Below are 72,089 nucleotides of genomic sequence, written 5' to 3'. Positions count from 1 at the left end.
CTGAAGTCCTGACGTCTCCCAGCCTCCTGTCACTTCTCTGACTTCACCCCTGCCATCATCCCCTTGCTCAGTGCTGTCTGGCCACTTGGGCCAGAATCCTTTCTCTCAACACGCAGGACCATCTCTCTCCTACCTCGGGCCCTTTGTACTCAGGATCTTTCTAGAACATTCGACTGTGGTTTTCGGCCCTTAATTTTCTTTACCTCTCCGTGAGTTTTACCCTGTTGACCACTCACCCCTTCATGAAATTGTTTCTGTGTTTGCATTTCATGATGCCATGTCTTCATTTTCTTTTGTCCCTTTGTACCTGGCTGTTTCCTCTCAGATGCCTGTATGACCTCCACTTCTTCTGTGCACCCCTTAAATGTTGGCATTTCACAGGGTTTCATGCAAGTCCTCTTCTCTCCTTTCTCCTCTCCCTGGAGTGAGCTCATGAATACACCATCAGCCTAAATCCTTTTCTTAATCTAGACTCATAGTAATTGCCTGCAGGGTATCTCTCTCTCTAAACAGCCCTGAGGCACTACAAACTCGACAAGTCCAAAGTGAAACAACCCTCCAAACAGCCAGGTTGTTCTTGCCAAATGGAATCCCCAGCCATTCTTGTCCAACATAGAAACCCAGTCCTAACCTTGATTCTTTTTTTTTTTTTGCTTAGTTGCACGTCTAATCCATCACAAATCTATAAATCCCACTTCCTGATATCTGGAACTGTCTACTTCTCTCTATCCCTCCCATAGTTCAGATTGTCACCTTTTCTCAGACAGCTGGTCTTCCGGCATCTTCTCTGGTCCCCTTCCAATTTATTATCCAACGCAGAAGCCAGAGAGACTTTTATGGAATACAAACGTGATCCTCAATTGCTAAACCTGCCCTGGCTTTGATTACTCTTGGGATAAGTTCCTTAACCCAGCTTATAATACCATGCCTGATCTGGACCCTGTGACTGCTCCACCACCAAGCTTGCCTTCTGCCCTCTAGACAAACAGAACTAATTCTCCTCAACATACTATGATTGTCATTTTTGCTTACATCGATGTTTGTCTGCAATACTGCCCTTCCCACTCTCTCCTGCCTCTCTTCATCCTGTAACTTGTAATGTATCCCCCAGGTATCAGCTTAGAAACCACCCCTCCAGGAAGCTTTCCCCATTTTCCCAAGTCTGGGGCAGCATAGACTGCTATGTGTTCACTAAACTCTGGTTCTTTTTCATCTTGGGCTCACAGTTGGACTACATTTCCCAGGCTCCCATGCAGATGGGTGGAGTCATGTGGCTGAGTTCTGGCCGGTGGTAAGTTCCTCAAAGAATGAGGAACATGTATTCAAGGCTTAAAACCTACCATGAGGGCTTCCCTGGTGGCGCAGTGGTTGGGAATCCGCCTGCCGATGCAGGGAACACGGGTTCGTGCCCCGGTCCGGGAAGATCCCACATGCCGCGGAGTAGCTGGGCCCGTGAGCCCTCTCTTCATCCTGTAACTTGTAATGTATCCCCCAGGTATCAGCTTAGAAACCACCCCTCCAGGAAGCTTTCCCCATTTTCCCAAGTCTGGGGCAGCATAGACTGCTATGTGTTCACTAAACTCTGGTTCTTTTTCATCTTGGGCTCACAGTTGGACTACATTTCCCAGGCTCCCATGCAGATGGGTGGAGTCATGTGGCTGAGTTCTGGCCGGTGGTAAGTTCCTCAAAGAATGAGGAACATGTATTCAAGGCTTAAAACCTACCATGAAAACCTCCCGTGTCATCCTCCACAGTCTCTATTTCCCTCCTCCCCAGGTGGATGCAGGGACCCCATGGAGAACTCTGACAGCCTGGGGGAGGGCAGTGGAGCCATTAGATAGAAGGACCCTGGATCCCTGAATGAGTGCGTGGAGCAGGGTCCCCCCTGCCCTCTCCCCAACCAGCATGGGATTATAACGGGAGAAATAAACGTTGCTGTATTAAGTCACTGAGACTTGGTTGTCTGTTAAACAGCAGTTAGCCTACCCTGATAAATACATTTGAATTAATTGATCCTCCCTCCCCCACCCCACCCCCATTCTCCCATATAATTTTTTACCTCCCACCAGAGCACTTACCATATTAAACAGCAACAGCCTCTCACCTGCCTCTTCACCTGCGGGAGGATAGGGATGGATCATGCCCGTCTCATCCTAGGTGTAAACGGGCATCCAGCTCAGCACCTGGATTGTCACAGATACTAAATAAATAGTTGTGGAGTCGTTTTGTGGTTGTTGGATTCTCTGTTCCTGGGTGCCTATTTTGGTAACTTGCCCAGGACTGGGATCCCTCCTGCACCTCCCCAGTCCTCTCCCAACACTCAGGACCTGCCTTTGACCCAGTCCAGTAGCTAGCTGGGCCTACCTGATGACATAGCTCCTGAAGCTGACCGCACCCCCCGACCCCAATTTCCCTATATTGACACGGTTCCCAAGCCTGGTCTCCACTGACCTGTCAGGATCCCTGACACTGCTTGATTTTCTCATGCCTGCTGTCTGCTTTCTGGATGTCACACTTGCATCTGCTGGACTGGATTTCCTTTCAAGTTCTGGAACTTTTCTGGTGACAAGCTGAGGCTCTGGCAATGGGGCAGTCACCAAGCTATGTTGTTAGCAAAAAGAAGGGGTAGGAAACAGGGTATATAGTGTACAATAATTTGTGAAAAAATAAAAAAGATATAGATACATTGGAGTTTGCCTAAAAACATTTTTAGAAGAGCACAATCAGAAATTGGAAACAGAGCAGCATGGGGGTAGGGTAAGAGTAGAGTCCTGGGACTTGTCAGGAAGGGGGACTTATCTTTTACTCGCTCGTACTGTGTGGTGGGCTGAATAATGGCTCCCTTCCCCCTTCCCCAGCAAAGATGTTCATATTCTAACTCTCAGAACCTGTGAATATGTTGCCTTACATAGCAAAAGAGATTTTGCAGATGTGATTAAGTTAAGGACCTTGACATGGGGTGATTATCCTGGATTATCTGGGTGGGTTTAATGTAATCACAAGAGTCCTTTCTTATAAGAGGGAGGCTAGAGGATCAGAATTAGAGGAGCAGATGTGATACTGGAAGCAGGGTGGGGGAGGGAGGGGCATGGTGGGAAAGAGAGAGAAACAGACGGACATTAAGATGTTCCTCTGCTGGCTTTTGGTGCTTTTTTTGGTCTGTGCCTGTTCACATTTTCAGGTTCCAGATTCCTTAGCTTCAAGTTTGGGATATATGAGGCAAAAAGAAAACCCAAGGAGCTCAACACTGTGTGTCCCCTGGTCCCGATGTCCCTAATCTGTCTGCTTTCTTCTCTCCACCTGGCAGAGTCTTCTGACGTTGGTGTTATACATAATGTCCAGAGTTTTTAATTATACTTAGTGGGAAGACTAGAGAAAAGGACTTCACTCTATCTTTCTGAAAGTAAATCACCAGTATCTTTTTGAGGTTTACCTGGTGATTATAATGTGGAGCCAGAGTTAAGAATCACTGTGATTGGACTTCCCTGGTGGCGCAGTGGTTAAGAATCCTCCTGCCAATGCAGGGGACACGGGTTCGAGCCCTAGTCCTGGAAGATCCCACATGCCACGGAGCAACTAAGCCCGCGTGCCACAACTACTGAGCCTGCGCTCTAGAGCCCGTGAGCCACAACTATTGAAGCCCTCGTGCCTAGAGCCCGCGCTCCGCAACAAAGAGAAGCCACCGCAATGAGAAGCTCGCACACCGCAACGAAGAGTAGCCCCGGCTCGCCGCAACTGGAGAAAGCCCGCGCACAGCAAGGAAGACCCAACGCAGCCAATAAATAAATTAATTAATTTGAAAAAATCACTGTGATTAAGGAGTGGGGGGAGGGGGGAAACAGCATTATTAAATATAATTTACAAAACACAAATACATATGCATAAAAAGCATCTGGAAGGAAAAATGACAAAATGTTAACAGTAGTTATCTTTGGGTGGTAGGATCATATGGAATTTTTAATTATAACATTTTATTTTGAGATAGTTTAAGACTCACACAGGGAGATCCATGTACCCTTCACCCAGCTTCCCCCATAATAATATCTTGCCTACTAGTATAATACTATTAAGTCAGATTTCACCAGTTTTTAAATTACAGGCAATTTTAATATCCTCTCTTTTGTTCATCTCAACATATTTCCTGTATAACAACAAAAATTTGTGAAAAAAAATCAATTCCTCCTTTACTGTATCTGAGCTCTCTCCTTTCTGCCTGCTGAGGTCTTTCCTATGTTTTCTCTTTTGGCTCCATTTCTCCATCCATGTCATAAACATCCTCCACAGGACAACCAAGGGAAGGAAGGTACATGGGACAGACCTTCACTGTCCTGGAAATCCACTCATTCAATAAATCTCTTTGACGTGCCTACTGGGGGCCCGGAATCAATGGAGAGTTACCTCCAATGCAGCTTTCATTGCCTATATTTTTTATTTTCTGTATATTACGATGTTTTGACATCTTAGAAAGAGTCTGGCTGGGGAGAGACTGCCTTTCCTGGGGCGAGCCGATTAGAGACAGCAAGGGACTCAGCCTTTGATATACAAAAGAACACATCCAGAGCCACATCTTGCTTTATCTGGTCCCCATACCGCAGGAAGTAATATTCCTGACCTTAATCAACCCAGAGCCAGATACCAGGTAACTAGGGACCACTCCTATAGGTAAGAACCTGCTGAAATTATTCAGACTAACCCATCCTAGCCATGCTTTCTCCTCACTCCTGCTTTCTGCCTGCTGACCACACTGGGCTTTCCCCACATTGCCCTGTTTCTAGGACCTGTTATAGCATAAACTGTATTTTCCTGAGCCTCTCCTGTGTTCCCTCTTGTGGCCATACCTGACTGGCCGTCACATAAGAGAACCTAGAACAAGCTTCCTCCACCGGAGTGCATACTCTAGTGTATGAGACAGACATTAATATTATACCTGTGAGTGTAAAACTATAACCATGAGGAAGAAGTTCATGGTGCTCAGAGCATTTTAACAGGGAGAAGTGACCCAGGCTTGGGGGCGGTCAGAGAAGGTGTCCTTGAGGAAATGACATGTGGGTGAGATCTGAAAGGGTGATCAGTAGAAATTAACCAGAGAAGTGGAGGAACATTTTCCAGGCAGAGAGACCAGCACGTCAGAGGCCCCACCTCTGGCGCCTGCGCACAGGGTGACCGGCCGTCCCCGCTGCCTGAGACTGAGTTAGGTTTAGGGTTAGGGGTTAGGGGTTCGGGTTAGGGTTAGGGGTTAGGGGTTAGGGTTAGGGGTTAGGGGTTAGGGTTAGGGTTTAGGGTTAGTGTTAGGGGTTAGGGTTAGGGTTTAGGGTTAGTGTTAGGGGTTAGGGTTAGGGTTTAGGGTTAGTGTTAGGGGTTAGGGTTAGGGGTTAGGGTTAGGGTTAGGGGTTAGGGGTTAGGGTTAGGGTTAGGGTAGGTTCTGGGTACCATATTTTCAGTTTTAAAACTACGACAGGGGCTTCCCTGGTGGCGCAGTGGTTGGGAGTCCACCTGACGATACAGGGGACACGGGTTCGTGCCCCGGTCCGGGAGGATCCCACATGCCGTGGAGCGGCTGGGCCCGTGAGCCATGGCCGCTGAGCCTGCGCGTCCGGAGCCTGCGCTCCGCAACGGGAGAGGCCACAACGGTGAGAGGCCCGCGTACCGCAAAAAAAAACAAAAAAAAAACTACGACGGTCTTGGGTAAACTGTCCTAGCTCCCAGGGACTGAGGGGTTCCTGGGATACTGGATTTTCAGTGCTAGTGCTGGGAAAGTTCTGGGCAAACTAGCAGGAATTGGTCACCCTGTATGGCATCTTCAAGAAATTGAAGAAGGTTCTTAGAGTGAGTGTCCTTGGAAGCAGGCCCTGAGAAAAGGAGTCACGTGCAAGGAGTTTATTTGGGAGGTGGAAGAGGAGGGAAACAGGGAAATGAGACAGGAGAAACAGAACCTGTAGGAGACAGGTAGGCAGATAGACAGATAGATAGATACATAGATAGATAGGTATGGATGGATGGCTAAATAGATAAATAGATAGATATGGAAGGATAGATTGTCAAATGGATGGATGGATGGATGGATACATACATACATAGATAAATAGAGATATTTGTATTAAGGAATTAACCCACATGAACATGAGGGCTGGCAAGTCTGAAATCTGTAGGGTAGGCTGGCAGACTGGAAACTCAGGCAGGAGTGGATGCAATCTTAAGGCAGAATTTCTCCTCTGAGAAAGATTTCGATCTTGGCCTTGATCTTATTGAAGCCCATCCATATTATTGAGCGTAATCTCCTTTACTTAAAGTCAATTGATTATAGATGTTAACCACCTCTACCAAATACCTTCATAGCCACATTTTGATCAGTATTTGATGGATTACCTGGTACTATCGCCTAGCCAAGTGGACACAGAAAATTGACCATCAAAACGCTCAAGCCAGTGACTCCTGTGGACAATGGGTTTAATCCTGCTGGGGCATACTGGGAGACAGTGGACACACCAGAGACACATCAGAATCATCCACCCAGGTGAGGGACATTGGGTATTTACACTCCGATTCTCATCAGCCACTGTCTGACAGCTGCTGCAGGGAGGAGGTGGGGAGATGGGCGGGGAGGCAGGTAGGCAAGGATTTCCAGAGACCAGAGGACGTGCTCAGGCAAAACTGAGCCCTGAGGTGGTTTGGAAGAGGGGAAGGGTGGAATGTCCACTACAGAAGGCCCCTGGGAATCAAGTGCCGAGAGCAAAGTAGAAAGGGGCCCGGCCACAAAGCGTCCTGTAGGCCATGTGAGGATTTAAGGCTTTAAATCAAGAACAATGGAAAGGCATTATGTTTGGTGGGTGGGGGGATAAGGAGAGGCAGAGTGACCGGATTTGTGTTTTCAAGGTCTTTCCATTGATTCTCTTCCATACAGATCAGTGGAACAGAATAGAGAGCCCCAAATAAACCCGTACACCTACAGTCAGTTAAAGACGTTTTAAAAACACAAATCTGGTCATCATGCCTCTCCTTACCGGCCCCCCACCCCCCCCCGCCACTTCAACAAAGGAGACAAGGATATAAAATGGGAAAAAGACAGTCTCTTTAGCAAGTGGTGTTGGGAAAGTTGGACAGCTGCATGTAAATCAATGAAGTTAGAACACACCCTCACACCATACACAAAAACAAACTCAAAATGGCTTAAAGACTTATAAGACATTAACACCATAAAACTCAGAGAAGAGAGCACAGACAAAATATTCTCAGACATAAATTGTACCAGTGTTTTCTTAGGTCAGTCTCTGAAGGCAATAGAAATAAAAATAAACAAATGGGACCTAATCAAACTTAATACAAGCTTTTGCACAGCAAAGGAAACCATACAAAGAAAAATGAAAAGAAACCTATGGAATGGGAGAAAATATGTGCGAATGATGGGCTTAATCATCAAAACATACAAACATCTCAGGCAACTCAACAACGAAAAAACAAACAACACAGTCAAAAAATGGGCAAAAGACCTAAAAAGACATTGCTCCAAAGAAGAAATGCAGATAGCCAACAGGCACATGAAAAGATGCTCAACATCACCAGTTATTAGAGAAATGCAAATCAGAACTACAATGAGGTATCGCCTCACACCTGTCAGAATGGCCATCATTAAAAGGTCTACAAATAACAAATGCTTGAGAGGGTGTGGAGAAAAGGGAACCCTCCTACACTGTTGGTGGGAACATAAGCAGCCACCGTGGAAAACTATGGAGGTTCCTCAGAAAACTAAAAATAGAATTACTATACAATTCAGCAGTCCCACTCTTGGGCATATATCCAGGCAAACTATAATTCAAAAAGATACCTTCACCACTATGTTTATAGCAGTACTATTCACAATAGCCAAGACATGGAAACAACCTAAGTGTCTATCAACAGATGAATGGATAAAGAAGATGTGGTACATATGTACAAGAGAGTATTACTCAGCCACAAGAAAGAATGAAGTAATGCCATTTGCAGCAACATGGATGCAACTAGAGATTATCATATTAAGTGAAGTAAGTCAGAAAGAGAAAGACAAACACCATATTACATCACTTATACGTGGAATCTAAAATATGGCACAAATGGGGGCTGCTGAGCTGAGGTGCTGATGCAGCCATTTCGTACTAGGACGTCCATTCTGAAGTGCTGGGAGCAAGGTCTCTGCACGTGGCCTCCTATGAGGAAATGAAACCAGACTAAGCACAAAAGGAAAAAAAAGGTTCCGGAGTTCTGAATCAGAGACTAACCACCCCTGGGGCAGAATTTCTGTGAGGCCTCCAGGCATCCAGTAAATGATGTAGGGCTAAGGTGATGAGAGCTGCCCAGTAGAGAACTTAGGAGCGGGAGCCCAGGGAGAGACCCTTCGAACAGATATGGGGAACATGGAAGCATTCCACAGGGACCCCCCTGAAATACCTGGGAAGGGCAGCCTGATACAGGACTGCAGCTCCAGTGGATCAATTAGGAGAAGAGCTCAAACAAATGTAATGTAATTATTAATGGAAGATGGAGAATACAAGGATATCTGGGTTACAATGAACTCAACAGTATTGACTATGAATTCCGTATCCAGAACTAGAAAGACCGTGGTGAACAAGACATACATGGTCTTGAACCTCACAGAAACAGCCACTATGTACAAATATGAAGTTGATTCCAACAGAGATTACAGTCTGTGAAGGTGTCAGCAAACTTTTTTCTATAAACCACCAAATAATAAATATTTTAGGTTTTGGGTCATATGGTATCTGTCACAACTACTCGGCTGTGCCATTGTAGTGTGAAAGCAGTCACAGACAATGCATAAGCAAATAGGCATTGTTGTATTCTAATAAAGCTTTATTTATGGAAAAAAATGTGGCATAAATGAACCTATCTACAAAACAGAAACAGACCCACAGACATAGAGAACAGACTTGTGGTTGCCAAGGGGGAAGAGGGTGGGGAGGGATGGATTGGGAGTTTGGGATTAGCAGATGTAAGCTATTATATATAGAATGCATGGACAACAAGATCCTACTGTATAGCACAGGGAACTCTATTCAATCTCCTGGGACAAACCATAATGGAAAAGAATATAAAAAAAGAATCTATATATGTGTATAACTGAGTCACTTTGCTGTACAGCAGAAATTAACACAACATGGTAAATCAACTGTACTTCAATTTAAAAAAAGAGAGAATAAAAAAAAGACCTTTAGGCTGTGATGAGAAAAGGGGTAAAGAGGATGTGGAGCCACTAGCTTGGAAGATCTTGCTGGAGTCCAGGTGCCAGATGGTGGCATCTGGGAGAAAGTGATAACAGTGAGGGTGGAGAGAAGACAGACTCTAGGGTTGTTCAGGGAACTAAAGCAACAGGTCTTGGTTATTGATGTAGGATCGTTCGGAGGGTTTTTTTTTTTTTTCGGTACGCGGGCCTCTCACTGCTGCGGCCTCTCCCTTTGCGGAGCACAGGCTCCGGACGTGCAGGCCCAGCGGCCATGGCTCACGGGCCCAGCCGCTCCGCGGCATGTGGGATCTTCCCGGACCGGGGCACGAACCCGTGTCCCCTGCATCGGCAGGTGGACTCTCAACCACTGCGCCACCAGGGAAGCCCCGTTCGGAGGGTATTGAGAGGAGAGTATCAAAGCCATCCCTACTCCAGGAATCCTGGACTTATTTTTAAAACCTCTTTTTTATGTGTGGGGGAGGGGAGATAACTGGGGCCCCAGAATGGACCAAACAGCCCAGAAGTTGCCTGCAACGAGTTGGACTATGAGAATGACCTTAAGATGACCTTGCCTGGGACTTCCCTAGTGGCACAGTGGATAAGACTCCACGTTCCCAATGCAGGGGGCCCGAGTTAGATCCCTGGTCAAGTAACTAGATCTCACATGCATGCCACAACTAACAGTTTGCACGCCACAACTAAGGAGCGCACGTGCTGCAACTAAGGAGCCTGCCTGCCATAACTAATATCCAGTGCCACCAAATAAATAAATTAAAAAAAAAAAAAGATGACCTCGTCTGCTGCCTGACATGTTTTCATACCCTAGGATGCTTATTGCATAATCAGAAACCTCCTGTTGAAAATACAGCTGGAAGATACAGTGTAAATGGAGGGTAACCATGGAAAACATTGCTTTGGGCTCTCAGCACGAGGGCAGATCTCATGACTAGAACAGGGATGGTATGAAGTTGAGAAATCAGACACCCAGAGCCCATCACCTTGAAACGAGCACCCTTAACCCTCACACCTTGGTTGTCCAAACATCGGATGCTCCTTAAATTCCCACCTGCTTTCTGTGTCATATTTTGTTTTGTCCAAAGGGTGGATTTAACCACTCTGGTGTGTGGGGGGAGCGGATTAAGAGGGAGTGGGAAGAGCAATGTCACATTAGGGCTTTCACAGGTGTCCTTGGCTTTAAGAAGCCAGGTGTAATGAGAGGATCAGATGGTGGTGGTGTAATTTGACAAAACTGGAATTTCCCCACCTCTGCTCCTGGCACCACGAGAATCTTCCTCTGAAGGGAACATTGGCCCAGCTGCTGAACAAGAAGATGGGGACAGATCACTGTGACCTGCCCATACAAATGACCAGAAAACCAAACTGAGCTTTAATTTCCAGTGGTGTCTGAGGCCAGGCTACAGCGTTTCTCATCTCCTCCTCGGCCAATGCGCTCAAGATGGAAATCTACAGGGGGGGGATTGCGGAAGGCCCGCAGTTATCCATGCCTCCTGGTATCCCTGTCCTTGGGTAGTTGCCCTCCCACATTTACCATGATGGGTCTGAGTGGTTGTCAGAATAATGGCCTCCAAAGATTCCATGTCCTAATCCCTGGAACCTGTGAATATGTTAGGTTACATGGAAAAGGGGAAATTAAGGTTGTAAATGGAATTAAGGTTGTTAACTAATTGACCCAGAGATGGGGAGATTATCCTGGATTATCTGGGTGGGCCCAACGTAATCACAAGTGTCCTGAACTGGGGAAGAAGAATGCAGAAGAGTCAAAACCAGAGGGATGGCTTCATTAGAAAGACTCAACCAGGCACTGCTGGCTTTGAAGACGGAAGCGGGCTGGAGCCAAGGATTGCAGGTGCCTCTAGAAGCTGGGAAAGGCAGGAAAATGGATTCTCCCCTAGGGCCTCCGGAGGGAACCCCGTCCTCCTGACGCATCTTGAACTGTAGCCCAGCAAGACCCATTTCAGACTTCTGACCTCTAGAACTGTAAGCTAATAAATCTGTGTTGTTTAAAGCCGTTAAGTCTGTGGCAATTCGTGACAGCAGCAATAGGAACCTCACCCAGTCACCTGGCTAATTTCATATAGCAGAATGTGACGGCGCATCATTTCTGAGACACGTTTAAAAGACTGAGGCTTCCGTTTTGAGCTCTCCTTCTCTCTTTCACTCTCCTTCTCTAATTATTTGCTCTGAGGGAAGCCATGCTGCGAACAGACCTACAGAGAGGACCACATTGCGAGGAACTGAAGCCTCCTGCCAACTGACACGTGAATGAGATGAGAAGCAGCCCCTGCAGCCCCAGTCGAGCCTTCAGAGACCACAGCCCTCTCCAGCAGTTTGACTGCAACCTCCACGAGAGACCCTGAGCCAGAGCCACCTAGCTAAGCTGCTCCTGGATTCCTGGATTCCCCCTCATAAGACGTGAGATAACAAATCCTGTTGTTCTCAGCCACTAAGGTTTGGGGTATTTGTTATGCAAGACTGGATAACGAATACAGGGTCATTCCATACTTTTCTGCTAACTTCACATAACATGTGTCATCAGGTGCTAAGTCCTACGGACTCTAGTTCCTAGTGATCTCTCCAGCTGTGCTCCTGCTCTTGAACTATTGCAATGGTCCTCTCAGGCCTCAAGACCATTGTACCTGCTGTTCCCACAGCTGGGAACAGTCCAACTGGATCTTCCCATGGTTGCACCGTCTCATCAGGTCTCAGATGAAATGTCACCTAGAGAGGCCTTCTCTGATCATCCTGTTTCATATTGCTGTTTTATTTCACACAGAGCATGTAACACACTCTGAAATTGTCTTTAAAGAAAAAAACCATTTACTTGTTTATTTGTAAATTGTCTGTCTTCTTCAGTAAAACATAAGATCCATGAGGTCAGGAACCTTCCTTGTCTGTATCCCCCAAAGCTAACACACCCCTGATATATAGAGGGTGTGCTTGGCAGAATAATGACCCCCCCCAAAGACGTCCACATCCCAACCCCCAGAACCTGTGACTATGTTACGTTACAAGGCAAAGGGGAATTAAAGTTGCAGATGGAATTAAGTTTACCAATCAGTTGATCTTGAGATGGGGAGGTTGTTCTGGATTATCTGGATGGATGTGATCACAAGGGTCCTTGAATAGGGGAGAGAGAGACAGAGAGAGAGGGGATCAAAGAGAAGAACTCAGCTTGATGATGCTGGCTTTGAAGATAAAGGGGCCAGGAGTGGGGGGCGGGTCTCTAGAAGCTGGAAAGGCAAGGAAATGGATTCTCCTCAAACACCTCCAGAAGGAACTCACCCTACCCACATCTTGATTTTAGCCATTTCAGACCCATTTGTGACCTTTTTCAAATTTCTGACATCCAGAACTGTAAAATAATAAGTCTGTATCGTTTTAAGCCACTGTTTGTGATAGCTCGTTATAGGAGCAATAGAAAATAAATACCGAGTGCTCTCAAAAAATATTTATGAAATTGAATGAATGAAACATCACTCTGCTCCAGTCCATCCCTGCTCTGTTTCAGGGTTATCTTTCTAAACTGAGGATCTGATCTCATCACCTCTCTGCCCATCTGCCTCTAATCGTCTCCCTTTGGCTGTAGGATGACTCCAAGCTCCTTCAAGACCTTTACAACCCTCAGCCCACCATTCCAGCCTTGCTGGCTTCCCCACTGATGGAAAAATCATTTGGATGTCTTGCTTCACCCCAGCTTGTCATGCCCTTCTGTGCCTGTATGCATCTTCAGATGTGTTCCCTCTTCCAGGACTCTCAACCCCAATACTTGGTGAATACCTCCTCACTCTTCAAGATTAGACTCAAAGGTCACCTCTAGCTACTCAGGTCATAATTTGCATCTACCGTAACTTTCTGTACTCTCTTGCATCCTGACTTTGATCACCCTGTGCTGTATTAAACTTCCAGCCCCTCTGTCCTTAGCACCATGTAGAGCCACTCACAAGTAGAGCTGGTGTCAGAGTCATCCTTGCATCCACTTGGGATAAGAATTTGGGAAGGGGACATCACTCCCGAAGATTAAGGACTAATAAGGACTAGCCTAAGCATCCTAATGTTTTCCTTGATCTCTCCTCCAGAGATTAGTTAAACATCCGAGTCACCTCTTTAAAAAAAAAAAAAAAAAGACAAAATGTAAATAACCTCTTCTTGATTACAATAGTAACACCTAATCAGTGTCCAGTACTTGGGAAACAGAAGTGTACACAGAAGAAAATAAACTCCCACCCAGACCATCCATAAACCTGTCACCCATCATAATGAATAGCTAACATTTCCCTAGTTCTTACCATGCCACCAGAATAAAACCTCTAATGGGGAGGTTCCATCATTAACCCCACTAACAGATGGAGAAACTGGGGCTCAGGGAGGTTGAGGGGGAGAGCCCAAGTTTATGTACATTTTGGTCTTTCTGGATACAAGCCCAATGCCATGAACAGGAAGCAGGGTATCTCTGATATCCATAAACTACATCTGGGTTTTTTCAACCCTAATTATGATGAACTCTCCTATCTCTTAAATTGGAAGCTTGAAAAGCAAAGATAAAGACTTGAAAGGAAGACTTATACCACAGGAAGCAAACTCAAAGGCCTCCAGGGCCAGGCAGCTTCCTTAATTGTGTGATAGGGCCTGGGGGGGTGGGGTGGGGGGGAGGTTTGTGACAAATCATTTTTCCCAGTTTACAGTTTAACATGTAATAACTTTATGGGTTTTTGTTTGGTTTGGCTTTTTTTTGTTGTTTTACCACACCTATGTTTGAATTTTTATGTCACCGAATCCATCACTATTTTTCCTCCTTTATGCTGTCTGGGTTTCCTTTGAGGTTTTGCAAGGCTTTCCTCCCTCCCGGGTTATAAGCTCACCCTCCTGACTTTCCTCTAGTTCTTTCATGTTTTTATTTTTCTTACACAAAAATGTAAGTCTAACTGATGTTTTAAAATATGGGTAAGATCTAATTTTTTCTAAACAAAAAGTCAAATGTCTCCCTGCTTTGAAACACCATTTTTTAGAAAAGCAAAAAATGTTTTATTACGAAAAATGTCAAATTATACAGAAATAGTATAATGGAATAATGACCGCCCAAATAGCTATTCACATCTACAATAGTTAACAATTTAGGACCAATTTTAAAAATTGTGAAAATTTACCATCTTTCACTTTTTTTTTTTTTTTGGCTGCTTTGGGTCTTCACTGCTGCACGCGGGCTTTCTCTAGTTGCGGCGAGTGAGGGCTACTCTTCGTTGAGGTGCGTGGGCTTCTCACAGCCATGGCTTCTCTTGTTGCAGAGCACGGGCTCTAGGTGCATGGGCTTCAGTAGTTGCAGCTCGCAGGCTCTAGGCATGCAGGCTCAGTAGTTGTGGCTCGCGGCCTCTAAAGCGCGGGCTCAGTAGTTGTGGCACATGGGCTTAGTTGCTCCGCAGCATGTGGGATCTTCCTGGACCAGGGCTCGAACCCGTGTCCCCTGCATTGGCAGGTGGATTCTTAACCACTGTGCCACCGGAGAAACCCTATTTTTACATATTAACAGCCTTATATACCTGGACTTGTTCTGGTTTCATTCATCTCTTTGTTAAAACAATACTACCCACTACATATACTGCTTTGCTTATTTTACTTTAAAATCATCATATAGTAAAATTGCCCTTTTTTGGATGTATAGTTCTGTGAATTTTAACATACGTATATATTTGTGCAACCATCACCACAACCAGGATATGAAATTGGGATACACTTCCATCACCCTGAAAAACTCCCTCCCTCATGTCACTCCTTCATAGTCACCCCCTTCACACTCATTAAGTGGCAACTGGTCTGACCTTTATCAACATGGTTTTGTCTTTTCCAGAATGCCATATAAGTGGAATCCCATGGTTGGGAACCTTTTGAGATTGGATTTAATCACTCAGCAAAAAGTCTTTGCGATTTATCCTAGTTGTTGTCTGTATCTGTAGCGTGTTCCTTGTTATTACTGAGCGTTCCATTGCGTGGCTGTCCCTTACAGAGCTGCAATACCTCACTTTTAAGAACTGTAGCTTTATAATGATTTTGATATCTGGTTGGTAAGTTTGCTGCCCACTTACAATGCTCCCGTTCTATTTGTTTTCCAAAAGTGTCTTGGCTATTCTAAGTGTACTGATGCCTAGGCATTTTGTAGCTTTGGTTGTTTTTGTGAGTGATCCCTTCAACCTCTCAATTACCCAAACTCAAAAATATCCCAAAACAAACTTGAAAATTGTGCAAGACCCTTCTGAAGAAAATTGTAAAACTAGACAGAAGAGGCTGAAGAAAAACTTTAATGCACGAGAAAACCTATTCCTGGATGTGAAGAATCAAAATGGAATAGATGTCTATTCCCTTCAAATTAATTGAGATATTTTGAGCTTTAATTGTTTTTTATTTTTTATTTTTATTTTTTGTGGTACGCGGGCCTCTCACTGTTGTGGCCTCTCCCGTTGCGGAGCACAGGCTCCGGACGCACAGGCTCAGTGGCCATGGCTCACGGGCCCAGCTGCTCCACGGCATGTGGGATCTTCCCGGACCGGGGCACGAACCCGTGTCCCCTGCATCGGCAGGCGGATTCTCAATCACTGTGCCACCAGGGAAGCCCACTTTAATTGGTTTTAATCTTTTTCATCAATCTTTTCAAATTAATGGCATAAAGTAAGTAAATTTTAAAAAACTATGTTAATCTCCTCCCCTTCACTGTTCATGTTCCTCTTCTCTTTCCAAAAGCTGTGTGTGTGTTTTCTTTTTCTTTTTTAAAAAATTATTTTATTTTTGGTCTTAGTTGCGGCATGCGGGATCTTCAGTTGTGGCACGTGGACTTCTTAGTGGGTGCATGCATGTGGGATCTAGTTCCCTGACCAGGGATCGAACCCAGGTCCCCTGCATTGGGAGCACAGGGTCTTAGCCACTGGACCACTGGGGAAGTCCCTGTGTGTGTGTTTTCTGCCTTTTAGCTTGCTTTAACTGTAATCTAAATATGCCTGCAGGCCCACGTGGCTGGTCGTGGAGTAGATTCCAGTTTGCAAGGTGTACTTTTGGCAGCCAAAGTCATTTGGAAAGGCTGTGCCTCTCTATCCCCACATCTCGTGGAATATCCTGAAGAGGCAGGAGGGGGCTTCCATAACGTAGCTAAGTCTAAGGGATCCACTTCTACCTTAAGTGGCTCCAATGACCCCTCCAAACTCAGCCTTCATTCCTGTTCCATAGGCTTGTTACCTCCCATTTTCAGCCTTTGCTCCCCTTCCAGCATTTCATATTTAAATTTGTTATAATAATTATATTATCATATTACTAGCATTTTTGTAATGGGGAGAGGAAGGAGCTATATGCGAAATACAAAAATACAGGATTTTTTAAAGTGGGTCAGAAAGAAAGAGGGAGTCTGTGAACATAATTACACACACAAACATACACACTCACATAATTTTATTGTCTAGTCCTTTCAAATAAGCTGCTCTTGGTTTTACCAATGCTGCCCTTTTTCTTCGTTCCCTTCCCCAACTTCCATTTGCAATTTTTCTCATTTTCTCCTTCTGCTTTCTTTTGATTTATTTTGTTTTACTCTTCCTAATTTCTTGAGTTGAATGCAGGTTACTTATTTTAGAATTGCTTATTTATTAATAAAAACACTTAAAGCTAGGTGTTTTCCTCTGAATACCACCTTGGCAGCATTCTCCAAAGTTGTTGATGGCTGCATGGGCACTTGGATGGCAAAGTCTCCTTTACATAGAAAACCATCTGTGCCACATGAATTCTGGAGCCAACTAGGGCCCTGCAGGCTGAGTCATTCCCCTGAAGTCCCTAGTGTGCTGGACCACCCCTCCTCCAGGGAGGTGTGGGGTAGGGGAACACAGAACAGATTTGCTGGAACTTGCTCTTCTAATCCAAACACCACTGATGAACATCATAAGGAACAGAAATCAAATGATATGTATCCTATCTTTCCCAAGCCTTTCTGTAAGTCCATCTTCTTCCCAATAAGCTCAGGGAAGTGATGGACCCTTTGGGAATTATTTCACTTTATATGGAGCTTGGGAGTAGGGCACAGGAGTTGTAGTTGGCATTCCTTTCAACTTGGTCCAAACTGTCCAATATTTTTGAGTTTTGTGTTGTGATGTCACAGTTTTTCCCCTCTGTTATGAAGTTTTTTGTTTTTTTCTGCATATCTGGAAGGGTTTTAGTTTTTAATAGTTTTAAAATTTTTATTTATTTATTTATTTATTTTTGACTAGGGTCTTCGTTTGGCGTCTTCGTTTCTGTGGGAGGGCTTTCTCTAGTTGCGGCAAGTGGGGGCCACTCTTCATCGCGGTGCGCGGGCTTCCCACTATCTCGGCCTCTCTTGTTGGCGGAGCACAGGCTCTAGACGCACAGGTTCAGCAGTTGTGGCTCACGGGCCCAGTTGCTCCGTGGCATGTGGGATCTTCCCACACCAGGGCTCGAACCCGTGTCCCCTGCATTGGCAGGCAGATTCTCAACCACTGCGCCACCAGGGAAGCCCCAGGGTTTTAGTTCTGAAACACATTCTGTATTAATACGGGGCCTCTTAATATGACAAAAACCAGATTCAAACTGGCTAGAAAAAAGGAATTTATGGAAATGAATGAATATTCACATTCATAGAGAATGTTGGTATTCACATGTCCTGCTGGATCGGATGGCGAGCCAATGTCCTCAGAAACCCTCCTCCCTGTCTCCGTCTCCTGGCTCTTTTCTGTGTGTTGGTCTCCAGCTGCCCCAGGCCTCCCTCCATCCCATGTGCAGCTCCAGACCAGACTCACTCATGTGCTTGGCCATGAGCCTCTCCCTGACCAATCACTGTGGCTAGAGAAACAGATGCTCTGGTCAGGGTCATAGATGCTGGGTTGACAGAACACCTGGTGTCCAATATATGGTTTATATGGCTGCCCTCTTCCTAAAACACCTCTCTAATCAAGGCCAGACTTGTCTTAAAATTTTACTGTTTCCTTAGCAGGGTGGAAAAACTCTTTTAGTTTGTCCATCTCCTCCCTGGGCTCCCACTTACCTCTCCTCTCACTCTGCTTATTCTGGACCTGGACAGGATTGAATCCTGTGGGACTGTCGCCCCTTTAAGACGTCAGGCCTGGACCCTTAGAGCTAAGGCTATGCCTCAACAATTTCCCTGCAGTGTCTGCAGTGTAGTAGATATTCAGTAAATGTCTGTTTAAAGAATGTGCAGACAGGGTCAGCTGCCCACAAGCTGATTATTTGACCATTTTTGTGTACTAGAAGCTCCTGTGGATTTTCAGTCCAGCAGCCGGTACCTTCCTGCCAGAACCTGCTTCTCCCCCTGCCCCACCCCACCCTACTCTATAGAGCCAGAAATGCCTAAAAGTTTTCGTGCCTTGGGGACAGCCCTAATCAATGGCTAACAGTGTGGGGGAGGGGTGAATGCTCCAATTCCTTTGTCCTAATGGGACTACTCTAGGTGTGACCTTCACTGCCCCCAGTGCTCTCTGGAGGGTTGGGCCACCATTACTCTCTATGTGACTTGACTTGATAACCCATCCCTGCTTGACCTCCTTCCCCTCCCCACCCTATTCCCTGACTCTCCTACCCGTTTTCCTGGAACAGTTCCTCATAAGTCACTTTCTCACAAATCCTGGTCTCAGGTCCTCAGATCTGCTTCTGGGGAACCCAGCCTAAGACAGAGTTGATGATTCAATGAACAGAAGGAGAAGAATAATGAATTCAGAAATCAACAACTATTTATTGGTCACTAATTGCAGGGAAGAAACAGGAGGAGAGGACCCTCCTTCTGGGATGTATCTTCTTAAGGAGACAAGGTTTACACGTGTAGAAAAAAAACGAATACATGAAATGAAATGTGATGAAGAGTACTGAGGTTTAAAGCTCAAGAAAGGAGGGATGAGGGCTTCCCTGGTGGCGCAGTGGTCGAGAGTCCGCCTGCCGATGCAGGGGACGCGGGTTCGCGCCCCGGTCTGGGCGGATCCCACATGCCGCGGGGCGGCTGGGCCCGTGAGCCATGGCCGCTGAGCCTGCGCGTCCGGAGCCTGTGCTCCGCAATGGGAGAGGCCACAGCAGAGGGAGGCCCGCATACCACAAAAAAAAAAAAAAGTTCTAGCCCCTTTATTTTGGATCAGTGCCCTCTAGGTAGCAGCAAGGACGGATGAATATGAACACAGGGATGTCAGAGACTGTTCAGACTTTGAAGGCAGAACTGAGCTTTGAAGTGAGGATGAGATGGAGAGGGTAAAAGCCCAGTGAATACAGCAGTGTGATTGGGGTAAAATGATGAAACTTTAAGGCCAGGACGTGAGGACTTGGAATCCATTCAAATGAATTTGGACTTTATCTCATAAGGTAATGGGGGGGGTGTTCAACATTAATTTATTAATTCAACAAATATTTATTGAGTGTCTGGGTGTAACGTGTGCCACATCCAGACAGGAGCGAGGTGTACTCTAGGAGGGGTGTTCCTTAACTGAACTGCCTGTTCTGGCCACCATAATCTTGACTATATGTATTATTTGGATACACCTATAATTCCCGGAGAGATTTTTTTTCTTATGTAGTTTTATCATGTGTATATATGTTTTTCTGATTATAAAGTGAAACATTATCCTCATAAAAATTCAAACATTTGGAGAATTATGCATGGTAGGAGAAGAAATGTCTTCTATTCAGCAGAGAGGCTTGGAAATCTTCTTGAATGGGAATTGGGCTGTAGGGAAGTAGGAAGTCCCCAGGGGTCAGGTTGGGCTTGTGGTTCCCGGGAACAATTACTTGGAGGAACAGAGTTTCCAAAGAGGAAACTCTTTGGATACAGACAACATTATCTATTTTGTTTGACATATCCTGTAAGTGACATTCCCAGTTGAATGTAATTTTAAAAATTATCACAAGGATGTTTCTTTCAATACTCATAACAATTATTGCACTTTATTTTTTGTAGCTATAGTTATGAGGTCCTTACCTTAATTCTCTCTAGATTGAGTGCTTTGATAATTGGGGTGTAGTACTCACCACCAGTGCTTTCACACTAGACCTTCTCCATGCATTTGTTTTTCACCTTGGTTCATCTTCCAGTTGGCTGCATTGTATCCTCAAGTCAATTTTTCCAGAATGAGTAAATAGTGCTCTAATATTTGAGTTCTTCCATATCTGAGAATGTCTTTAGGTTCTCTTTACACATGAACAACATCCCAACTGGATACAGCACTCAGCACTCTGTTGACATTGCCCTTAGCATTCCAGGTGGAGAAAGAGAAAGGGGGACTGAGTAAGGAGAATGGGGAACAGAGGCAGTGAACTGTGTGAATCAGAAATGAATGGAAGACAGCATTGAAGATGGAGGCTGTGATCTTGGAGGCCCTTGAAAGCCAGGATACAGGGCACTGAAGGCATCTGATCAGAGGGAGGATGTGCAAACAGCTGAATTTTAGGAAGATTAACCTGGCAAAGGCAATGGGAAGAATGAGAGGGGGAGATGGAGGACTGTGTTGTTATCAGTTAGAAACAATTTGGCCACAAGTCACAGAAAGCAATGAATAGAGGTTCATTTATATCATATACAAAATGTCCAGAAGAGCAAAGGAAAAATATATACATATAAATATATGTATGTGTGTTTTTGTGTGTTTATTATGTATTTTGGTTTAGCTGCTTATATTGGGCTGATGTCACTGTGGTTCTCTTGGCCTTTCCCTCATAGTTGCAAGATGGCTGCTGCAGCTCCATACATTGTATTTGCATTCCAGGCACAAGAGGGAGGGGAGGGGTGGTAGAGTCACAGCTGACTCATTTTATTAGGAAAGCAAAAACTCCCCAGCACTTTCCACCTCCCAGCAGAGTTCTGTTTATATCTCATTGGCCAGAGCTGTGTCATATTGTTACTGAACCAGGTTTGTTTGCCTGACATGCAGCAAGCTAAACCCTGAGATACTGAGGTCTGCAGCAGAGAAAGTGTTTATTCACGAGGGAGCCAAGTGAGGAGACAGGAGAGCAAATCTCAGATCTGTCTCCCAAAAGGCAAGAGGCTTGAGATATTTATGGGATAAAGAAGCAAGGTGGTTGTAAGGTGTGGGGAAAGGTGATTGGAAGTAAGGAAAAGGTGAGGTAATCGGTGTTCTGTGCAGGCTTAGTTTTAGCGTCGGTGGTCCCCACTAGACTTAGCCAGCCTGAATTGGGCAGAAGCCGACTCCAAATTTCTGGAAAACAACTTAAGCCCCTGTTACTATAGTGACCCATATGTCAGAAACATTATCTATAGGGGTGGTTAAGAAGTCTGGTGATATATTACCTAAGCTACGTGAAGCTTGGAGGGGGGAGGGTATGCAATTAGAGAAAGGGGGAAGAAAAGAACAACTAAAGCAGGCTTAATCAGTAAAGGAAGGTTACAAACAGAGGGGTTTCTAACAAGTTGTTTCCTTATCTGCTGTTCCATAAGACGCATTCAAGGATTTCTGTTAAGGCACCAGCTTTTGTTAACCCTATGGGGCACAGTCTCAATATGGCCATCCTATCTGCAAGGGAGGCTGGGAAGGCAAATTATTCAGCTAGGCACATTTCAAAGGAAAAAATAGGGAATCAATATTTACAGACAACTGAAAGTGTCTGGCAGAACACAAACGTACCACCACCACCACACACACACACACACACACACACACACAAGATAAATTGGACTATATTAAAGCTAAGAACTTCTGTTTGTTCATCAAATAACTCCATAAAGAGAGTGAAAAGGCAAACAGCACTGGGGGGGACAATGCTGAAAAGGAAATAAATGCAGAATATACATTTAAAATATATAAAAGGCAGACAACCCATTAGAGAAGAAAAAGGCAATAGAAAAACAGTAACTTCACAAAAGAGAGTATCCAAATGGTCTATAAACATTTAAAAATGTACTCACCATCATCAGTCATCAGGGGAATATATGTTAAAACCACAATGAGTTACCATTTTACATCCACCAGGATAACTAAAATAAAAGATGGACATTAACAAGTGCTGATGAGGATGTGGAGCAACTGGAACTCTCATACTTTATTGGTAGGAGTGAAAATTGGTACAGTCACGTTGGAAAGCACTTTAGCTTCTTAAAGCTGGACTTATGCATACTCTCTATCCCAGGAATTCCACCTTCAGCGAAATACCCAGTAAAGGAAAAAATATACATATAAATATGCTTGTGTGTGGTTACTTATTTATTCAACAAGAGACATGTCCTAGAATATTCATAGCAGCACTATTTGTAATAACTCCAAACTGGAAGCTAGCAAGTGCCTATCAACAGTAGAGTAGATAAATAAATTGCATATATTCATCCATGGGAGTACTGTCAACAAAGATAATGAACTCCCTAAAAATACATGCAAAAACATATATGCATTTTCTACCTAACGTTGAGCAAAATAAACCATGCAATATGTACTGTATGTTTACATTTAAATAAATACAGAAACAGGAGAAACCAGTCTATGCTGTTAAAAGTCAGGATAGTGGTTACCCTTTGTGGGGGAAAGGCGAGGAGGAGGAGGTGTTCATGACCGAACGGGGACATGAAGAAGACTTCTGGGGGGAGCTGGTGATGTTCTCTTTCTTTTTTTTTTTTTGTCATTGCTTTTCATTTATTACTTATGTCTCATGATTACATAGAATGCTATAGTCATTGTAAAGTTTAAATTTTAAATAAATGTTGTATGATACAAAATATTGAGTATAGTTCCCTGTGCTATACAGTAGGTCCCTGTTGGTTATCTATTTTATATATAGTAGTGTGTATATGGTAATCCCAACCTCCTAATTTATCCCTCCCCTACCCCCCTTTCCCCTTTGGTAACCATAAGTTTGTTTTCTATGTTTGTGAGTCTCTTTCTGTTTTGTAAATAAGTTCATGTGTATCATTTTTTAAGATTCCACATATAAACGATATCATATGATTGATGCTCTCTTTCTTGAGCTGGGTGGTGGTCATACAGTTGTGTGTAGACTCTGAGAAGTCGTCATGCTGTATATTTATGCTACGTGCACTTTTTCTTTTTCTGTGTGTATGCTACACTTCAATGAAGAAAACTAAAATTTTTCAAAAGTGACTGGCACACCAGGTGTGAGATGAAGAACAGAGGTCCTTTCATGATCCCCTTCCCTAACTGTGAAGGGCTCTCCCCACCATATAGGGACTATGCGGGTACATCATTCTGATGCAAGGACACAGCTGAACCACTCACCCCTGCCCCAAGTCACCAAACTGGCTCCTAGATCAACCAAAAGAGCAGATGTACATGACAGTTACCCAATAATTACTATTTCTTGCAGGGGTCCCACAGTCAAATGCCTCCAGGAGCCAGGTGAGTTACGTACATGAATGAGATGGTGGGTTATCACAATAAGAAGTGGTGGGGATTGTGATGAACTGACTTCTAAAGGGGGCATTGCCTGTAGCTCCGGCTGATGAATGCCACTGAAGAATGCAGGCCAGTGAAGTCAGAGTCTCCAAAATTTTTAAAAAGAAGCTGGGAATCCAGATGGCTATATGAAGTCTCCTCAGTTTTCACATTTTGGCAATTCCTTCCAATGAAATGAGCCCATCAAAACATGCCCTTGGGCCAGACTTGGCCAATGGACCTCCCGTTTGCAACCTCAGGTTTAATGGTTGAATGAATCACTGTGGAAGTCTGTTGGAGGTATAATAATAAAAACAATAGCTACTCTTTATTGGGAACTTATTGGGATCTTTACCTACCATATTTCCTTCTAAGATGCCACCCACACCATTTATATAACAACAGCTTTCCAGGAAATGAAGAATTAGGGCTTTCCTGGTGGTGCAGTGATTAAGAATGCACCTGCCAATGCCGGGGACACAGGTTCGATCCCTGGCCCAGGAACATCCCACCTGCTGCGGAGCAACTAAGCCCTTGTGCCACAACTACTGAAGCCCACGTGCCTAGAGCCCGTGCTCTGCAACAAGAGAAGCCACTGCAATGAGAAGCCCGCACACCACAACGAAGAGTAGCCCCCGCTCGCTGCAACAAGAGAAAGCCCATGTGCAGCAACGAAGACCCAACACAGCCAAAAATAAACAAATAAATAAATAAATTTATTTAAAAAAAAGAGAGAAACAGTACCATATTAAATGTAGTCATCTATTCACACCTAGATTTCAGAAACATTACAATGTGAAACAAAACAAAACAAAAGGATGCTTGAGAAATGAAGTAAATATGAGACACTTTCTCATTTAATTCTTACAAAAACTTTATGGTTGTTAGGCCCATTTTACAGTGTGAGGCTCAGTGAGGTTAACTAACTGTCCCAAGTTTACACATCTAGCAAGGGGCTGGGCCAGAACTTGAACTCAGATCTATTCCACATCCAGCACCCTACCCTTTATTATTGCCATACATTGTTTCCCTTTGTGGAAAAAGTATCATCAAGAGCAAAGGTTGCAGGTTTTGGTGAGTGTTACAGTAGGCTAAGTGGCTGTAACAAATAGACCCAGACATGTAATGGCACGAATGGAATAAAAATTCATGTCTTGCTCACTTAATAGCCTTTGGTGGCTGTTCAGGGGTGGAGCTACTTTTCCATGCAGTCCTTCCTGTGGTGACTCCGTCACCATCAACGTGTGGCTTCACTAGCTCAACGAGCTGGGAGCAGAAAGAGCACGGAAGAGGCCCCTGCAGTCTTAGAAGTCCTCCGCAGTGACCTGTACTCTCCTTCTACCCAGAAGAATCCAGGCACACTAGACCACAAGCAGGGCTAGGACAGCCACTACCCTGTTACTATGGAAGATAAAAATGGGTTTTGGTGAGAAGCTATGGGTCTCTTTCACAAAGTAGCTTACAGATATCAAATAATATTGAATCACTGAGAAAAACCTCAATTTGGTGCTACTAGGTCTTCAGTACTTCTGTACTTTTGCTAGCCTCTTTTTAAACAAAGAATGCAGATGACGGTGTTTAACAGAGCTTACTAACATTGTTTATTTTTATTATATTCTGTAGTTGACTTCTCTTTTTGACACCTGATGCCAGTTAGGGATATAAATTTTCCATTTACAATTAATGTGTTTAAACTGAAAACAGTAGGTAGATGTTAAATAATCGATCAGTGGCATATATGTATGACGAACATTGTGATGGTGCATTGCAATTGACTGAATCTCGATAAACAGTGTGCCATCCTACAGACATCAGGCAGTGTCCCTGAAGCTGGGGAAAGCAACTCAGCACGGAGGAATGGCCGTCCTGGTAGCTAGAGGAGGGTGATTCAGGCTGAGGGCAGACAGACCCTGCTTGAGGCCTGGGCTAGTCCTCAGGGCCTGTGAGAACAGCCCAACTCTGAGCCATATCCTAGGCCATGACCCTGTTCCTGTGTTCCCACGGGCCAGGTCCTCAGGGCATAAGCAGGGCTGCGTGGGCCCAGCCAGGTGCCTGAAGCTCACGCTGGAAGCTTGTTGATGTCTCCTCCCTCCCTTTTCCCCTTTGCCCCATTGGGCCACCCTCCAGAGGGCAGAACTCTTGGGTGCTTTTTGTAGAAGACTCTGTACCCTGGCTCAGGGCCTGGCTGGCTTCTGCCTATTCCCGTAGGCTGCCACCTTTTCTGAGGGGAAGGTAGCGGGTAGAGCCGGCCCCCAGGCCTGGAACTGGGTGAGTCCAGACTACAATCTGAAGCTTGCACCCTTCCTAGAAATGGCTGGCCGACTGAGGTGTTTTTAGGTATATTTCATCAGGCCAGGGACAGAGAACAGAATTTGCCCAGGGGATGGAGGCTCAAGGGAAATCCCTTGGGAGATGAATGTCCCCAGGAGTATTCTGAGGAGCAGTGTGTCCAGAGTTGCTGAAGACTTGGCCCCAAGTATGCTTCCTGAGTCCCGGGAGAGGGTGGCCAGAGAGTGGGAGGGTCTGAGTGGGCGTGGTCCCTGATTATCAGGGAAATGAAAATTAGAGCAATGAGATTCTTTTCACTTTTCAGAGTGACAGCATCAAAATAAATAATCTTATCTACATGTATGAATGCGGCTAGAGCTAAAACATAATATTGAGTGAACACGTGCTGCCCGACGATATGTGTATTAGCTCTCTATTGTCATATAACAAATTATTCCCTAACTTACTGGCTTTAAACAACAATACATACTTATTATCTTCATAGTTTGTGTGAGTCATGAATTCAAGTGTGGCTTAGCTGGAAGGTTCTCGTTCAGGGTTTCTCATGATGTTAATGGTTAAGATGTCAGCTGGGGTTACAGTCATCTGAAGACTTGATTAGGGCTGGAGAATTCATTTCTTTCTTTCTTTCTGTTTTTTTTTTTTTATTCGGCCATGCCGTGTGGCATGTGGGATGCGGGATCTTAGTTTCCCAACCAGGGATCGAACCCGTGCCCGCTGCCATGGAAGTGCAGAGTTCTAACCCCTGGACTGCCAGGGGATTCCCCCAGGATTCATTTCTAAGGTGACTTACTCATATGGCAGTCAAGATCCTGCTGCTTGCTTGTGAGAGCGCTGAGGTCCTCCCCATGTAGCTCTTTCCACAGGGCTGCTTGAGTATCCTTACAGCATGGCAGCTGTCTACCTCCAGAGCAAACAATCCAAGAGAGCGCAAGGTGGAAGCAGCAATGTCTTTCATAATCTAGCCTTGGCAGTCACACGCCATCACTTCTAGTGTATTCTATTCATTAGGAATAAGTCACTAAATTTGGTCCACATTTAAGGGGAGAAGAATTAGGCTCCACCTTTCAAAGGAAGGAGTGTCAAAGAATTTGTGGACATATTTTAAAACTAGCTTATGTATGATTTGATATCATTTACTTAGTTTACAAGTGATATATTACACACATAGGCTTGGCCAATCGGAGCTCCCTACCATCCTGGCTATGGTGATTGCTTCATGGATGGATATGTGACACAACTTAGGCCAATCAGAATTCTCCCCAGTACTTCAGTATTAGAGATCTCTCTTTCTTCTGCAGTTGCTAAGCTTTTAGGATATGAATCTTGGACTGCTTGATCCCATTTTGTCTGAATTGAGAGAGTCTTGAGAAAGTCTTTCTAAAGAACTGTGTGAGGGGGCTCCCCTGGTGGTGCAGGGGTTGAGAGTCCGCCTGCCGATGCAGGGGACACGGGTTCGTGCCCCGGTCCGGGAAGATCCCACATGCCGCGGAGCGGCTGGACCCGTGAGCCATGGCCGCTGAGCCTGCGCATCCGGAGCCTGTGCTCCACAACGGGAGAGGCCACAACAGTGAGAGGCCTGCGTACTGCAAAAAAAAAAAAAAGTTTCACTGGGCTATATCCATGTTTTGGAGTTTTTATGTTAATTTTTGCCAGATTATCAGGGAATTGTTTTACTTTGTGAATTCAAATATTTCCTCTGTTTAGTGACAATTTCTTCTGTTATTCCTTTTAATCTTTTATCTTTGTTCTGTTCTTCTGGGGATCCAATTATATGCACATTTATTCCTTGAATCTCTTCTCCAGTCTGCTTATCTTCCCCCACCCTCACCCCACCCTTTCTCTCTGAGTTTTAGAACCTTTTAATCTATTCTTCAGATTCGCTGACTTGATCTGATGCAGCATACAATCTTCTGTTACCTGCTTCTGTGGCTTTTAAAAACTCAATACATACGATTTTCATCTCTAGAATAGATTTATGTTGTTCTAGGATTATTTTCTTAAGAAGAATTGTTTTAGAAATTCAACAGCCTCTAATGTTGGTAAGTCTACAAATTAGCAAATTTTTCCCTTAAATTTTTCCCTTTGGGCCATAATAATGATTTATCTAGGGACATTTGCTCTAATTCCGCATCTCAGTATCCTTTTGACCTGCTAGATCTTTGTATATGTCCAGTCATTATTCTCTATTTGCTCATCCTTACAGAAGGGGGCCTGTGTTTGTTCAACACTGGGTGTTAAGATGAATTAAACAGTCTGTTTAAATATTTTTGGTCCAGACAAAGAGAGGAGGGAAAAGTTTATATTTACTGTATCTTTACTTTGTCCTATTAAAGAGTCAGCAATCTGTGGCAATAGGGAGGGAGCTTCAGCTCACAGCAGAAGCGCTAGGGGATTTTACCTTTGCTTGGGGGTGACCCTTTTTAAAAAAATATTTATTCTAATTTTATTTATTTATTTGGCTGCACCGAGTCTTAGCTGCAGCACTCAGGATCTTTGTTGCCAAGTGCAGGATCTTTAGTTGTGGCACGCAGGATCTTTTAGTTGCTGCATGTGGGCTCTTAGTTGCCGCATGCGCGATCTAGTTCCCTGACCAGGGATCGAACCTGGGCCCCCTGCACTGGTAGCGTGCAGTCTTAACCACTGGACCACCAGGGAAGTCTCAGGGGGTGACCCTTTTAAATCTTTCATATCTCCTGGTTTGGGAGACACTGGTGGACCCCTCAGCAGAATAAAGCTTTCCGCCCCCTCCACCCCCCACTGCACCTGTGCCCCACTCTTGTCCCCAGCTGGTGTGCTCAGAGCTAGCAGGGATCATGGGGCTCTTTTGCCCTTCCACCTCCCCCTTGAATGGGCTTTTCTCTTGCCTGGAATGTATCAAGGCTTGGCAGTCCCCACCCTCAAGCTGGTTTAAGCCCAGTGTATCCTGCAGAAATTCCTTAATGTTTCTGGCTTGCTACAAGTGGCACCCTTCCCTATTTTCCTCTGTGGCTAGAGTTTTTCCTCTTATTCTTATTCTCCCTTGCCTCATCCTCCTTCACTTGGCTAACCAAGCCATGCCTCAGGCCTCAGCTTAAGCCCTGCTTCCTCTAGGAAGTGTTCCGGGAAGTTCCCTCAAGTAGATACCCTATACTGTGCTCTTAGAAAGGCTCATAGTCTGCCTGACATAGAACTCACACCTGGAATTCTACCTCTACACTGAGCAGTGCCTATTCATTCATTTAAAAATCATTTATGGAAACTAACACAACATTGTAAATGTTATACTACAATAAAAATTTTTAAAAATTAAAAAAAAATTATTTATGGAGAGCCAAGTCTACGTATGACACAGTAATAGGCACTATTTTTGTCTCCTGCTCAGTGCCTGCCGCAAATTACATAGCGAATATTCACTGAAAGAATTAATGGCCAGCTTGAAGGAACCAGGCCTGAGATGGTGGCTTGCGATCAGAAAGAATGTTGGAACACTGGTGGGTGGAGCCTTGTCACAGCTCCAGGGAGCAAGATAAGTCCTAGGGTAGAGGGAACTGAGCTCTCCTAACCGGGCTGGTGCCCTGAGGTCAGCCTGCACTGGGAACCACCTGATAGCAGCCAACAGGAATTTGTTCTACAGGGCTCAGGCAAGGAGCCAGCTGCGGCTGGAAATTGGGCAGACCCTTCGATGTTGTGTCTGTGGCTAATTTCTCCTTGGCTAGGGTTCTGCGCCAAAGAACCACTATGCTGGAGTGTAGTGAAATGTTTAAGCCTAGGGTTTTTGCAGTCAAAGAAAGTTACTTAAGTTCTCAGAGCCTCAGTTTCCTTTTCTGTAAAATGGGAATAAGACTCGTACCCATTTTGTAGGCCGTTGCCAGGATGGAATGAGATTATGTATATGACATATCAGGCTAGTATCTGGCATATAGTAAAAGTTTTATCAATGTTAACAATTATTGTTATCTAGGCTTGCTTTTTTAATTTGCAGTATGTCTGGGGGAGATAAGAGGAGCAAAACTTTTGCCCCAGTTTGGAGGTATATCTTTAGCTATCTCTAAGAGTCCCATGTATACAGCAGCCAATAGCAAATGAAAGCTCCCTGCTTGGACCTGTGCCTTCCCAGACTTCCCTTTGGCTGGGACATAGCACAGAACATCTGGGTCTTCCCCAACATGCTGCAACTGTAAATGAGGCCTAAGGCCACCTCAAGAAGGTGAAAAGTCTCAGCACTCACTAACCATACCTAATCACAGTAAAAAATCTGAGGATAAAAGGAGTTACTTGGGTATCATCAAAAAAGCTAGATTTAGTAATAAAAGGGTTATCATGGGATCAAGTGGAGAAGACTGTAGGCCAAAGGAAGTTTAAAAGAGCCATATGGGCTTCCCTGGTGGCGCAGTGGTTGAGAGTCCGCCTGCCGATTCAGGAGACGCGGGTTCGTGCCCCGGTCCGGGAAGATCCCACATGCCGCGGAGCGGCTGGGCCCGTGAGCCATGGCCGCTGAGCCTGCGCGTCCGGAGCCTGTGCAAAAAAAAAAAAAAAAAAAAAAAAAAAAATCAGAGAAGTAAGAGCAAAACTAGAGCCTAGCTGTGAGACCACCAGACATCTTAAGGAGAATTCTGATTCACAGGAGATGAAATTGAATTTTAAAGGCATGAAAACATACTCAACCTCACTCATAATAAAGACATGTACAATAAAACACTGAAGAGGTAGCATTTAAAAAAAAATCTACCAGACTGGCAAGAATGGAAAAGTTTAACACAGTGTTTGAGAGGATGTGGGGAAATAGACACTTTAAAATAGTAAAGACATATACTTTTGGGGCTAGTAATTCCATTTCTAGGAATCCACTGGATGGATATGCTTATACATGGGTACAGAGAGGTTTGTACAAGGATATTCATTGCAGCATTATTTGTTGTAGCAAAGGGTTGGAAACAACCTAAACGTCCATCAATAGAGGACTTGCCAAATTAATAATGACATCATTTCATTGGAATATATGCATTTCAGTGGAATATATGGAGTTATTAAAACAAACAAGGGAGATCAATAAGTACTAATTTGGAACAATATCTAAGATATCTGAAGTGAAAAACATCAGAAGGAGAATAGAACAGGATGTGCTATCATTTATGTAAAAATGGATAAGGCTGGCTTTGGAGCCAGACTGCCTTGGTTTAATTCCCAGCCCCACTGCTGTCTAGCTATGTAACTGGGGAGAAAGCTACCTGTGCTTCAGTTTCCTCAGCCGTCACCTTCACAGGGTTATCAGAGATGTGAAGATTTACTTTTCCCTTTTGTACTTTTTGAATTTTTTTTTTTTTTTTTGGCCGTGCCGTGCAGCATGTGGGATCTTAGTTCCCCGACCAGGGACTGAACCCACGCCCCCTGCAATGGAAGTGCAGTCTTAACCACTGGACCACCAGGGAAGGCCCGAATTATTTCTAAACCACGGGCATGTGTAACCCTAATTTTCATTTAATTAAAAATTTTAAACAAAGAAGGTATATGAGTAGCAAATAAGCATGTGGAAAAGATGCTAAATTCATTTGTCATTAGGAAAATGCACTTTAAACCACAATGAGACACCACCGCAAGTCTATTCATCTGACTAGAATTATAAAGTCCAACAATACCAAGCACACCACCCCAAGCCTATATTGCTTTGACAGCTCATTCACATGAAAGAAAATATGATCCTCCTTTCCCAGTGTACAACTCACCAAGGGTTTCATTCTGATTGGTCCTGCCTGGGTCACATGTCCAGCTCTGAACCAATCACTTTGGGGCTGCGAATCACCTTAAAGCGTTGGCGAAGATGTGTAGCAATTGAAACTTTCATAGGCTGCTGGTGGGAATGTGAAATGGTACAGCCACTTTGGGAAACAGATGGGCATTTTCTCACAAAGTTAAACATAACGTCTACACAGTAACTCAGAATTCCACTCTTAGGGATTTACCAAAGAAATATGAAATTTTATGTTCACAGAAAGACTTGACTTGAATGTTCTTAACCGCTTTATTCAAAATAGCCCCAAACTGGAAACACCCCAAAAGTCCATCAGCTTGGGAATGGGTAAACAAAATGTGGCATATCCATACAATGGAGTAAACAGGAATGAGCTAATACTTGCAGCAGCATTGATGAATCTTAAAAAATCCAGAAACAAAAACCCGAATACTGTATGATTCCACTTATATAAAATTCAAGAGAAGGCAAAACTATAGTAATGAAAAGCAGATTAGTGGTTGCCAGGGACGGTGGCTGGGGAGGAACTGACTACAAAGAGGCACAAGGGAACTTTTTGGAGTGATGGAATATTGTATGTTATGATTGTGGTGGTGGTTACATGACTGTATGTTTGTCAAAACTCAAATACATAAGATTGTGAATTCTATAAACAAAGTTGGGTTAAAAAAAAGACTCAGTGTAACAACCACAATTTTTTCTTTTTAAAGGATGACCTCGTCTGTAATGTTCAGTGACAGAGAGAAATTAAATAGGATGAGGATGCGAAGGGATCGTTTGAATGGCTACTTATGTGCCAGGCTTTGCCTCTTGGTTGGGGAGGGATGAAGTTGGACCCCAGATTGTCAGGAGTCAATGGGGAGGGAAGAAGTGGAGGTAGTCATCCGAGGACATCTTCCAAGAAATTCATCTGCGCGTAGATACCAAATAAACATGACTCAACCTTTCTGGGTACAAAAGAAATACAGATTAAAACAATATCACCATGGCCTATCTGATTGGTATAGTCTGATAGCCTGGGTGGGCCTGGGTGTAGGAAGTGGTGTATAATCTTTGGAAAAAGCAATTCGAAATAAAAAACCCCGCCCCCTCTCCCCACAAATGTCAAGACTTTGACCTGGCCACTCCACTAGCAATTTATCTTAAGGAAATAACTGGACAGCTGGACAAGGGAGGAGGCATACTGTTGTTAAATCAAAGTGTCCTTTTTAATGTAAAGCAGTGGAAACAACCTAAGTATCCAGTAATAGGGGGTTGACCGAGTAAAACAATGGTTTATTCATCCCAGAATTTGCTTTCAGCCTTTGACATTTTTTGAAGTACATAATAATTTGGGAGAGGAAGGAATTGGGTGAGGAGGAAATGGAGATGGCAGGGAGATTTATATTTTTGCTAAATTCCCTTTCCTACCTTTTGAATTTGGGACCATGTGAATCTATTGCCTACCAAAAAGTTAAAATAAAAATTTTAATACAATAAGAATTATATCTGGAGCTATAACTACTAAACGTGGAAGGCCATTTACAATATAGTGTTTAGTGGGAAAAGCACATTGCAGGGCGGGGTGAGCATATTTTTGTAAAAAAATTGATTTATATGGGTAAAGCGCTGCAGGAGGAACAACAAAATGTTAGCTGTAGTTGTGGCTGGATGGTGGTTTTTGGTGACCATGATTTTTTTCTCTTTTTATATTTATATTTTCTAATTTTTAAAAGAATGATTAATTGTAGCCCTTGTATAATTAAAAATATACACTTTTTGGACGTTAGTGGGAAAACTGGTAAAATCAGAAAGTCTGTAGTTTAGGTCATAGTATTGTACCAACATCAGTTTCCTAGTTTTGACCAACATGCCGCAGTTCTCTAAGATGTTCACGTGAGGGGAAGCTGGAAGAAGGGTATACGGGAACTCTCTGTACTATTTTTGTGGCTCACTTGTAACTCTAAAATAATTTCAAAGTAAAAAAGCTTTTAAAAAGTTTTAAAAATAAGTTTACTGACCTAAAAATATCACTTTTTCTACCATGATAGCGTTGTAGAATGTAGTTAGACATGACCCAAAACAAAGCTTGGTTGTGAAAGGAAGAGGAAGGTAGGGTATCAGGAGAGTGGGATTTTAGGACAGGAGCGATTTCACAGGCAGAGGAGGGCCCAGGAGACTGGCAGAGGCTGAAGGTGAACATGTAGGGGAGCTGTAATTGAACAAGGTGGCTGAGTAAGGCAGGTGGGACCTTTGGAGGAGGTGCCTCTTTCTCAAAGACTGAAGGGAAAAGAAAAAAGATGAGGCGATATAACTAAAGTTTATTGGCAGGAGAGTTTATGTCAGCCCACCTGGGGAGGTGGGTTTCTCTGGGAGATAGGGGCCAGCTTACCTGCTGAAGGTGAGGGTGATGGGGAAAGCGTGGAGCTTGTGGATGATAGAGGAGGTCTGGAAGCCAAAATGCATCATACAACCAAATGACCGTGAGACTGCAGTATTTCCCAAGTGTCCCAGGAGATAAGAGTCACTTGGAATGCGTTAGAATCACAGGGTCTCTGTGCCTCCAACCCAAACCAGGGAAGAGACTTGAAAACCTTTATATTTAACAAGTGCCCCCAGGTGGTTCTTCCCTGGAGCGAAGTAGGAGGAACACTGAAGTATTGCTAAGGTCTGGCTGCTCAAAGTGTGCTCTGAGGACTGACAGCATTGGCCTCACCTGGGAGCTGGTTCGAACAGCACACCTTACTTCAGACCTAAGAAATCAGCTTCTGCATCTTAAGTTTGATCTCCAAGTGAATCATATGCACATCAAAATTTGAGAAGCGTTATGCCAAGTAACCACTGTTACCATAAATATATACAATTGGCATCAAAATATGGCTGTCCCCACTGGAGAGCCCACTAGTAGGAAGAGAGAACCTCCCATTTGGACTGACCAGGGTCGTGAGGCTGGAAGATGAAGATGGTGGTGAAGGGGTGGTTGCAATGTTTGAACATGGGGTCTAGGATGGAAGGAAGACAAGGAAGAGGGCTGGTGAGCTGAGTGGCTAGGGAAGGCTGAGGGAGTCTGGAGAATCGGATTGGATCAAGAAGCAGGGGTGGAGGGAGTACAGAGTAGGAAAGGTGGAGGGATGAGGGGTATGTTTATATCCAAGGTGTAGCCTTGGGAGTGGGTGGCTACAGAGGAATGGAGATGACGCTATCTGAGTGAGGGAACTCAAGGAATTGTGAGGTCTTCCGGTTGAATGGGTCATTCACAGTTCAAGTTCAATTTGCTCAAGGTGAGGATCTATGCTAGTTTGCTCAGCCACCATTCTTTGGGGATCCGTGTGATTTGCATGGAACTCACCCTTATCAGGGGTGGGTATGTGACACAGACATGGCCAACTGGAGTGCACCATCCTACAGCCACAGTGATTAGTAGAGCTGGGCATGTGGCCCAGGCAGGACCAGTCAGAGTCCCTTAGTGAGTTTGATATATGTATGCTGGGGAAGGAGGATCTCATTTTCTTTGACATCAATGAGCTGTCAAAGCAATATAGGCTTGGGATAGTGGGGGTGGGGGTCAGAGGCCGTCTTCCCACTGTATGGAGAGAAGTGGTCTTGAGAAGTGGCAAGTTGATCAGGGAAGTGGGGGAGAGGGATGGATGAAGCCCCAGTGACTGACTGAACAGCTGCGTCCATCCACGCCCAAAGCTAGATGCATCTACATGTTTCATTTAAGTGAGTCAAAACAGGGACTTCCCTGGTGGTCCAGTGGTTAATTAAGACTCTATGCTCCCAATTCAGGGGACGTGGGTTCCATCCCTGGTTGGGGAACTAAGATCCCACGTGCCCCGCAGCGTGACCAAATAAATAAATAAGTCAAAATAGTCTCCAGCCCCACCCTTTGCAGAAGCCAGTGTGAGCTGGGGTAGCTGCCACAACTGAAAAAGCACAAATTCAAGAAGAAAACAGGGCATCAGGGTCTGAAGTCTCCCGGGGGATGTGAACAGGGCTCTGGATGATAGTGGGTGATTGTGTGTATCAGGTGCAAGAGCTTCACAGGAAGAAGGCTGGAAGGAGGGGCATGGAAGAGGCAGAGAGGGTCTGGGGGAAGGTGAGCCCACCTTGAGAAATGACTGCAGGCAAGGAAGTGGCCTCCACCGAAAGCCTGAGAACAAAGTGGGGTCAGCAGGACCAGAGACCTAGTCATGCACTGGGCCTGGCCCTAACCGGATCCTGACCACAGATTGACTCCTGGCCCTGACTGTGGGCTGGGCCCTCCTGTGGCCATGGGTTAACTCCATGCCCTGATCCTGTTCTTTTTCCTTTTTCTCGAACTCAGTGTAAAACCTCTGGAGCAAGCTGGCTCAGGGCAACCATAGTCTCCCCTTGTTCCATGAGCTGTACCCATCACTCAGGAGGGCCTGGAACATTATTCCAAGATCTCAATCCTTGACTCAGAAATCCAAATCCAATTTTCCATCTGGAGAGCCAGCTAGTGACCTCCCCAATCATCCTCTCTTTCCTGACATCTCTGCCCCGGGGGAAAAAGTGATGAAGACACCCCCTTGGCTCCCGTTGTGTTCTGTAAGCCTGTGCGTCTCCATAAACTGTCCATCAGGGATATGAAGGGCAGGGTCCCCAGACCTGCATCTAAATGGAAGTCCAGCGAGGTGATTTCTCAGGTGCCCAGTCTGACTTAAGAGCTTGAAAGATAATTAGTGGATAAGTGGTTGATAGGTTGGATGGATGGTTATGTGAATAGATGGATAAATGGATGAATGAACTGATGATGGATGGATGGGTGAGTGGAGGTATCAGAGGAGGCAGAAATGTGCTCTGAGCTTGGTGGGGACCTGGGGACAGAGTGGTAGGGGAGGCTGGCAGGGAACCGGGGATAGCCAGCCTCATTGTCTCGCCAAAACTCCCTTTGTTTTTCTTCTCATTCTCGTGTTCTTACTTGTATCACTGTCATGTTGCTGGGTTGGGGCATCCTCTGAGCTTGACTGAGTTCCCTCACACATGAAAGAGTAACCCAGAGCATCTACGGAGAAAGACTGTTATGGTGGGATAATGGCTGGTCTCTATTTTCTCTGTGCTTTTCTGAAACTTTTCTACAATGTGTAGTGGGTTCCTATTGCTTGTGCTGGTGGAACCATTCTTTCTTCTTGTGATAGCAGCACCCTAGTGGCTCTTGAGCAACCACCCCTTACCCCACTCTCTTTCAGTGTAGTTTCTGGGGGGAGGATGCTCCCCTAATACAGAAATAAGTACACAGGGAGTTCCCTGGTGGCCTAATGTTTAGGATTCCGGGCTTACACTGCCATGGCCTGGGTTCAATCCTTGGTCAGGGAACTGAGATCCCACAAGCCGCACAGAGGGGGGATAAAAAAAAAGAAAGAAAGAAGTACACAGTCCAGGCCCGGACAATCACAGTGTTTCATCTCTTTGGCTACAGTGATTGGTTCAAGAAAAAGTCTCAAGTATGTCCAATGCAAAACCATTAAATAATTTTGTTTTTTGGAATAGTTGTAAGAGAGAAGCTCTCTTCCTTTTGGGGTTGTGAAAGATGGGACACATGTCTGGGGCTTCCACTCTGTAGGGGGGAGTGTGTCTGAGAATAGAGCTAACATGAAGGAGAGCGCAGAGGAGAGGCAGGAAGTAAGAGTTCTGATCTTATCATTCGAGTTTCTGGATCCAACCATACCTGAAGCTAGAGACACATTTCCAATTATATGAGCCAAAATTTTCTTAATCCAATGTGAGTTAGGTTTTTGGCATTTGTGACAATATTCCTAACACAAGATTTATTACTTTTGTACAAATTTGTATTTTTGATAATGTTATTTAAAAAAAAAAAAGACAACTGTCAGATCCCCGAGTACATGTAGTTAGTCAACAAGCAGAGCTGTGAAATAGAATTTGTCGAACAAACACCTGCAGATCTGGCCCGAGATGTGAGCAGACATGACTGGGAACATTGCTCCAGGAGTGTTCCTGGAGGCGGGGAAGGAGCTGTGAACAATCAGCTCATTCCACCTCCTCCTCTGGCTCCTTCCAGCTCCAGCTGGGCACAATGAATGAGGTGCCTTCAGCCCTCAGCCTGCAATGAAAGCATGTGTCTCAGGAATCGTGCTGATGCACCGGGCTGGTCCTGCCTCTGGAAAGAAGGAGCTGGAACAGTTCCGGCTTGCTGGGAGGTGGCTGTGGCTGCCTAGGCCAGAGCTGGGCCTGGTGGGGACCTTCCCAGGGCACCCACCCTGGGGGATACCTCACTGGCCATCTCCGGGGCTGCCTCAGTGGAGGAGGGAGGGGACAGAGCCACAGAGATATTTGCCCCTTGGAGGCATTCCTGGAACACCACGTTGCTTTTAGGATGTTATTAACATCCATTTAATACCTTTGTTACTGCCTACTCATCATTCTCTTTGTTTTCTGAGTTTTAAAAAATTCTGTATGCGTAGAACATGTATGTGGTTTTAAAAAACAGGAGAGCAAACACCCATGTTTGTACTCCCGATGCAGAGGAGATCACTGACAGCCAGTTCTCCACGTGGAGACCTCTGATCGCCTCCACTCCCGCCCCCCACCTCCAGAAATTTCCATCATCCTGACTTCTGTGGTCAGTGCATCCTGCTTTTCTTCATAGTTTCATTTACCATTTTTCTTTAAGTCAACTCACTCTTTTATTTTTTTAATTTATTTTTAATTTTTTATAAATTTATTTATTTATTTGTTTGTTTTTTTAAATTTCTGGCTGCGTTGGGTCTTCGTTGCTGCGCGCGGGCTTTCTCTTGTTGTGAGCGGGAGCTACTCTTCGGTGCGGTGCGCGGGCTTCTCATTGTCGTGGTTTCTCTTGTCGCAGAGCATGGGCTCTAGGCGCACGGACTTCGGTAGCTGTGGCGCGTGGGCTCAGTAGTTGTAGCTCGCGGGCTCTAGAACGCAGGCTCAGCAGTTGTGGTGCACCGGCTTAGTTGCTCCGTGGCATGTGGGATCTTCCCGGACCAGGGCTTGAACCCGTGTCCCCTACATTGGCAGGCAGATTCTTAACCACTGCGCCACCAGGGAAGCCCAACTCACTCTTTTAATTCAAATGATTTTTTTGACTTTTTTTATTGAGGTAAAATTCACGTAACTTAAAATTTTAAAGTGTACAGTTTAGTGGCACTCAGTACAGTTCCAAAACTTTCATCATCCCCAAAGGAAACCCTGTACCCGCTGAGCAGTCACTCCCCACTCTTTCCTCCCCCTCCTCCCAGCAACTACTAACCTACTTTGCCTCCGTGGATTTACTTATACTGAGTATTTCATATAAATGGAATCACACGATGCGTGGCCTTTGTGGCTGGCCTCTTTCACTGAACGTAGTGGGTTTAAGGTTCATCCGTGTTGTAGATGTATCAGTGCTTCATTCCTTTTTATGGCTGCCTACTATTCCACTGCAAATGAATTTCTTTTAAAAGGAAACTCTTTCATTATCCCTGACTTTTCTCTCTGCCCGGAAAGTTATTTTCCCAGATATGTCTGCATGAATGACTCCCTCAAGCTGTTCAGATAATACCCTTGCACAAAGGTCTCTCCTGACCACATAACACAGAGACTGGCCCCTCTGTCTGCCCCCAGACTCCCAGACCCTCTCTACCCTGCTCTACATTTTCTTCTTTCCATAGCACTTCTCACCCTCTGACATGCTATCCAGGGTACTCACTTCTTAGGCAGATTGTTTCTGTGTCTGTCTCTCCCCCTAGGAGGATGTGAGTTCCACAAGGGCAGGGAGCTTTGTCTGTTTGCCCCACACATGCATCCCCAGCTGCTACAACAGTGCTTGGCACCGAGTAAGCAGTTGTGGGAGGCTGAATAATGGACCCCCCCCAAGACGTGCACGTCCTAATCCCTGGAACCTGTGAATGTTACCCTCTGTGGCACACAGAGCCTTTGCAGACATGATTAAGTTAGGAATCTTGAGATGGGGAGACTATCTTGGGTTCTCTGGGTGGCCCTAAATATAATCACAAGTATCCTTATTTAAAAAAGAAATTAAAAAAAAGGCAGAGGGAGATTTGGTTGCAGCAGAAGTCAATGTGACAACTGAAGCAAGATGCTACTCTGCTGGCCCTGAAGAGGAATGCAGTTTAGAAGCCAGAAAAGGCAAGAAGACAGAGTCTCACCTAGAGCCTCTGAGCGAGCACAGCCCTGCCGACACCTTGGTTTTAGCTCCACAAGACTCATTTCACAACTCTGGCCTCCAGAACCGTAAGGGAATAAACTTCTGTGGTTCTAAGCCACTCGCTTTGTGGTAATTTGGTACAGCATCCACAGGAAACTAACGCAGTGCTCAATAAACAGCTGTTAAATGAATAAACACTGTCCAACCAGTGACTAAGGGAAACACCGTTCCTGCTTACAATAAGCAGAAGCTAACTGAGAAAACATAGGCAGTGTAAACACAGTGATGCAATTAAATTTGGCTTGATAGCTAGAAATCTATGGCCTCTGAGGCAGCTCTCTCTTTGTTAGAAAAGAGAGCTGAGCACCCGTTAGAGACTGTTAGAGACCTATGAGCCCCACGCTGGGAAGCGATGTCTTTGCACGTTGAAGAAAGGAATGGCGTTCTTGTTCTGTCAGTCAATGGTACTTCAGGCTCCAATTTGCTGGGGCAGGCGAGGGGGTCAAGGCAGACTTCACAGAGATGGTGACATCCGTACCTGGTCTTGGAGGGTTAGTGGAGAAAGAGAGAGATCAGAGTTCGGCATTGTAATTAAGTTTGTGGGCCACCTAAAGTCACCACCGTAGGGTAGGTCCCGTGACTTGACAAATGTGACCGAGGTGATGGGGGGCAGCCAGAGGCATCTCAGCGGGATGTCTGTGATGGGCGTTCCTCGTGGAGACATCTCCGCGCAGAGCGTGGAGTTAAGATGGGAGGGAGGAGAGCTGGGGGACCGGGAGATTCGTGAGGATGGAGCCTTGTGCTGCTTCTACCTTTTGTCTCGGCTCCATCTTGTGCTCCAGCTGCGTCTTAAATGTAGAGGTCTCAGGGTCCCATCATCAACTCTCTCTTCCTCTTTTCTTCCATGTGACCTCAACCCACCCTTGCCGACCCCCTCATGTCTCTCTCTGGCCCAGACCTCTCTCCTGAGCCTTCAACTCCAGGAGAGGTTGGAGTCTATCCGATATCACCCCTTGGGGTGCAGGCTCCGCAGGGACATGTTGAGTTTGAGACACCTCTATCATCAGGGAGACATTCTATGCGCTGTGGAATGCTTGGGGCTGGGACTCAGGGGCCCAGAAGGGAGATCAGAAAAGCAGTGAGCTTGGGAGCTCAGTTTGAGAAGAACAAGGGCGTATCAAGAACAAACGTTGCCACAACCTGCACGTGGAGCCATTGTCCCTTAGAGTCAGTAACTCCTGGCCATGTGGCTACTTACCCAGGGCTCTGGGAATGAAGCAGTCCCCCCTGCCCCCGCCTCTGTCCCGGCACAAGAACACCTGAAGCCAGAGAACGCCGGAGGGGACGTCTTCAGGGGCGTGTGGACTCGGCCTCTGGGGAGAAGCTTCCATCTGAAAGGCAGTTTGCACAGTGGTTAAGCGCACGAGCTCTGGGGCAGGCCTGTGTCCACCAGTTACTAGTGACTGGGGCCATGAGAATGGGACCCATAGGGATGGTGCCCTGTGCCTCCATTTCCTTCTTTGTACGAATACCGGTGCTGTGAGAATTCCACAAACTGGTGTGTGTGGAGTCTTCAGCAGATTCCCTGGCCAACAATAAGTGCTCAGTCAAATATTAGCCATTGTTATGATCGTTATTGTTTTGATTAGCTCCATAAACTTTCCCCAAACACCATCACTGTATGCAGTCCTACCCCAGTTTGGAGACAAAGGGGTAAGACACAATTCCTGCCCTCAAAGCATTCGCTGTTTAATGAGACAGATAAATGGATAAAAAATTGTTTTAGGGGGGGACTTCCCTGGTGGTCCAGTGGTAAAGAATCTGCCTTCCAATGAGGGGACACGGGTTCGATCCCTGGTTGGGGAACTGAGATCCCACATGCCGCGGGGCAACTATGCCCGTGTGCTACAACAAAAGAACCCACAACGAAGATCTGGCATGTCGCAACTAAGACCTGACACAGCGAAAAATAAATAAATAAAATTAAAAAATATTTTTAAAAAAATTTAAAAAAATTGCATTAGGGGATGGAAATTCTGTAAGAGAGAAAGCTCCAACTTCTTGGGGTAAGGGAAAGTATGGGAAGACTTTACAGAGGTGGTGATATCTGTACCTGGAAGGATGAGTGGAGGTGGAGAGAGGGCGGTATTTGGCATTACAGGTGCACAAGGTTGGGTGCTGGGCAGGAAGGAGATGGCTGGGCCGTGGGTTGTGTGCTGTGTGCTGGGGGAGATATGGGCGACTGTTGCCTCCAGATGCTTTTGGCCTCAGCTTTGACAAAGCCAGCAAAAGCTGAGCCTCGCTGAAAATGTTCCTGCCTGTGATGTCGTGCTGAGGCGGGTCAATTCCATGAATGTGAGGGCCTGGCCCCCACTCCTCCTGCTTTGGGGAGGAGGAGGAAGCTCTCTCCGGGCAATGCCCAGGCAGGCATCCATTGCAAGTTCCCTGTCGGCACTGGCTGCGGCCACCCCAGCCCAGCATGGACGGGAGCCAGGCTTTGGCCTTCGGCAACCCGAAGCTTCCCTGCATCAGCCCTGGCTTCTGAGCCCACTCCTCAGGGGAGCCAGAGGTCATGGTGACCGTCTCCCTGCTGCCACCTAGCAGCGCCCCACCCGGGAGGGCCAGAGGAACCACTGCAGGGGGCAGAGATGGCTCTGGCAGCCACAGGTCTGAGGTTGGGCTGGACCAGGCAGTGTCCCCCAATCCCTGCCCTTTCGCCAAGACTTCTGCCTCTGTTTGAGCGGGAAGCAGTCCTGAATGCAGTCCTCTCCACACCCACGGATGCGGGACTTCCTTCTGTCCTACAACCAGGTGGGGAGCCTACCCCTCTTCCCACCCGAACTGACGTGAGCCTCACACACAAAAGGCACAGACACTGATTGGATGCAAAATGATGGAGTGATAAAGTGCACAGGGTCGGGGGCGTGGTCTGGAGTCTGCAGTGCCTGGGTTAGAATCCCAGCTCTGCAACTTCCTAGCTGTGTCACCCTGCGCGAGTAACTCAACATTTCTATGCCTCAGTTTCTTCATCCATACAGTGGGATACCTTCTCACTGTGCTAGTCCAGGGGTTGGCAGGTATTTTCTTCTGTAAAGGGCCAGAGAATGAATACTTTTGGTTTTGGGGGCTGTGGAGTTTCTGCTGCAGCTACTCACCTCTGCCAGCCATGGTAGCACAAACACAGCCATAGACAATTAGTGAACGAATGGGCGTGACAGTGTTCCAGTAAAATTTTATTACGGACACTGATATTTGAATTGCCTATAATTTTCAGGTCACAAACTGTCCTTCTTTTGATATTTTTAATAATATTAAAAAAAACACCCAAAACCATCCAACTCACTCTTAGGTCACAAGCAAAAATCGGATTTGGCCTGTGTGCCGTCGTTCGCAGTCTCCTACGCCAATCTCTGTGAGTGCTTAGGACGGCAGCCAGAACGCTGCCCTTGAGCTGATGTGGAGCACCTACTATGCGCTTAATACATGTTAGCTATTATCTCCCTGGAAGGTGTGACTACGCCAGGCGGCGGCTGTCCCCGTGGCTGGCTTGTTGGTGAGGCACAGGCCATTGGTGGGGGTACAGGGTCTGCCTTGGAGGAGGAGCTGAGGTGGGTTATCAGGAGATAATCCGTTATGGCTCGGGCTACCACTGGACAGCAGTGTCCAACAATGTCCTTTACCTGGCCCTTCTCTGCTTGGGGAAAGGGCCCAGAGCACTGGCTTAGCTGTCCAGAATATGTCCCACACCCACCCTGGAGTGAGGACCTCCTGTCACCGCCCCCCCCCCCCAGCCCTCCCTCCAGTGCCCGCTTCCCCTCTACACACTCCCAGCACTTTGGGCCAGCTCCTGCCTCGGGGCACAGAGCAGACCTCACCCCAATGTCAGTGACCAAGCAGTTTATTCACAAACGGCTCCAGCTCCGGGCCTGGAGCTTCCTCCGTCCTATCTTTGGCACCAGGCAGTGACTGTCAGGCCTCAACACCTAAGGTCACATCCTTGGGTCCCAGCCCAGGTTGGGGGAGTGGCCGAAACCCCCAGCTCGGGGCTTTGGAGGAGTCTTTCTCTCTGAAGATCTGGCGAAGAACTCTGTCAGGCTTCACTCCTGGCCTTTGTCCAGGCCGGCCGCGTTTCCTCGGCCCCATCTGTCTCGGTAGCAGATGTCCTAAGGGTTTGGGCTGCAGGAACTATCTCATCCTGGGCGGCTGTGAGCTTTGCTGGGTGGGGTCCAACAGTTCCCTGCACATGCCCAGGCCTCGCCTTGTTCAAAGTAGACTTGCAGCCAATGTCTCTGAAAAGCCCAGAGGGGGTTCAGAGGATCCGCTCTGTGTGCAGGAGACAGGGTCTAAGTTCTCAGACCATGGCTGGTGGTCCTGGCTCGGTCTCTCTTCCCCAGCCTGCCTCAGGACTCAGCTGGCACCTCAGTGTCTGTGAGCTGGCGAGAGAAGGTCCTGTCCAAGCGCAAGGTGTTGTATCTGGGGGGCGGCGTGCCCGGCACCTGGCCTCCTGGGGCTGGAGGTAGGCACAAGGCAGAGGTGAAAGTGGGCAGGTCATCGTCTACATCGAGGCCCAGGTTGTCCTGACCCTGAGGGCTGGGGGGAGCCTCGGGGCAGGTGGACGCCTGTCTCCGGGCCCACCACTCCTTGGCTTTGTGCCACTGGTGGCGTGCGACGATGGAGAGGGAGTCGATGAAGAAGACCTCGATGATCTCAATGACGCAGACGATGGAGCAGCTCATCCACAGGCCCAGCTGGCCACCGATGTTGGACAGAAGCATCTCGATCTGCAAGGGAGGCCAAGCCAGACTATCAGGAGGGACCCCCCGCCAAGTTGGCTTCATGCAAAGACCCCAATTCCCAAGGGAGTCACTGGCTAGCCCTGGCCCCGAACAGCTTTGGGGCAAAATGGGGGCAGCCTTCCTGTCCCCTCTTACTCTGCCCGATCTGAGGCTTGGTTGGCCTTTGGTGGCCCTACGAGCTCAGGCTGGATCCCCACAATCTGACTCTGCTCCCCAAGGCCAGGCAGATGCGTACACTCGCAGACCCGGGACAGGTCCCAGAAGGAAGCCACTCACGCTGTTGGCAGGGCTCTCCACGATGGATCTCTGGTTCAGGTCTTTGTAGAATATCAAGAGTTTGGCCAAGTCTGTCCTGTAAAGATTCCAACAGGCAGGGCCAAGCTGAGTTGGAGGCCTTTGCACTCTACCAGATGGACAGCCTCTCAGCATGGCTCTCTCTCTCCTGCCCAGCCCCCATCACGGACCAGGCTCTGAGCTCCACAGGGTCTTAGAACCTGGTTTATGGGTTTTCTTCTGCACCACAGAGCACATCTCTGGCCTGGGGCTGGTTCATTCATTCACTCAAAAACCATTTCCCCACCTGTAGACTAAGTTCCCTCAGCTGCATTCCCACAGCACAATGTTCTTCCTTAAACCTCGACATTGTAGTGGTTTGATTGCAGTCTAAAACATGTACGGGAGACAGGCAAGTGATGTAAATGAGCGAGGCAGGCTGGGTATAAGGTCATAATGATAATAACCATAATAACAGCTAGCATTTATTGACCACTTCCCGTGTTGCCAAGCGCTGGAAGAACCTTATGTGTTCCAAGAACCTTATGTGAGTCAACTTATTTAATTCTCACAACAACCCTATGAGGCAGGTATGTTTCCATCATAGCCGTTTTACAGATATGGCAACTGAGACACAGATCGGATAGGTAACTTGCCCAAGACTACACAGCTCATGATTGGCAGAGCTGGTATTCAAACCTAGAAAGATCTGGCCCAGGGCTGGGCACTGTGGAGACAGTAGTGGCCCAGAGAGATGTGGGTTCACACGGCAACCCCCCCACCCTCTCCCGTCTTTGTCTCCATCTGCTGAGGTCCCTGAACTCTGCCCTGGCTGATTTTTGCTAAAGATCCCTTGGAAGTGAATTTCGATGCGGAAAATTCAAGTGGAATTAGAAGCTGCATGGCTCAAAGGAGTATTTTTCCAAGTGGGTCAAGATACATCAGGCAGCCATGAAATAAACTTACTGGGTCATGACCAGTACCTTTTACAAAATGAAATAGAAAAGATCAGACTGCATGCACAGAATTGTGCTCTGACCAATCGGGATGGATGTAAACAATTGGTTTGGTACACGAGTGTGCAACATTTGAGAAGCAGCCCGAACGCGTTGTACATCATAAGGGAGTACTGTTTCACGACACTTTTATTTCAGTTATGTATTCAATGGGCCACAGTGGAAAAAGTATTTTCATACTGTGGGTCATGGTCAAAAAGTTTGAGAGCCCCAGGCCTCGAGCAGGGCCTGGCTCATGATAAGAGGAACTCAGTAAATATTTGTTGCATAAAGAAATGAATGAATGAATGAATGAAAAGGAGAGCATTTGGCACCGAGGAATCAAGTGAGGAGGCTGGGACGGGGGCTGGCAGAGGCAGAGGAAGCAGGGCGGAGGTCAACTTACTTGTTGAGTTTTTTCTTTATTTGGCCTTGGTCCCAAGTGAGAACGGACAGCAACCATTTCTGTGGTGGAGAAAGAAGTGGCCTGGGGATGCCTGGAGAGACCAGAGCCAGCCTGTCTGCCCTCGCCTCTCAGCCCCAGCCCCTGACCCAGGCCTCCCCTGTGGATCACCCCTGAGGCCAGAGGACACAATCAGGACACGAGGCTCCAGGCTGAGGGCTCCAGGGGGCAGAGTGGACAGAGAACTCACCTCGGAAACCTCAGATGGCCACTGCGCCAGGCTGGTGGTCAGCGTCCACTCCTTAAAGCTACGTGCAGAAGGGTATGGAGTGAGGGTGGGAGGCCCGGCCCAGCCCAGCCCAGCCCAGCCCCACTCACCCCACTGCTTTGGGTCCACTCACCTGCAGGCTTCCTTGCACATCGACTGGCAGCCCAGCTCTTCCCGGACAAAGTCCTGGTGCAGTTCATAGTAGCAGTACACTGAGGGACAGAGTGCAAGGTTACGTGCAGAAGGGTATGGAGTGAGGGTGGGAGGCCCGGCCCAGCCCAGCCCAGCCCAGCCCCGCTCACCCCACTGCTTTGGGTCCACTCACCTGCAGGCTTCCTTGCACATCGACTGGCAGCCCAGCTCTTCCCGGACAAAGTCCTGGTGCAGTTCATAGTAGCAGTACACTGAGGGACAGAGTGCAAGGTGGCATGAGCTTTGGGGTCACAGGACCCTTCCTAGGGTTTTTCAGTGGTGCCCTCATAGTCTCTTTTTAATGATTTCACCTTCTACTTTCTACAAACACTAGTTCTCTGGAAACAATTTTCTGGCTTGTGATTTTGAGAGACAGAATACTGCCACAGCTAAGAACATGAGCTGGGGTCGGGGGCAGTTCAGCAGCCCTTGCTTTGGGTCTAGCTTTGTTGCTCCCTGGCTGTGTGACCTTGGGCAAGTTGCTTAACCTTTCTGAGCCTCAGTTACCTGTTCTGTCAGAGGATACTATCAATAGTTCCTACCTCCTGGAGTTGACAGAGGTGGTCAAGGTTTTAGCACAAGCTGGAGTGTAGCATTTGATCCTTAATCAGAAAGTAGAATTCAAGCCAGGCTTCACAACAGGAGTGAAACTGGTCGGTGTCTCTCTATCAATATCTCCCTCAGGCCAAAGGCCATAGGGGCAGGGTCCCGGGAGCGCCTTAGCTATTGCCAGGGCTGGGCTGACCCTGCTCCTAGGGTGTGCAAGGTGGGGGTGGGTCTCACTCACTCCAGTTGGGGTGCTGCTGGTAGTTGCAGTAGTTGACTCCTTGAGGTAGAGGCTGGTTGAACTGGGCACACCCACATTTTTCCACCATCTTTGCCTGGAAGCATGAGTGAAGGCAGATCTGAAAGACAAGACCAAGGAATTCCCTTAACCTCCTTGTGGATGCCACAGACCCCCTCCCTACATCCCTCAGTCGGAGAGGGTCAGCTTCCCACAGCCTTGGCAGACAGCATAAATGTACCCCTCATATCACAGCCGATAGGGCCACGGGGACAAAGCTAGAAAATTTATTGGGAATTTAAACAGATGTGGAGGCCAGGTTGAGCTAGAGCTGCGGTGGTCATTTTCCATCATGTAAGTGCTGACCCAGATATAAGTGGGAAACTTGGAGCAGGTGCTAAGAAACAGAGAGAAACAAACTCAGCCCCCAACTTTCCAATTCTCAGGTCCAAGCCCTCCAGGCTGGATCCCTGGGGATCATAATATCCATGAAGCTTATAGCATAAAAGCTAACGGTGTGGGCTCGGAAGGCAGGCTGCTTGAGTTCAAATACCAGCTGTGCTACCTCCCAGCTGTGTGACCTCAGGCAAGTTACTTAATCTCTCTGATGCTTTGGTTTCTTCATTTTTGAAATAAGTATAACAAGACCTACTTCATGAAGTTGTTGTGAGTATGAATTGAAAGATGTAAAGTGTTTGTAAATGGTAGCCTCTCACTAAATATTATCCGGAGTATCTTTCCAACGAGCTGACCCGCCCTCCCCCGCCACCACTTTTTTTTTTTTGGTCTTGAAGTCAGTGTGAATGTGTTTCTATTTCTTACAAGCAGACATTGTCTGACTACTAGTCTCTTTTCACTCAGTGTCTCCACCACCCCTCAGCTCAGCTCTGGTGGAAGCTAGTGGGCTCAGTGCACTCGGGGCGCCTGGTCCTTTTGTTCTGCTGGGATCATTCTCATTGGCTCTCTTAGTCTCCTGGTGGGAGGCGAAGGGCAGACTGCCAGAACAGGAGGCAGTGTAACAGGTGATCTCACTCAAGGGTTGACATAGGTAATACACTAGCGGGTGGTGGAGACCATGGGGAACCAGAGAACATGTCTCGTTTGATAAGGCCACTCCACCCACTGTTTATCCTGTAGGAATACGGGTCCAATGTTGCCAGATCTTGTTTTTCAAGAGAAGCTAGAAATCTGGGTTTTCTTGTGAAATTCCCTGACTTTTAAACACCATCCAGAAAAACCAGGTGAGCAGGGTGGAAGGGACCTGGGAGCTGCCACTTAGCAGCCCCTGATCCAATCCAAACTCCCCCGGTGACTGCTGAGGCGCACACAACTTGCCCAAAGCCATCAGTGGGTGAAGGGCACCCCTCACCCAGTGCCTCTCCCAGACTGCTTCCTCCTCCTCACTCGCCAACGCCCATTTAGGAAGTGGATCTCAGCTGTACATTCTGTTCCGTGCAAACCTCAATGAATCAATTAAGCTCTGGTTACAGATGGATTGAAGAGGACTGGAACCAGCTGGCATCATTTGCTCTTGAGGTCCTTGGATGAACCCCAGGATTTTAACCACAGTTCCCAGTCCCAGACACACCCCAGCCTATATATAACTTTGTTTCCTGGGTCCAGGCCACAACCCGGGGCTGGGTGCTGCCTCCAGCCTGTACCTGGAGGGAATACGTAGCATTGTAGATGTTCTTGATCAGAACGTCACTCCAGTCCTCTGTGCACCGGCTGTAGGGCTCACTCAGCTTGAAGGACTCCGTCTGTAATCACAGCAGCACACATTCAGCCCTGACCTCCCCCAGGACCCAGACAAGGGGCATTTCTAGCAGCTTCAAGGAGCTGAGCAGCTACCCAGTCACTCATTTAACAAATATTTATTGAGCACCTACTCGGAGCTTGATGCTATTCTAGGCACTATGGAATCCACAGTGATCAAAATAGACAAGTTCCATGCTCCTGTGGAGCTCACATCCTAGTGGGGTAGACAGATGGTCAAAAAGCAAATAAATCATTTTGGATCTTTTTTGATAGTGATCAGTGAAACTGGGTAGAGAGACTAGATGGGTGGGGAGGAGGGGGCAGTCTTTCCAAAAATGATTAGGGAAGATGTCTTTGAGAAAAAGACACGTTGGCTCGAAATGGAATGGCAACAAAGGGCTGGACTTGCCAAGAAAGGTAGGAAGAGGATTAGGCAAAGGGAACAGCAAGGCTGGAGGCAGGAGAGGGCCAGGGTGGCCGGAACGTGGTAAAAGGGAGAGCCGTCACTGGAGATGAGGTCAGAGAGGGTTGCCGAGGTCAAATCATGGTGGCCTCCTACGCTGTGCTGAGAAATTTGGGTTTGGATTTGGTTTTCAGAATGTAGTGAGCCACTGGAGAATCCACGGGGAGGGGCTGGAGGGATTAGAAAGATGAGCAGTGCCTGTGCTGCACGGGGTCCTTGTCTCATTGAAGGACTCATTTCCTACCCTCTTGTCTTCTGGTCCCAGAAGTTGACTTGAAAAAATGGACTTTCTTAGAGAGGACCACAGAATACCCAGCAGAGCAGAACGATACCCTGATCAGAGGAGGTAAGAGCATGTCGTAACTCACTGTTCGAAAGCCTTACTCAATTATGTTTTACTATGGCTTACTATGTTTGGTGCTAGCTTAATATTTGTCACTGCAAAGGAACAATCCAGACAAGCCAATTAAGAAAAAAAAAAAAAAGGGTAATGTCTCCCAAGGGGGAATAACAGCTGAATATATCGTGACCATATCATAGCTAGGATTAGGATTTGGGGTGTGTGTGTGTGTGTGTGTGTGTGTGTGTGTGTACAAAGAGTTTTGTTTTGTCTTTTATGAAATGGGGAGGCTAAAGGGCAAATGGATGGCAGATTTAGGGGAGGGAAGAAGATTCTTTTTCCTTTGAAGAGTGGATGAACAGAGAGAAAGGTGATTGGGTGGGGGGAAGAAATCAAGAAGTTTGGCGCAGGTAGAAACTACAGACATCTCAAGTGGCTATAATCTCTTTCTGTTTGTATTATAATTCATCTGTTGACCCAATAGTCTCCCTCAATTAATTGCAAATTAATTTGCCGTCGGGGCAAAAGACAGTGCTCATTTTAAAACGTTTAAACAGAAGAAGCAGAGAGGAAAGTAGCCGTCTAGTTTCCCGGGTACCCACTCCAACAGGTCAGATCTCGATCCTGAGATCCAGACACACATCACACGTTCCCTTTGCCCTGCAATGTCCTCTTCTCGCTAATAATAAAGAGTGAGTGTCTTTCCACGTCAGTACAGAATAAACAGACTTACTTCATTCCTCTAATAGCTGGGTAGCAAACTGATTTAGAGCCTCTAGTGCATGCCAGGGCTGGGCTGGGATCTGGGCACGTAGATGCCAAGCAGTGGCTTCCCTCGAGGGCACCTCCATTCAATGCTACCCTCTAAGCTTCTCCAAGCAGCAGTCTCCCTGATCGGATGTCCCTTGGAGCCCCCAGGCCCAGGATGTCCACAGAGCCTAGAGCGTCAGTTACTAGGTACAGGGATCTACCTTCCTGTGGGGAGAGTTCAACAGCCTGGCATCTAGGGGAGAGGGTCCGTCCATGCAGGTAAGCTCTGTGCAGCTGGCAAAGGTGGCTGAGGCTCTTTCTACTTTGAGAACCAGGCCATGGACCACTTCCAGAAAACCGATTGTGAGAAGTCATATTGTGATTTTTATGCTTTTTGAGTACTCGATGGCCCTTTACTTTGCAACGATGCTTATCAAACTCAGAGCTCCTGGGTTATTCAGGTTACTTCCTGAAACACCTGGGGCTGGGGCAGATGGGGCCAACGGCCTTTTGAGAGGGGAAGAGAGGTCTTTAGCTTCTCAAAGCCTCGGCTAGATGAACTGGGACAGGGCCCTGGCTTGCTCTCGTTCTCTCTCCCTTGCCGCCTTTCACTCCCCCACTTCACTGTCAGTTTACCAAAAGTGCTGATCTGGGCAGTGTGGGGAAACATTTTGGCTTCTGTCCTGACCCCTAGGGACCCAAAAATGAGAATGGGTATATATGTATGTGTGTGTGAGAGTGTGTGCAAGTTTAGACGGATAGATAGATAGGTAGATAGGTAGATAGATAAGTAGATAGATAGATGGATAGATAGAGAATGTGTGTGGCGTGCACAGGTATGTGTAGGTGTGATTAGGCATCTGTGTGCACATGTGTTGTATGTGGGAACAGGACTCATTTTTATCAAAATGAGGTCCTATCTGCTTCCTTCGGAGAATCCTGGGGGCGGAGGGCAGTTGCACAGAGTCCTTAGCTCACCTCTTTAAAGGTATGAACTGCGCCAGGGAAAAGCCCAGGTGGAAGCAGGAGGCTCTAGGTGGAATTATGGGTGTTTTAACTCTTTTTTCTTTTATTCTGTTTTAAAATAGTAATAAATTATGAAAGTTATTTGTAATGTTATAAAATAATTTATAGATATAAATAATTATAAAAGTTATTTTTACGTTTCTAATCAATGGAGGAAAAAAGAATTATGCAACATATGAAGTTAGGACTACTTGTTAAGAATTTGGAGGAATTCTGCATTTCTCATCCTGCAGAAATAAAATTCTAGTTGGTTAAACTATTAAATGAAATAATAAAATAACTGGAAGGAAAATCAGCTCAGTATCTGATCTCAAGGAGGCAAAATCCTCAATAAACATAACGACTAAAGAAGAAAAGAATTTGACTATGTAAACATCTGACGTTTTTGCATGTGCATGTGAAAGAGTAGCGTAATGAAAACTAAAATGAAAGCACACGCTGGGAAAGATATTTGCAACACATATGGCAAATAATTAGTACTTTCTATATACTATATGGAACAGATCAATATCTTACTCAATATCTCACTCAGAAGGGTGTCACGAGGACAAGAAAAATCTTCCCTAACCCCTCTTTTTGGTTCAAATATTTTTCCTTCCCTTCACAACTCTTTTCTTAAAAAAATGGAGAGTAATAGGCAATATTTTTGGAGCACCCAATACATGCCAAGCACTGTTTTCAATTTGCACATGAATCAACTCATTGAATTCTCACCAGACTATGCAGTAACATTATTATCATCCCCATTTTACAGATGAGGTAACTGAGACACAGAGATCACACAATCAAAATGCAAAGCTGGGGTTTGGACCCCAGTTGTCTGGCTCCAAAGTCTGAGCCCTTAATCCCTGTTATACATATGCTTGTGAAGAGAAGTGTGTGCATGCTTTGAGATAAAAATGTACAGTAGGGGGGCTTCCCTGGTGGCTCACCGGTTAAGAATCCGCCTGCCAATTTAGGGGACACGGGCTCGAGCCCTGGTCCAGGAAGATCCCACGTGCCGCGGAGCAACTAAGCCCGTGCACCACAACTACTGAGCCTGCGAGCCACAACTGCTGAGCCCGCGTGCCACAACTACTGAAGCCCACGCACCTAGAACCCATGCTCTGCAACAAGAGAAGCCACTGCTACGAGAAGCCCGTGCACCTCAACGAAGAGTAGCCCCCGCTCGCCGCACCTAGAGAAAGCCGCGCGCAGCAACGAAGACCCAACGCAGCCAAAAATAAATAAATAAATCTTAAAAATAATAACCCAAACGTACAGTAAGGTTTGCAATGACAGTGAAGTCTCGCCCCTCTCGGGGCCTGGCTCCACACTCCCCTGGGTGAATCTGCCCTTGCCGGCTTCCTCATCTCTCATTCGTGATCCAACCCATTGTACTTTGGTTTCTGTTCCACTCCTTCCACTGAAAACTGCTCTGGCAGAGAACCGGTGACCTCTTTGTTGCCCAACCCAACAGCTGTTGCCCTTTACCTTGCTTGACCTCTCAACTGCGTTTGGCACCCTAGCCAATACCTTCCTGGAAACCCTCTTCGTTTCCCTGACACCAACCCTTTCCAGCTTCTGCTGCTGCTTTGGTGCCTGTTTCTCCATTTTCTTTCTGCTCAGCCCTTAAACATTTGCATTCTGTCTCAGGTCTTGGGTGATGACATTTCTTTCCAAGTCTAGAATTATGCTAGATGTAACCCCACCCTCAACCCCACCGTGGCCCCCGGATTTTTCTCCTGAGCTCCAGGTTCACAGCATCTATTGGCAGGACGTTTTCACCTCGATTTCCCAAAGGCACAACAACTTGGGTATGTCCCAGACTGAAGTGGTTATCTTCTCCCCCAAACCTACCCTTCCTTGTATTCCCGAACTTAGAACCTAGCACTTCCATCCACCCCACTACCCAAGCCAGAACCTAACTATCAATCTAACTCCCCCTGGCCTTTCCTCAGTGACCTCGGTTGTCAAACCCTGTTGCCTGTAATATCTCTCAAATCCATTCATTTCTGTCCATCCCCACAGCCATTGCCTCAGCTAGGGCCTCATCATTTATTTCTAGTGTTACTGTAAATATTGCGCTGTCTTCCGTATCTTGATCGCACTGCAGCCAAAGTGGTTTTTCAGAATGACTCACTACATGGCTTCAAATCCTTTCTGCGACCCCTTTGTAATTGCTATGCCCTTTGTCTGGACTAGCCTTTCCTGATACTATTTGCCTGACAATTGTCCTTTAAGAATCCATCATCTAGAAAGCCTTCACCAAAAGCTTCTGTCCTGGCGCCCAACCATCCATCCATCTATCCAACAATATTTACTGAGGATCTACTGCGTTCTAAGAACTGAGCCTGGGAACAAGATAGAGAAGGTCCCTGTTCTCACAGAGCTTGGACCTGCGTTGCAAAGGTATGTTATCTTCTCTTAAAGGTGAATCTTTGAAGGTAGGTGCTCTGTTGTATCCATCTCTGAATATCCAGTGCTTTGGACACACATGCCTCAGTGAATGAAGGAAGATTACTTAACCAACTGCCTAACAAACCGAGTCTACCAGTTTAACATGCCTATCGAAAGCAAATAAATAACTAAATAAAAAATAAATAAGAAAGGAAGGAAGTCTAGTTGGTTTGGACTTATTCTAGTGACTCTCTGGTGACCTCTCGGTAATCCCTAGTTTTTTTGTAGTTTTAAATGCTCATAAGTCAGAACTAGAGCTTCCTGACCCTGCTCTGTGGCTTTGATTTTGTATATCTCAAATAAAGTGCAGCAGAAAACCAACCCATGTCTTTGTTTACCATCATTGCTAAAGAGAACGTTTGCTTAACAGTGTGATGGATATTTTTCTGAGCTCAGGGAAGAAAACCAGAGGGCAATTCCTTAGTTCTTGTACTTTCCCGAGCTCTAAGTGTGCAGACACTGTGAGAGGCAGAAGGTAAGAATGTGCTGCAAATCCCAGGTGCTTCTTCAAGGTATAAAACTGCCTGAGAAACGTTGGATCAAAATGTTCGCTATTCTGATCTGTGAGTTTTGTAATCTGCCAGTGAACAGCGGAATCAGAGACCTGGCTCCTTAAGTAGTAAGCTAAAGGGACTTCCCTGGTGGTCCAGTGGTTGTCTCCGTGCTCCCAATTCAGGGGGCATGGGTTTGATCCCTGTTTGGGGAACTAAGATCCCGTATGCCACACGGTGCGACCAAAAAAAAAAAAAAAAAAGGTAGTAACTTAAGGTCTTTTCAAACCACAGTTCGAGCAGGTTGGGGCCCGAGATTTTTCCTTGGGCAATCAGCATTCACACAGCCCAAGCTGGTACACAACACTTCTCAAGCTGGAACAAATTTCCCACATTGAATAAAGCCACTAAATGACACGGCTTCACAGATGTGCCACCCTGAGGTTTTCTCTTGTCCAGGGTTGCCCTTTGATGGGACATGGTGTGGCAACGAAGCCACAGATGCCAGTTTATCTTCTCTGCTGTCTCAACTTGAATACCACTTCCTCAGGAAAGCACCCCTTGAACTCTCCTCTTCTCCCTATTAAAAAGTCCTAAAGCAGGCATCTCTGTGATATGCTCTCATGCATCCTGTATTTCTCCTTCTTAGCACCTATGATGATTAGAGTTAATCACCTGCGCAATTTTTTGTTTGTTATTGATTCTCTCTGCTAGACCCTAAGTTCTAAAAGGGCAGCGACAGTCCTGGGGGCACTGATGTAGCCCCAGCATCTAGCACACAGGATGTGCTCAGAAAATGCTTGTTGAATGAATAGATGATGGAGGAATATACAAGCCCCAATGCCCACCATATCACTTTATAACTCACTCTGAAGCCATCATTTATGGCTGTGCTAAAGCTTTGGTGTCATCCTAGCTTTACTTTCTCTTAGGAAGACACACTTTTCTTCTCTCATTCTGAACTACTCAGGTTTCTAAAGCTGAGGTTCCTGAGTTTGTGGCCTCTTGAAATGACCACTAGAGTTTGGTAAAAATACAGACCCTTGGGCTCATCTCTCAGAGACATTGATTCAGTAGATCTGAATCTATTGATCAACAAGTTTGGAAACGACTACTCTGGAGGAAAAATTTGTGAGGGATGAAGGCTAATATGTTTAATTTGGGATACTAAGGTTGGATTTAAACAAAGGCATGAACAAAGAGTCCACAAGGAGATTTTTTTCCTCCATAAATAGGTGAAAAAAATTCCACTAAGAATGACTGTCCAAAATTATAATAGATACCATTTTTTTCTTGACAGATTAGCAAAGATTAAAAATTGGTTAATACCCGTGTGGGTACAACCTTAGCGGAGGACAATGTGGCTAATATGCATACTGATTGATATACTTCTAGGAAGCAATCGATGACTACACATCACATCACATTGCACCATTGCTTTTAGTTGTACCTGGAAACAATCTCAAGTCTATCAACAGGAAATTGCTTCAATAACTTATCCACACAATGGAGTATTATGGGTCTTTAAGAAGAATGAGGCAGAATCTATATGTGTATTCATATGGAACTATTTCCAAGCCATAGTATCAAGTGAAAAATGGGGCAGAACAGTATTTTGTATTTGCATAAAATTTGCATATTTGTGTGTGGGTATAAGCAATAGTCTCCGTGCAGAGGAAGGAGGGAACCAGAGGTCAGGGATAGAAGGGAGATACATCTGCATGGTAGGCTCCTTGTATTGTTTGGGTTTTTTACTTTGTGCATATACTCCCTTTAAATAAGTACTTAACAGTTATTCTATTAGATAGAGCAAGAGACAGAGAGTGAGAGAGTGAGACAGAGACTGGCATAAAAAGACCCCAGGCCTGCAAACAAGAGACTGTACAAGTGTGGCCAGGGGCATCTAAGCACACTCCTCGCCTTGCCCTTCTGCTTCCATTGGGCATGACTGACTCAGGGATTGGAGTCTGCAGCCCAGATGTGCTTTCGTTGACAGGTATGAGTGTTCTCAGCACCTAGTGAGGTCAGAAAAGGTCAAAGACTTGAGGGGAGTGGCTCTCGGCAAATGAGGTGAAACTGATGGAAGTAGGATGGTCCAAATAGACCTTTGATGGCCCAATGACTTTCCAAAAGTGGTTTACATGCCCCAGTGGCCTCTAGGTATCCCAGAAAGGTGTTAATCTGCTCTATTTATATTAGTGACAAATACATAGTTAGTGTCTGACCAGCACAGGTTCCATAAATGCTGACATTTGTCTCTGGAACAAGGAAGGTTCCTTCAGTTCTTATCCAAAATGGCATCCTGTCCTTGTTCATCCAAAGACAGCCTTTAGTATAACTACTAGAATGACCACTGGGGTAACCGTTGGAAAATACTAGACCATGCTTCCTTTTGAAACCAACACTCTTTTCCATAAGCTGCACCTCACTGGTTATCCCTCAACAAAATCTGTCCTCCTCACCAAGCCGACAGGAATCAGAATATTCTCTTACCAGGTGCATCCCTATGGAGGTGGCCATGGCCGTCTCAATCTCTGTTCCCACGTCCTCGATGAAGGGGTACTCATCCTGCCGATGAACAATCACCTTCGCCCCAGTGGAGGACACCAGGAAGGGGTTGTACTCCTCTTCGTTTATGTACAAGATGACCTGCAGCCCTGGGAGGATAAGGCAGCCTGCTGTGATCAAAAGCCAGGAGAACATTCCCTGGTGGTAGCCTACCTCTCTCACTGCTCTGGGAGTCTCTAAACCAAGACCCAGGCATTTCCCACAAGTGAAAGGTAGACAAGGGTGAGACTGGAAACTCCAGCCTGACTTGTTTACTGCTCTGTCTCCAGGGCTTAGCGCAAAATAGGGCTCAGAAACACTGTCACTACTGCAGGTTTGCTAAGCATAAGGAAAACTACTACCCTGCCCAAGACACGAATCTCCATGTGGTTCTTTGAGATGGGGAGTTCTGCTGGGCACCCAAAGGGACACACAGAGCCGTGGCTGCTTAAACCCTCAGGGGGAGACACCAGTGGTGAATCCGATCACTGGCCTAACTCCTCTCCCTGCTCCCACTCTTTTTTTTTTTTTTTCTTGCGCCTGCAGTCTAATCTGAGCCCAGCAGCCAGAGGGACCTTTTAAAATCAGGAATCAGATCAGGTCACTCCCTTGCCTGAAACTCTTCAGTGGCATCTCATTGCAAACATGGGGATGCCACAGAATAAAGTCCAGAAACCTGACTGTGGCTCTCAGGGAGATGATGATGTCTCCCTCCTCATTCCACTCTCCCCTTCCATCAGGAAGCTCCAAGCACGCTGGTCTTCTTTCTGTTTCTGGAGCACACCAAATCCATTTCCTTCTTGGGGTCCTTGGACTTGCTAGTGCCCAAAATGTTCTTCCATGGACCTTAATGCGTATTTTCCATCTTTAAATAACCCTCCTCCCAGAGGCCTTTCTGGACCTCCTTATCTGAAATAAACCCCCAATCTCAGCCCCAGCCACTCTCTCCTTGTGCTGCTTTGTTTTCCTCATAGCGCTCGCTAGGATTGATAACCAGATAATATCTATGTGCTTGTTCACTCATTTATCTGTCTCTCTGCAACAAAATGCAAGCTCCCTGAAAGCAGAGGTGGCATCTGTCTTATCCACCACTGTGTCCCTAAGACTTGGAAGAGGGCCTGGCATACAGAAGACACTCAATAAACATTTGGTAAACAAATGAGAGCAGGGCTTATATGAGTTGAAAGAAGAGAACTTCGAGAGTTATTCTGACTTCTTCTATTGGTAAGTAAAGGAAACAAAGCCCAGAGTGGGGAAGCGATTTGCTCAAGGTCACACAGCCCACATGCAGCACAGCCAGGATTGTGCAACAGTTCCCAGAACTACTTCTTCCCACTGACGTGTGTGCCCCGAATTATGGTTTCTTGCAGATTTGGTAAGAACACAGAGAATACAGTAACATAGATGAGGAGTCCAAGTGGGTTTTCCTCCATGACAAGACCTTGCCTTTCCTTGTAGGAGCATATCTATATATCAAATCATGTTCAATTTGTTTAGGACCTTTCAAGAATTCCTTTTGTGGGTAAACCAGTCCAGTCTGTTGAGTTCCTGCCTTCTCTACAAAAGTCACACTAGTAGAGTAGTAGTAATACTAATACTGGAGGTAGTAGTTATTGGTGGTGACAGTAGTAGCAGCAGCAATGGTAGTAATGGTAGTAATAGTAGTAATGACAACCACATCTAGCATTTATTGTGTGTACAGTGTGTGTTATGGACTGAATTTTGTGTCTCTCCGCAGGTTGCCCCCTGCACCCTATTCATATGTTGAAGTCTTAACCCCCAATGTGATTGTATTTGGAGATTCAGACTTTAGGCAGGTAATTAAGGTTAAATGAGGTCATAAGGGTGGGCCCTAATCCCATAGGATTATTGTTCTCATAAAAAGAGGAAGAGACAACACAGCTCTCTCTTTCCACAGAAGACAGGCCATGTGTGGACACAGAGAAGGTGGCCAACTGCAAGCCAGCAAGAGAGTCCTCACCAGAAATTGAATTTGCCAGCAACTTGACCATGGATTTCCAATCTCCAGAACTGTGAGAAAATAGATGTCTGTTGTTTAAGTCACCCATCTGTAATATTTTGCTATGGCAGCCCAACCAAACTAATACAGTGTGTATCAGGTCTTATTCTAAGTGCTTTTTATATTTTGTCTTCTCAATTACCTTGTATCATCGATACTATTATTATTCCCTCATTATAGATGAAGGGGTGTAACTTGCACTGGGTCACACAGTGAGTGGCAGAGCTGGGTTTTGGCTCCAAAATCTGTCATCTTAACCAAGATAAAGGTGTGTTTGCTTCCCTAATCTCCTGTTCAGCACATCTGGATTTAAGTCCATCTGGAAGCTGCCTGCCCAGCATTACTCACTCCAGTTACAAGCTTAAACCCAAATGGTTTCCCTGGGAGAAGAAACCCCAGGGCTGTCCCTGTTGCTCTCTCAAAAGCAAAGAGGAGATGTCAAAAAGGAAAACAGACTCCGATAAAGAAGGAAAGAACCGATATGGATGTTGATGGAAACACGGCAAGAAGAAAAGTTGTGCCCCAAGTTTCTGGCCAGGTGGGGAAAGCCTGCATTTCTGGAAGGCCTAAAGCATCCCCAATTGTCCTGCTGCCAGCATGCTTGCCATTAGAGCACCCCAGGATCTCCTTGATGCAGATTTCCTTACCATATTCACTGCCTCCCATGGAGGTGCTGAGGATAGTCTCATTTTCTCCCTTGTTGAATGTGTAGCAATTCCCATACATTGGATGGTGGAAACGTGTGAAGTTCCTATGGTGGGGGAGAATACAGGTCAGCAAAGGGCCGTGCTGGGAACTCCCCTCATGCACCTGAGCTGAAGTCCAAATGGGCAGTGCTAATGGGCCAGCTCTATTTTGTGGACAATGGATGATAGACATGACTTACTTCCCCCATCTTTCCTCCCATAGATGACAAACAAGGCCCCTCGTCCAACTGACACATGTTGATGTAGAACCGCTCTCTGCTTTCTGTTCTCCCTCTTAATCTTCTGACCTCCATCTCCATCCTGACTTGGCATTCTTTGTGCCAATATATCTGCGCCCCATTTCCTCTACTCTTGAATTTCTCAGCCAACACTTGACTTTTTTCCATTCCAATTCCTAGCAAATGATCCCCAGAAAAGGAATCACATCATATGTGTCCTTATACTGACTTTAGAACCCAACCTTCAGGGAGACACGATTCCAATCACTCAGTTTTCGCAAGGGTCAGTATATCAACTAACATATAGAAAGGCTTAGTATTTCAAAAGAATGAAGAAAGCCCTTCAGATAAGCAGGAACACTTTAGAATGTCCCATGACTGCCCAGTCTCTACCAGGAATCTGAGTGTTATCTTAAAGGTGGAAAGTTCTGAAAGTTCACAGATCTGTACATAGACCTTTCTTCCCTCCCTCTTCTTTCCCTCCCTCCTTCCTCCCTTTCTTCTTTCCTTCCTGTACTAGATCAGTGGTTCTCACTGGTATGTGTGATGGTAATATACAACATTATATGTCCACCATCAACTACTCTGTTTCTTTGAGTAATTGAATGAATTTAAGGATATTTTGACCCTACACCATCTCCACCTTCCTCACTGACTCTAGAGCTAAGCTCCTGTATAAGTCATTTTCCAAAAGTCAGGGTCAGTGAGAAGAGCACCTGTCACTCCCAAGACCTCTAGTTGATCTTCAGGTGCATGCAAGGAGCCCAGCACTCAGAGCCGCTGGTCCTTGGAGCTGAGAGAGCAGCCTTCCCCTACTGACCTGGCATCACAGGACTCCCCATCAAAGAAGCAGGTGACCAGCAGCTCCTCAGCAGAGTAGCTCATGTTGATTTTCTTCTCTGGAGACACCTGTGCCATGATGTTCATGTAGTGCAGCTTGTACCACTCCTGGATGGCATTAACCCCTGAGCTGAAGGTGTAGACTGCACAGCTGGATGTGTCATTTGAACACTGTGAATAGGAGGAGACACCAGGATGAAGCTATCAGCCCTACCAGAGGCCTTCAGAAGGACTGTAAGGAAACTCTAGATCAAACACTCAGGGGAACAGGAGGGATATCTGGGGCAACGATGGGCTTCTTCTCACTTCTGGGGCCTGGGACACATCATCCTCAAGCCTCAAGGACCAAGAAGGGGCTGAGTAAGGAAGGACACAGAGCCTCACTCTCATGACTCCCTACCAAGCGAGAAGCAAAATCAGCTCCTTCAGGGTCCCCAGACATCCAGGCTTCGACTGATTATGGCTACTGAGTTCCCACCCAACTCTCACCATTTCTTATTGGGTCAACAGTCTAGAAATCGAGATTCTAGCCCAGACTCTGCCACGACCTCTCTGCAGAATCTTGGGCAAGGCATTACCTATCTATTATTTCACCTACAAAATGTTGACCAAAATACCACCCTTCCCCACCTCACGTGGTAGTTGGAAGGACCAGCATCTAAAATACATAATAATGAGAGTTTTATAGGGAAATTGTGGTATATTCCAGATGTTCTCATCACACAGGGCTTGAAAACTCTCCTAAAAGACGGACACCAAAGGATGGATTTTGGTATCAAGGAGAACTTTATCTTACATAAGGACCCAGGAAGACTTCAAAAAGGCTCAGTGATCTAGAGAAAGGGCCGTTTTTTCCCCCAGGATTTGCAACTGGAGCCATGAGGTCTCACAATCAACAACCAAGACTATAAAGTGGAGGTAGTTCTCATCTTGCAGAGGTGGCTGGGGCACAGAGAGGAGGGTGATGGTTGAGTTTGGCCAGGAAGGCAATGGAGTTCATTCCTGGTGAATGGCTGCTTCTTTGGAATCCCTCAAATGGGACCAAGAAGGAGAGATGGGGAGTCAGCTTTAGCACCTCACGAAGGCAAGTACTGCTGGGAACACTGTGTTTCTGCCGCTTGTTATCTATTGTCTTCCTTCTGGTATCTGCACCCCAATTTTGCTTTGGTCGAATTTCCTTCCACCCTTTGGATACAGTCAGCTGAGACTGTCCATCAAGATGTCCTACCCTATGTGAGCCATCAGGTGACTCAAACTTGGCCAGACAGTCCCCAAGTGGGATCTGAATCCATCTTTATGGTTGGATTAACAAAAAGACTGAAAACAGTGGAAGCTTATTTAATCCAGTAGCAGTATCTGAAAGGACTTTTCCTCACTTCTTGCCACCGAGATCCCTGGATCTTCCCTAATTTCTGTCCCTCAAGAGGCCTCCATGAGCTACTGGTTCCCTTCTAAGACTTTTTTATCTTAAGATTGCCTGGCTCAGTTTCAGTTGCTGACAGCCGATTCACCCTAACTGAGTGTGTTTCTTCCTGTGGGACTATAGGGCTAATGGCAAAGGAAAAGCCTCCCTGGACCCCCGATCCCATCCCATTCCCCGAAACCGTGGGGATGTGCATCTTACCAGCTGGAATCCCACCACCTCCTTGGACTCATGGACATGCATGACGTCTGATGACTTGTGAATGATTCTGCCACTGACTTTCCGCTTCCGTCCTGTGCGGAAGTCCGTTGCCTTGCTTGTCTCACCCTTCTCAAAGGCCAGCAGCGGGACCAGGTTGAGGAATGTCGACCCTGTGCCCTCCCTGGCCGAACTCCAGGACTCCGCCTCTCGGCGTTTCCGAGATGTAATTTCCGAAAAGCCATACAGGGTCTTCAAGGTCCCTCTGGTCTCCTGTTCCAAATCGGCTAGAAGGTCCCGCACGGCACTGTACCTGTCAAGGTGGGAAGGAGGAGTCAGGGATGGGAAACCCCTCTGGCAGAAGGCTGGCACTTCCCCACGCTGCTTTCCATCGATGTGTGTCAGCCTGTGCCCATCACCCCAGAGCCCTTGGCCAAGAAAACCAGGCCTTTCATAATTTGCCCCCTCCAATGTGACCACTGGTTCAAGTAAATGGGGCAGGCTCCCATATGACCCTTGTGTGACTTCCTGTGGCTTCACCTTTGCCACCACCGTCTGCTCGCTCTCAGGGTGTGTTGGTGAGTTTGCCCCAACCAGCATTTCTGGAGTGGTGACTGTCAGGTGCCTCCCATAACCCAGTCACAGTGAAGACAAGTAAATAACTGCTAACCAGGAGTCTACCCAGGGGGCAGGCTCTGTCTCTACCCAGCATACTTGCCCCTGCCCATGGGTTCTCCTCGAATCAATGCCGGGAGGGAAGAGGTATAACTGTTACCTTGACAGCCCCCAAGAACACAGAAGCATGATCCGGGAGTTGATTACATGAAGTAAAATAACACCGTCTTTTAATTTTCACAATACCAAATGGTCCTGGCCTCCCTCCTAACTCTCCCCACTCTCTCTCTCCCTTGCTAGGGGCACAGGCCACACAGCGTAGTGACTGAGCGTATAAACTCCAGAGCCAAACTACCTGGGTTCCAGTTCCCCATTCTGGTTCTGGATGTGTGACCCTGGACAAGCCATTTAGCCTTTCTGTGTCTCGGTTTCCCCACCTGTAAAATGGGGTTATTGGCAAGAGTCAATGAGTTTATTCTTTCTTTCTATCTATCTGTCTATCTGTCTATCTATCTATCTATCTATCTATCTCTCTATCTATCCATCCATGTATCTCTGTGTGTATGTATGTATATACATATATATACACACACACACACACATATGCTGTTAAATGGTCACTGTTATTAATTTTATTAGTGTAATTATATTTGTTAATATTTCAATCCTCTACTACAACATCAGCTGCACTAGGACAAAGACTGTGTTTGGGTCATTCACTTCCATGCCCCAGAATCTAGCACAGAGAATGACAATTTGTAGATTCTGAGTAAAAGATTATGGAGCAACGGATGAAAGGAAGAAAGGAGGCGGGTGGGAAGGAGGGAGGGTGAGGTAAAGGGAGGAAAGGAGGGAGGGAGGGATGGAGGAAGGAAGGAAGGATAAAGAAAGAAAGACAGACTTTGAGGTGGAGGATGAGTTTAGACCTGATTTTGATTTTGAGCTTTGCCATCAACTCATTGATGACTCTGGACATGTTAGTTCCCTTTGATGGTCTTCCTCCCCTGCTCTTCCCTTCTCGCCACCCTCACACCTGCTCTGAAAAATTCTGCCAGGTTCTGATTTGCCTCACAGATCAGTTTTCAATAATCCTGAGAAGGATTCCAATGACCCATTTAGAACAGGTCCTGCAGCAGACAGTTGGGCAGTACCAAGGGCTGATCGTGCCCAGAGCCCAGTGATCTCATTAGTGGGGCTGGGTTCGCTCAGATGAGCTGAGATGCTTCTGGAAGTCACCTAGGTGTCATGTCTGAGTCAGCCTCCAGCTCACATTCAGGGGAGAGTGAGGGTGTGAGCTTGGAGAGCTCAGAGGAAATGGCTAAGCTGGGCTGTGTGTGTGTGTGTGTGTGTGTGTGTGTGTGTGTGTGTGTGTGTGTGTGTGTGTCTCCAGGGTAGGAGGAATGCTAGTTCATTCCAGGCCCAACCACCAAGCAAAAGTGATCCTTGCAGCCTCTCTCTCTTGCCTTCCTAGAGCTAGCCCATCCTCAGAAGTAGCTGATGGACTGAAACTTTGGTACAGATTTAAATCCTGGGAGAGGGCAGTTTACCAACACTGGCAATGAATTCAAATTTCTAAAAAGCATGATTGCAGGCTGGAGTGTGTCACCTTTGGGAGGGGCATTGGCACCTGGAGGGGGCGTGACCCCTCCTCCCTGTCCCTGCTCCTGCCTCTTACCTGTAAGGATTGATGTTGCAGATAGTGACAGCAGGAAAATCCAGCTTCTGGAAGTGGACTTTGATGGAGACAGAGACGGTGTAGAAGGATGAGATGAGGAGGGCACACTGCCAGAAAATGAGGGCCACGGCTGTCAGCGTGAACAGAATCCAGAGCAGGCGCCGGAGGCGGCCACGGGACACCACGATGCGGCGGCAGCCGTGGGTGTTGGTGTTCAGACAGTACCACCGCATCAGCTCTTTGATGGTAGGTGCCTGAGGTCCCCTCACGGGCAGATTCTTCTTGATTTTGGCTTTGATCTTCTCTCCAGCAGCCATGGTGAAGATGGGACTTGGCGGGGCAGGCAAGCTGGAGGGGCAGAGAAAAAAAAGCAGGTGAGTGGGCACAGCCCGGAGGCTGGGTGCTGGGAAACACCAGCCCTCATGTCCTCAGAGGCTGCCTTCCTCTTTCCCTCTGGCCTGGACAGTCTGCTTTGAGGCCTTGGCCCTTGCTCCAGGATATTTGCTTTTGGGCTACCACAGCTGCCAAAGAGCTGCCTCCTTCTCTTGTGGCCCCCAGGCCAAGCTGTGTGGAGGCTGGGTGAGGTGTAACCTGTGAAATCACTGCACTGTTTGCAGGACCTTCTCCCTGGGTGCTTGGAGCAGGAGCCCTCCGGGCAACCCCATCCCAATCAGCCTCCACACCCCTCTTATCAAGCTCCATCGTGATTAGAGCATCCAGGGGTCTGATCTCAGTGTCTCCATTAGCTTGCCTTCCTTAGGGCATCGTTCCTGCCTTGCCCTGCCCTCTGGTGCCCAGCTCAGCGTCTGGCACAGAGCAAGAACCTTGTAAATCGATTCTAACAGATAAAATCTGCCAAGAGAATTTCCGGGCAGCCACCCTAGACCATGTCCAGTCCCTTCCCAGCCCAGCCGTATCTTCCCAGCCTTTTATCAGCTGCTTTACTGCAAGTGGAGTGTTTCTGTTTCATTTCTGTTTCACTTCTCTTTACAGTCAAGCCCTTAGTGTTTCTAGAGCACCTGATATAATAATAGCCTACAAATATTGACCACTTAATATTTGCCAGGCGCCATGCCATATTTCCTTGATTCTAAGAGAATTTGGAGAATACACTTTGATTTAATAACAGCTTTGTCTGGGGAAGAGTGTTGGAAAGCAAATGACCGCTTTCATCAATGTACCTGCTGCACCTGAATTACAGAAACTTTACAATGTGAAATAATCATCTTTTAAAAAATGAACCAAAATAATATACAGTCTCATTAGCCTCACAAATGCATACAGTCTCTCTCTCCATATATCGTATATATAATCAATCTCTCTCCAAATATATGTAATCTCTCTCTATATTTCAGTTCATGTTTCAACAATGCCATAAGGTAGGCGTACTGTTATTCCTTCCAGATTACAGAGGAGGAAAATGAGCTCAGAGAGGAGGAGTAACTTGTGCAAAATTACACAGCTAGTAAGTGGAGGCGCTGGATTGGAATCTTGCAGCCTTTATCACCATGGTATATGCCTTGAGGGGCCTGGTATTGTGCTGGGTGCTGCCCCCTCCCTAAGACAGTTAATTAACAGTCCATGGGACTAAGTGGGGGGTGGAAAGAGATGGAATCCTGAGCTATTTAATTTCCAAACTCTGGGTAGGTGGTGTGGCCACTTCCTAACACTAGTATTGGTGAGCACTGGTACTGGGGAGGGGGAATATGGAAACTCTGTTTCCTATGCCTACCGTAGGCGACAGAGGCAAATTAGGATACACTCGAATTTGGAGTAGGATATACAGGGTAGTCCCCATGGCCCCCAGAAGGCCTGGGTCTGGGACAAAGACTATAGTTTGCCCCATCACATTCTTCAGGCAGGATTCTGGCATTGAGGAAATACTTTTTCTCCACCCTGAACCCATGGGATATTATCCAAAATCGGGAGCTGGGGCAAAGGTGGGAGGCTTTCGAGTTAATGATGTTAGTGGGTTTCAGGTTTATGATGGCAAGGATGTAGAGTGCTGTGGGAGGAAGGTGAGACATCCAAAGGCAGCCAGACCACTCTAACCCTCCACAGACGTATATGATCTTGCTGTGATCTCTGACCCTCAAAATTATGCAAGAAGCCTCTTGGCAAGAAGAATGTGATTTACTGTGTTTTATCATTTAAAATATTGCCCATCCTCATCTCCTCTCTCACTACAATCCAAAAGCAAAAATTTGCAAGTTTGTTTTAAGAAACCTAGATCCAGGTACAATTTCCTGTCAAATAAACTGCAACCCGGGGAAGATTTTCTCCTCTGTGAATGTTCAACAGAAACTGTGACTCTGGAAGCTTCTGTCATCAAACCCTCCATTTTCTCACTGAAGCTAACTCCTGGGGTCACTCTGCCCCATCAGCCCCTTCCCCAGGACTACCTTGACCCCAGTGGACCAGCCACCAATGTTAGTGAAACCACAGGTGAAAGAAGGGAACCCATCTTGCACAGCATAAAACATATACATGTTCACACAAATAATATTTCAACTTATAAACAAAGCAAGGTTGTAGCTACTTTTAGGTTACACTGCTTGATTAAACATGATGCCCTTGTGGAAGAATTAGTAGCTGACACCCAGCACTCACTCTTCTAAGCACTTTCCAGGTATTAACTCATTTAATTTCCACAAATATCTTCTGAGATAGGCACCATAATTTCCCCCATTATACACATGAAATTGAGACACTGAGAGGTTAAGTAGCTTGCCCAAGGTCACCCTAGAAAGTGGCTGAGTTGGGATTTGAAACCATGCCTTTAACTACACACTGCTCCTCAAATAATAATAATAATAACAGTAACAACAACAGCAACAGCACGAACAACAGAAATAATAGCAGCTATCATTTATTGACGCCTTACTCTACTCCCAGACTTCCTCCTCCTACTCTTTTCACACATTACCTTATTTAATCCCCATTATTATTATATGAGGCACAGAGGAGAAGACTGAGGTGCAGAGTTTAGGCAACTTGTCCAATGCCACACTGGGAGGAAGGATTAAAAGATCCTCTGGAGTTCCGGGGTCCCTCATGATTCTCTACTGCACCCCTCTCGCCCATTCCCGACCTCAACTATCCCCTAGACCTCAGAGATGGAACCCAAGCCTTGGGCTCTGGGCGCCAGACCCGCGCTCCTCCCGAGGGCCGACTCTGCAGCCCCTGCTCTCCCCGCGCCGAGAGACCGGCTGCTGTGGCCGAAGCCACGTCTGCCCCAGGGCAGCCGCGCTGAGGCCGCCGGAGAGAACCCAACCAACCCGCTTCAAGTGTTTGCTACATTCTGCAACCCCAGTCACCACAGAGAAAACATTCCAGAGGGGAAAAGGAACGATCGCGGTGAGGTCCACGCGTCTCACCAAGGCCAGGAAGGGAATGAGCGGGTGCTGGGTGGAGAGACGAGGCGGGGCGCGGCCCCACACCCGGTTTCTGAGTAACCCAGAACGACTCCCGCCCCAGCTCTGCGTCCCGGGCCACGGCGAGGGCAGACAGCAGAAAGCTGGACCGAATGGACTTGGGAAAGTGTCCCAGCATCCCAGGTACCGGGAGGCAGCCCCGGGCTGATGCCCGCTTCGCCGCCGACCGGGAGGACAGTGTCCGGGAAGCCCAGGGACCCCGAGGCCACTCCGGTGCCTGAAACCCCCGAGCTGGTGCGACCCGACCCGGCTGGGCTCACCTCACTCAGTTCCGAAGGGTCCGCGGCTAGCGTGTGCGCGATCCGGTTACGCTCTGTTCTGCTCCTCGTACAGCGAGAGCATCCCGCAGCCCCAGCGGCCAAGGCTCCTGTGGGTTGGGCCCCGCCCCCTGGAGCCCCGCCCCTCGGGCCCCGCCCCCGCCTGCCCAGGTGTATTTCCCCAGCGGCCGAGGACCTGCGGCAGCCCAGAGTGGGCCGCGATTCTGCAGCGCCCCCTGCCATCCTGAGGCCGCACTGCGCCCCAGCCCATCCTGCGCTGTGCTTTTAGGTGGTATCGCGCACCACCTGCTGCCGCCCTGAGGCCACCCTGCACCCTGCATTCCAGTTGGGTCTGTGCGGCACCTTCCTCAAGCACCTCGCAGAGCCTCCTGCCGCCCTGTTACTGCCCAGCGCCTTCCATTCTGGTCCAGTTGGGCGCCCTCCCGCCCCCACCATCAAGAGAAATCCCAAGTAGCCTCCTGCCCCTGGCTTCCTCCTGACCTGGATGGCGCCTGAGGCTACTTCAGTGCCCACCTGGGCAGCAGGGCTGTTCAGGCAGACCGCTCATCCTTTAGTCTCTTCAGCTGTCTTTTTATAGGCATTCACGCTGAAAACAAGACATGAGCTTAGAAAATTGCAACTGGGAGGGACCACAGGGACACCTCTGTCACAGGCCCCTTGAGTAGGGAAGGACACAGACAGGGGAAGCGGTCCGCTCTTGCTCAGAGCTGCTCAGACTTTCACATGCTAATTGCGTTCACGTGCAGATTCTAATTCACTAGGGGTGGGACGGGGCTTGGGAATTTGGATTTCTCAGGTGACGCTTCTGTTGCTGGTCCAAGGACCACACTTTGAGTTAGCAAGGGGCACTTGCCCAAGTGAGTGGTTCAGTATTTGGGGAGGGCAATTTAAAGAAAATCATCTTTTAAAATATCAACTGTTTTTTTTTCTGACAATACATCCTCATAGTTAAGAACTCAAAAGATAAAGAGAAAATGGACGTCTTTCCATAATCTGCGACCCCCACTAAATACGGGTAACATAGTTACCGGTATGTATATATAATGATGTACACACTGTTCTTTAATTTAACTTTGTTTTAATGACAATACACTGCACAGTTAGATTCTCATTGTAAAATAAAGCCAGCTTTTTCACTTCATGATATATTATGTGTAACTTTCCTTGCCAATAACTACATTTACCCAAGTATTCCTTTCACATAACTTATTTAATCGATCTATTCATATAGTTTAAGATTTCCTCTAATTTTTCACTTATATAAATTATTCTGTAAAATATCATGTACATCTCTATTTCCTTGGGATAAATTTCTACTGGTGTATTTTTTTTTTCTGTCAATGTACTTACCCAGTTTAAATTACAACAAAAAGAACAGTTAAAAGAAAAGGGCAGGCTACAAAACAATATATAGAATAATAGAATATATATCAAAATGTTTAAAAAGAGGTTATCTCTTGGGGTAGGCTTACAATTGAATTTTACTTACTTGTGTTTTCTTGTGTTATATATATCACAAATTTTACTTGTGATATAAATAAATAAATAAATAAATAAATAAATATATATATATATATATATATACACACATATCACCTATGCCATAAAAATAAGACTATTTTTACAAGATGGGAGCTAGCTGAAGTCAGGGATAAGACTTAAAATCAGCTCTATATCACCATAGGATATAATGAATTTAGGCTGGATTGGCTTCTTTTTAAAAATCCAATTAAAATTTATATACAGTGAAATGTACAGATTTTACAGGTTCAGTGAGTTTTGATAAAGGTATACACTATGTACCATCACCCTACTCAATATATAGATCATTACCCCAGAAAGTTACCTCAGCTCCTTTTTACTCACTTCCCACATAGGCAACCAGTGTTTCCTATGGCAATAATAGATTAATTTTTTTCGTTCTTAAATTTCATGTAAATGGAGGCACATAGTATGTACTCTTTTGTGTCTGTTTTTCTTTCATGAATTCAGTTCTGGCTTTTGTTTTTCCACTATGCCATCACTGCTTCTGCTTACTGAGTTATTATTACCCCAGTTTTACAGATGATGGGACTGAAACTCAGAAAGCTGAAGTTTACCATTTGTAAGTAAGTGGTAGAGCCAAGATGTGCATCCAAGTCTGCTCTGTAGAATACAAAGCCTACACACTTATCCACAAAGCTGCATGAGAATCTTGCTGTGAGTGGGACCAACCCTCATCCTCCCAGGCCCCACATGAAGAATGACAAAAAGTCCTTGCTTGGAATGGCTGAGATGCAGAGAAGGCCCTCACTTCCTAGGCCATGGGGCAGCGAGCTTTCTGTCAAGGTGCTTGCATAAGGCATAGTTGATTAAAGTTGTAAAAACCGTCTTTGGTACAGAGTGGTGTTGTCTCTGAACCATCTCTGTCATCATTAGACCATAGGCAACTTCTTTTCCCTTTGGAAGCATCAGGTCCATATTTATGAAATATATCTACAATCTACTTCTCATTACGTCTGGGGCCACCACTGTGCTCCAATCCATCATTTCTCTCACCTGGACCATTGCCATAGCCTCCTAACTAGTCTCACTGAGTCTGTCTTCTACAGCCTGTTGTCAATTCACTACCCAAAGGGATGTTGTTACATTAGTCAGATCATGTCACCCTTCTGTTTAAACCCATTCAATGGTTTTTTACTTCATTCAGAGTAAAAGCCAAAGCTTTCATGTCACCTACAAGGTCCTCCATGACCTGACCCCTGTTATCACCCTTCCCTTATCTCCTACCACCCTTACTCTGGCTCATTCTTCTTCTTCCTCATCGAACTCCATGTTGTTTCTTGTATATGACCGACACACTCCTGCTTCAGGGCTTGCTATCTGAACTGCTCTCTCTCCACACACACACACACACACACACACACACAGAGTCACTTAGATAATTCCATGGATTATCCCCTTGCCTCCTTCAAGTCTTTGAGTTATTGTTTTTCTATCAGTTAGAACTTCCCTGGTTACCCTATTTAAAATCACAATGTTTGGACTTCGCCTAGTGGTCAGTGGTAAAGAATCCGTCTTCCAATGCAGTGGGTATGGGTTCAATCCCTGGTCGGGGAGCTAAGGTCCCCCATGCCTCGGGGCCAAAAAACCAAAACATAAAAACAGAAGCGATATTGTAACAAATTCAATAAAGACTTTTAAAAAATAAAATAAAATCACAATATTTCCTATCATTCCAAATGCCTCCTACCTGCCTTCCTATGTTATTTTCCTGTATGGCAGGCCCAGTCAAGATCAGGAGGATTGCCACGCTTACCCCACAGCTGATTCCAGGCGCACCAGTCATGCAACATTGCTATGGCAATTGATAGCTGGTACTACTTCACTCAGACAGGAGCTTTGAAAGACCCAAACGT

General features: G+C 46.3%; 1 protein-coding gene across 1 annotated transcript; it reads right to left on the bottom strand.

Annotated features, from left to right (window-relative positions):
* Positions 1-43,568: 43,568 nt before the first annotated feature.
* On the bottom strand, positions 43,569-68,783 carry SCNN1G (sodium channel epithelial 1 subunit gamma). The gene is made up of 13 exons (XM_024123503.2): positions 68,674-68,783; positions 64,980-65,327; positions 62,693-63,002; positions 61,049-61,239; positions 59,951-60,054; positions 57,230-57,393; positions 49,131-49,229; positions 47,473-47,590; positions 46,819-46,897; positions 46,476-46,533; positions 46,229-46,287; positions 44,831-44,906; positions 43,569-44,539 (listed from the first exon to the last, which is right to left on the bottom strand). The coding sequence occupies exons 2-13, from the start codon at positions 65,294-65,296 to the stop codon at positions 44,159-44,161; spliced, it is 1,956 nt and encodes a 651-aa protein (XP_023979271.2). The 5' UTR covers positions 65,297-65,327; positions 68,674-68,783; the 3' UTR covers positions 43,569-44,158.
* Between the last annotated feature and the right edge of the window lie 3,306 nt (positions 68,784-72,089).

This window comes from Physeter macrocephalus, chromosome 14, assembly GCF_002837175.3.
Source record: "Physeter macrocephalus isolate SW-GA chromosome 14, ASM283717v5, whole genome shotgun sequence".
Taxonomy (NCBI): Eukaryota; Metazoa; Chordata; class Mammalia; order Artiodactyla; family Physeteridae; genus Physeter; species Physeter macrocephalus.
The sequence above is the reverse complement of the archived record's forward strand: the minus strand, read 5'-3'. Positions and strand labels throughout refer to the sequence as shown.

Coding starts and splice junctions, on each gene's coding strand:
- SCNN1G (XM_024123503.2), bottom strand. CDS start 65,296: ATGGCTGCTGGAGAGAAGATCAAAGCCAAAATCAAGAAGAATCTGCCC. Junction 61,240..62,692: donor AGGTGGTGGGATTCCAGCTG/GTAAGATGCACA, acceptor TCCTATTCACAG/TGTTCAAATGACACATCCAG. Junction 44,907..46,228: donor ATAAAGAAAAAACTCAACAA/GTAAGTTGACCT, acceptor GAATCTTTACAG/GACAGACTTGGCCAAACTCT.